Source organism: Calidris pugnax, unplaced genomic scaffold, assembly GCF_001431845.1.
Source record: "Calidris pugnax isolate Ruff unplaced genomic scaffold, ASM143184v1 scaffold1, whole genome shotgun sequence".
Lineage (NCBI taxonomy): Eukaryota > Metazoa > Chordata > Aves > Charadriiformes > Scolopacidae > Calidris > Calidris pugnax.
In genome coordinates, this window is record NW_015090800.1 from 8,529,436 (window position 1) to 8,588,153 (window position 58,718).

General features: G+C 41.2%; 1 protein-coding gene across 1 annotated transcript; it reads right to left on the reverse strand.

The window, feature by feature from the left end:
- Positions 1 to 17,093: 17,093 nt before the first annotated feature.
- LOC106885303 (pleiotrophin) lies at positions 17,094 to 51,344 on the reverse strand. Its single transcript, XM_014937379.1, has 5 exons — positions 51,326 to 51,344; positions 42,697 to 42,803; positions 41,009 to 41,182; positions 39,806 to 39,967; positions 17,094 to 24,556 (listed from the first exon to the last, which is right to left on the reverse strand). The coding sequence occupies exons 2-5, from the start codon at positions 42,800 to 42,802 to the stop codon at positions 24,504 to 24,506; spliced, it is 495 nt and encodes a 164-aa protein (XP_014792865.1). The 5' UTR covers position 42,803; positions 51,326 to 51,344; the 3' UTR covers positions 17,094 to 24,503.
- Positions 51,345 to 58,718: the final 7,374 nt, after the last annotated feature.

Sequence of the window (58,718 nt, forward strand, 5' to 3'; positions counted from 1 at the left end):
TTTCAGTAAAGAAATGTTTCCTAATATCTAACCTGAACTTCCCCTGGCGTAACTTGAAGCCATTGCCCCTTGTCCTGACATCTGTAACTTGGGAGAAGAGACCGACCCCCACCTCTCTACACCCTCCTTTCAGGTGCTTGTACAGAGCTATAAGGTCGCCCCTCAGTCTCCTCTTCCCCAGACTGAACAACCCCAGCTCCCTCAGCCTCTCCTCGTAAGACTTGTGCTCCAGACCCCTCACCAGCTTCGTTGCCCTTCTCTGGACCTGCTCCAGCACCTCAATGTCCCTCTTGTGGTAGGGGGCCCAAAACTGGACACAGTACTCGAGGTGGGGTCTCACCAGTGCCGAGTTGATTGACAACTACTTAAGAGAATCCTGGCTCCTATCTGCCATTTGGAAAGGTAACAACTGAGAAAAAAAGACAAGGAGTGAGATATTTTTCTAGCTGAAAGCTCAATTGCTGTTCCAGATGGTGGCAGAAGAAAGTCACAATATGATCACAGAGTATTTGCATCCCTGTGTATCCTGATGATTAAATGCTACTTACAACTTTCTTCTGCAAAAACAAAAGGCGTCACAATCAAAGAGGCAAATAAGCTGGAACTTTGCTGTTACAAAAGCAGATTGCTTTCTGCAGATCTCATTTTTCATCATACCTCTGCTCCCCACCCTGCTCATGTAACCCATTAAATATGCCAACCGTTGTAATTGCACCTGAGAGGGAACTAGAGACCTGCATGAGAAAATAACAAATCAGGAATGTCTCTCCAAATCTCTTCACTAAAAATTGCATAAATGATATGAAAGGGTAAAGTAAGAAGAAGGCATTGTCCTGGTCTAGTGCCATCATTGTGCAGTCAATGTCAGAATGACACCACCAGTGTAAAGATGTCCAGATCTGCCGCTGAACACTGACCTAGGAAACTTTCCAGCTACCCGGGTTTTGCATATTGCATGGCAAAGAGAGAAGCTCCCTTCACTTTGCTAACTCTGCAATGTGAGTTTTTAGACACAAACCAATATTTTTGTCTTAGGAATATAGCAGTCTCTTCCACCACCTGTTTACCAGGCAGATCCAAGCAGACGATGCAGAGGAGCAGGCCAACTGGAGCCGTGGTATTAATAGCTGTGAAGAAAAGAACATTATCATGTCTAATACAGTTATGGACAGATGGCCTGCCTGTAGCACAGTAATCCTTCAATCCAGTTTCAGTCTGTAAAGTCCTCTGCCTCAAAATAAAACATACCAAATAATGACTCAGGACCCTCTGCTTCCTTTCCAGGGGTAAGTATCATTACAGAAATAAGTTTCCACTTTCCCTGGCTGCTTAAGTAAAAGCTGCTTTTCTCACATTGAAGCAGAAGATGTATCATCGTGTTTTCCTATTCCTACATCCATTGCTTTCCTGTTGAATGTGACTCCCTCTGCTCCATTTTAGCCACCTGCCCTGCTTCAACTGCAAGGTGCCTGTGAGAGCCCCCGCAGAAGGCAGGAGGTTGCAGCAAAGCCTCTACAGGCACAATTCCCCTGTCCCCTCCCACCACCATTCCCCCAGCGCCTGTGAAATCTCAGCAGTTACGACTTGTCAGGCTGCACTAGGGCTTCGCATAGCTCAGTCTGAAAGAAGCCAGAAAAGGTGAAAAGGAGAGGAATTTTTTCCAGCTCCTCTCTTTTTTTGACAAGTTGACGGTTTTATATGGGAAAAGATGAGAACACGATTTTTTTTTTTTTTTTTATAAATGTAATAATTAGTTAGAATGAATGTGAGGGGGGTTAATCACGTGGTAGCTCAGAGGCAGTGAATCACTGCTGGCATGTGTCATGACAGCATCTTTGGACTGTGCTGAAATGTCTTGCGTTAAAAAGCCCTGTGTAACTCCCCCCCCACCCCGAGTTGCTTGGTGATGTGCTGGGTACACTGCCCACTCTGAGGCAGGGCTGAGGGCAGCTTGAATGTTTTTAGACTGCCTTTAAATCTCATTGGCTTCTCAGCAAGTGCATGCACCCACTAGAGTTTTAAACATGACCTTGGAAGGGCAAAGTGTAAGACACACTGTGGCAGGGTGCCCTCCCAAACTGTCACAGCTCCAAGTTCCTCCATGTGCTCAAATCTAACAAGCCAGATCCCGAATTCCCTTTCTTCCCTCCTCCCTGATTAATAATAGCAGAAGCTTCTGTGCTGTCTTCTCTTTTCTCACTCCTACAGTCTTGTATTTAGATTGTTGCTAATAGCTGTCGCTGCTGTTCCTCCAGCATCTTGGAAATCTTTGCAGTATCCAAAACTCTCATTATCCTTTCTATTCCTATTGCCAAATCCCTTTACTACTACTTTTGTTGGCTGATAATATTACACTGCGATTCAGTCATCTACCATTTAGTGCACGCCTACGCTGGTATGGACTATAACATGTCTCAGATGACCTCTAAACCATCTAGCCCAGGTACTGGCAGCACTCTAGCTATTATAAACTCAGTAACCTAAACACAATAAATTAATCCATGAAGGAGTGCAGCTGAAAAGCTGCATAATTCTGTGGTCGGTCCATGAGAAACCATGATTAAAAGTGCGTCAGATATCCATATGATATTTGCAAAGTGCAAAGTGAATATAATCATAGTTTACTGAGGAGCATCACACACACATGTATTCGTTCCTTCCAATGGACCTTATACTGAAATAAAGCACATATTCAGTACGATGTTAGAGATGAAGAGATAAAAGCATTAAATCAGAAACAGAAGATATTCATCCCTCAGCAAGTTGTGATCGCCTATAAAGCAAAATATGGATTTTGTGTCATGAAAAATATATGGGACTAAACTCTGTGCTGAAGTGACTCTCATTTTTCTCTTCCCACCAGTTTCTGCCGTGTTTTGAATTTGTGGCTGACTTCACATTGGTATAGGGATTGCAATTTCAATGTCTTAATTTTGTGACTTCCACTCATTTAAATCCCCATACGTGATTCTGTGAAGTTGCATGCAACTTCTCCGCGAAAAGGTCCTCGAGTTGGAAACGTGGCCCGTGCACACTGCCACTCAAAGCAGCCAAACAGCAGAATGACAGCGGCTGGAATGAAAAGCAATAGCAAAACAATAAGGATCAGCCTAGTGCTGTCAAACTGCCATGCTCAGCCAGGCTGCTGTTAACAGGGCTCTGAAAGGGCTGGCTGGAGCTGTGACTAGAAGGCAGTTCTGTCTCCTGATAAAGAAAGCGAACGTGCTGCATTTCCTTGTAATCTGCGATGCTGGATTTCCCATCTTTCACGATTCAATCAATTTTTTGTTCTAGAGAATAGGGGGAGGAGAACAAGAGGGAAGAGCCCGGATAAAAACTCTTTCATTCTTCCCTTCTCTGGACAGTCTGCTTTGGTTTATTTTATCTTGACTGTAGGAAAGGATAAAATAGCCTGCCTTAGGATTTGTGTAAACATTATTAGCAGAAAAGGTTTTGTTTGCTCTTCCCTTCAAGATTGAAAGCTACAAGCTATTAACATCAGCTGTCATTTTTAAAAAGGCAGAGTATCAACATTTTAGATACAGCTGTACCTAACACTTGTCACTGTTCAAAAAGCCAGGCACCAATATCAGCCTGGCAAAAGAAGCGTGTAAGAGGAACACCGAGCAGCAAATAAAATATTGCTGAGGTAACAGCACCCACACCACCCTCTTTCTTCCCTCCTCTCAGTCTGTGGAATTCATAGCATTGCTGTCAAAACACAGGCTTCCTAGTTTTCTTACTTTTAAAGTATTTCCAAAATTCACTTCTTAATGACGCAGTTTTATAGTAGAAAAATCCTATAGTGCTTGTAGCTGACCCAAATATGCTCAGTTCCTGCAAACCTGCTTGGTTCTCCTGACCCTCATGAAGTTGTGCCAGCATAAACCACCACAAAACTGGCCCACGCTGCAGCTTTCCACAGCTCTGCTATCCTCCTTGTCCCTAAAATGGCTCAGCAAGCAAGGTCTGACAGAGTTGGAGGCGCACACTCTGCTGGTCCTGCACGCAAAACTCCTCTTCAAACCAAATTCATTCACGTACCTGTGGCACCATGCAGTCTTCAGAGCTCATCATCTGCAACGTGAGCTGCCACCACTTCTGCTCTGTCCCAGTTGGACCCAGGCTCATTTCTGTTCTCTCCCCGATAGCACTGAGTATCCTTTCCACCATAACAGATTCCCGGTTCTTCTCCCTGCTGAGAACCTCTGAGCTTCACTTTTAATTGCCACAGTGTGCAGTTTTAATTGCCACAGTGTGCACTTTTTTTGCAAGTGGGACACACATCTGCTTTATGCTGCTCATGGTTGCTTGGCTATGAATGATGCAAGCTTCCATTTAAAAATTACATAAACAGAGCTGGAAACAGTGATACAGCATTAGAATTATTCCAGAATTTCCACTGATAGATTATTTATGGAGGGTAACTTGGATCCCAGAATATTTACTGTTTGACAAAAGCAGATTTTTCTGGAGTCAGTTTGTGCTCTCCTCTATTCTGGAATAGTTATTGCACAAATGCTTGTGCAATAGCAATTCTTTCAATCACTCCACACTACCAAGAAGTAGAAGAAAGAGGAGAAAATTCACAGCAGGAGGGAACTGTGGTCAGACCATTCCTAAGCGAAGTTGGATTAATGAAGAGGGCCTGCTCCAGCCTATTTTTCCTTTGCTACCCTTCAGAGAATACTTCCAAATCAGAAAGTGTTTGCTGGATGGCTTTCATTTCCCTGCTGCCAGAGTAGAAACTGATTCTACCACCTCATTAGCTAATCCACTCTGAAATTAAATATGGACTGGATTCAACAGGCACATACGCAGGAAGGGGTAAAGTAGACGAGTGTAATGGAAGTGTAATTGGTTTTGATGTGATGTAATGTCAGTAAATGCTCTGCTTTAATTAGCATTTCAGGGCAATCTGTCTGGTCTCCTACATAACTGCCCATAGAGTATGTTAGCCTATGGAAGCATATATACAGAGAAAGCTTTTTTGTTATTCCCCTGGTGTAAGTGTCAGAATCAAATGACATTGGGATGGGAAAAGGACATTGAATAAAATAAAATGCCTACAATGTTAGTGTGCTTTCTTTATGTAGACTATAAGGTAAATTTGCCCTCACCTTAGGGTTTTATAAGCACAATACAATGACTTGCAGTTGTGTTTTGCGCCTAACACTGTATCAATCCTCACTTGATTTTTCAGTAAAGATGGCAAGGGAAAAGACAGTCAGAAGCAAAAATAGATTGGGCAGAACCACATTGCCTGGATGGTCAGAAGCAAAAATAGATTGGGCAGAACCACATTGCCTGATGGCAAGTCCGACTGGGAATTCCTGGAGGTGGCCATGCAGCAAGAGCTTGGCCACAAATGCTGCCAGATCAGGGAGCACTGGAAGGGACAAAAGGAAGCATGAAGGTGTCCCAGCCACAGATTGCCTTGAGCAGTGACCCTGCAAAACATTGCACCTTGTGCCAGAAGCCCTTTGGAAAAAAAAATAAAAAATAAAGGTCTTGTATGTGCACAACAGGCATAGCCTGGCTGGCAAAAAAACCATCTGTAGTCGACCTAGCAGATCATGGCTTTTAGTCTATTCTTTGTGGGAAGGAGATGATGGTTTTGCTGGGAGAGCCGGTAGCCCTTGGGCTCCCTGATGGAAGACTGGAAAATCACAGCAGACTGACTCGGTGTCAGTGTGCTTGCAGGAGGAGGCCATCTTGAATTGCAGAGACAACTAAATGCTGAAAAATATGTTTTCATGGCTATGATTGTGAGAGAGGATAAATTCTTGGAGTGCACTCTGCCTTGAAAATCACATAACAATGTAAAGAATGGGAGTAATGAAGAAAAAATTCAGTAATGATATATTCGAGGCAGAAATAGGTGGAGTCCAAATGATTTCACTATAAGTTAATGATGTGCCTTTTTGAACAAATTTACTTGGATGATAGGCCAGCTATATTTTTTCAGCAATGACTGAAGAGAAGGGCTTCAAGTTATTACTAGTCCCACGAACCACCTGGATTTTTCCACTTTCCCAGAAAGCTCGTGTTCTCTTCAGCAATATATTGACACAGTAGTAAAATTTTATTATTTGCTCATGAGATCACAGTACATGCCAACCCCTGTCAGCAATGACTAGTTTGCATTCAGGGTATATGCTGCCACTTTATAAAATCAGCACAAGTTCAAATTATAACTACGCTACAGGAAAAAAAAAAAAATAGAAAAGCACATTCACTAGGAAAAAAAGGCAACCTTCCAGTTTATATTTCAATTAAGTATACAGGGGTGTTCACCTGTTACTGAAACTTCCCAGCTTACCAGAACTGAAATAAAGCATTTCATAACTGATTAAAATGAGGGCATGATGATTCAATTCTTATGACTGTCAGGCTCCTATGTAGCTCAGGGGAAATTTAGCCAAAAGCAAAAAGTCAGGGAGCCCCAGATAAAACCAAAACTTCTCAGTAAATCAAGTGTAAAATGTCTTCCACTAATTCAGACTATAAATGGGTTCACTCTGAATGCACAGGTACCCTTTTTCTGTTTGCTTTCTGGAAAGAATCCAGTGATGTGGTTTGCTGGCAAAGTTGCTCATTTATGTAAATTTTTGAATCTGAAAATGTTGTTATTCCTGCCAGTGAGGCAATTCAAAAAGTTTTCCAGACTGACTTAGGGACAGAGATGCAGCCCATGCCACGCCACATGTGTCCAGCTAAAAAACAACCAACCCAGCACAAGATTTCACATAACAAATCCCTGCAGGAAGATGCTTGCAATTAACTTCCGATAATTAATCCCTCACATGTGGAACAGCATGTAGGAGCTGTTCAAGAACAACAGAGATTTAGAAGAGTGGAACTAAAAGAAAAAATTAAATAAGAATTATTTGCTCATTTAAAAAAAATTACTGAATATGGGATAAACATGACAGCTCAAGAACACTTACATATGGCTGATACGTGCCATCCCAGGCTTTACCCAAGCCTGTGGCAAGGCTCTCCCTCGTGCCCAGAGGAGAGGAGGGCAGAAGATGTGACAGGGTGGCTGCAGGCCTTGCCTTCACGTTCTGCTGCAGCAGGACACACTGCCAGAATCCTCAGGCATGTCTCTGGGCGCAGGTCCCTCTGGGCTCTCTGCTCTCTTTGCTGTCCTTGAGTTCTGTTTCACTGTGCTCACTGACACCAGGCTGCTCTGGCAGGAAAACAGGAGGAAAGATTACTTAATAAAGGCTGCAGTAACAGACTCAATGGGCTTATAGTTAAACACTGGAAACATTACAGAAAACATGAAGACAGACAACCAGGTAAGAGCTAAAGTCCAGCTAGTTCTGTGTGCTGCCTCCACATGACCAAAATACTTTGTGCTCTCTTCCCTGTCTCCATTTTCAGTGGTTGCTTCTTGACATCTTTGTTTATTTGCTATTTTTTGCCCTTTTTTTTTTTTTCCCCCCAGTGTGGATGAGTACTTTTAGAGGTCAAGCATCAGCCTAGCCTTAAGAGTTGTCAGTACAGACAGTGGTCAGTGACACCACGGAACAGAATAAAGTCAGGACAAGACAACCTCAACTCCTAATTCACGCCTGCTGCCAACACAACAGTTGCATCTTGGAGACTTCCTAAATTACAAGGTGGTAACTTTGTATTCAGCAGTCCTGAATGGATTTTGTTTTCCTATTAATTTGTCCAATCACTCTTTGAACCTGTTTAAATCTTTAGCTATCCTAACAACCTGCCAGAAACAGTTCCACACACTAAGTTTTCAAGAGAGAACCCACAAAATGCACATATAGGACATGTAAAAATATACTTAGATATAGACTATATATCGAAATCTATATATGTATATATGCCTTCTCTATATACATATTTATATGTTTATACATATACTTACATAACCAAGTTGGTCTTAGGCCATTTCAGGATGTCTCATACAGTGCAAGTCGTAGCGTGTTGGCCAGCTTGTAGGACAGAAGACCCAGCTGTCCTATGGCTCTCTTACTACTTAAACATTAATCTGTGTCCTGGATAAACCCACTTCTTGCCGCAACCCATCTCACTGAGACTTTTTTCTCCTGCTTCTATGTACATGAAAGCAGCACTGATGACTCATGTTCTACTCCTCCATTGTGTTTTAGGTTTACCCCTTACATGTACCTGACAGTTTCCCTGGCTGGAGCTACTGAGGTATGTTTCCAGCTGGCCTCCTGGTTTAGGTGGCAGCTGCACATACTGGGCATTTTTGGAAACTAATAGCAGCTTTCTACATTTTGTACATTATGAAAAAAATATGACAATGTAAAACAATCATCTCCAGTGCATTCTCCACCTATGCCAGAAAGCAAACAGACTCTGCAGAATATCATTAACATAAACAGTTGATAAAGAAATAAAGCAGGCTGAAAACATCAGCAGTATTTCTCTTCGTCATGCTACTTCATTTCTTTACAGCCCATTCTTGGAGAGAAACGGAGAGAAAAGCTGTGCCAAATGGTTCTTGTAACCATAATGCCTCTTGCAGAGTGCCCTGTCCCTGGGATGCTGCAGTTTGGTAGAGGAAAATCCAGGATTAGGGCAAACCCAGGCATTCCCCAGAGGGCCAAGAGCCATTATGGGGGAAACCATCTGAAGAAGGGCTCAGGGATCTTCCAGACCAGCTCTTTGGAAAAGCAACTAGTGTTAGCTCTTCATTCAGGGGCCATGTTTTCTTTCAATTGCATGGAAAAAAAAATCCAGATTCTTCAATGTGCATACAGTTAAAAAGAAGCATGGAAAATTTTCATTTAAAGAAGTCACACAGAGAAAGCCAATGAGTAAAGTCTTTAGCTCCACCTCATGACTGTTGAATATGTTTCATGGAGCACCCTCTTCTGATGAGGTGAAGACTAGAAAGCAAGTAGATTGAAGAGGCACAATGTGCTATGACAGAGAGCAGACTATCTGAGCAGAGGGCTCTCACCAAAGAACAGTGAGTTAAGCTCCTTAAGTTCTTTGTATGGTATGAGCCTGGCATGCTCAATTCTTGCTGGATGTTTACAGGGACAAATGATGTTAAGGAAGCAGATTTTGTTTCAGCTTTTTGTTCCAAGCCAAAAAAGTATCTGTAATCCATTCTCTTCCCCATTAAAGTCTCTTGATGGGGATCTGTTCGTTGTTTTGAGCGGTAGTCTGTCTAATTTTATGAGTACTGTTTTGCAAGCCTACCTGGCAGACTATGAAAACGAACTTCTCAGGAAAAGATGCTTTCTCTCTGGCAGAAGGCCAGGGTGTGCACTGCAAGTGCTAGATAAACGTAGGAAGAAAACGTATCCTGTCATCTCTACAACTTGCCAGGCAAAACCTCCTCAAAACCGCAGATCAAGCTTGCAAGTTTAGTTTTCTTTTGGCTCATTTTCTTTGTGCACTTCACTGTGAATCTGTTACCTTTCTCATCCACGGTTTATACAGAATTTATTATTGCATCCTTTCCTCACATAATTCAAGCTGACTTCCTGGTGTAGACAGTGGTCATCCTTTCTGTCACTGGGATGGAATGATTGCAAATGACCAACCACATCTACAAGTTGCCCAACTCTGTTACCACAACAGAGATTGTGGAGATTGCTGAGGTGGCTGAGATTCAATGCTTTTTTTTTTGCAAATAGAAAGCAGTGACTTCTAGGAATGTCAGTTTCGTACTTCCAAAATTACATAGTTGACATTATAAAAAATTCTAATTCTTTTGCCATGTATAAGTATGAAGTGTGTCTTTAAAGATTTAAAGGCAGTGTTATCTTCTGCTGTATCTGTTTCTAGTGGGAATTTGTGTGTGTTGTCTTTTTCCTATCCCTTTTTCCATTTCCCACCCCCATGAAATCCTGCACTGTCTGGTCTTCTAGGAATGTCAGTTTTGTACTTCCAAAATTACATAGTTGACATTATAAAAAATTCTAATTCTTTTGCCATGTATAAGTATGAAGTGTGTCTTTAAAGATTTAAAGGCAGTGTTATCTTCTGCTGTATCTGTTTCTAGTGGGAATTTGTGTGTGTTGTCTTTTTCCTATCCCTTTTTCCATTTCCCACCCCCATGAAATCCTGCACTGTCTGGTCCTGTCAAGAGGTCCACACGATCTGTTGATTTCATAGGTCAGAGGCCAGGCCAGTTTTGTGCAGCTGAGAAGGAGATGGATCAAATTCAGACATCTCACAGGAATAAGCCAAAGCCGAAATGGGTGAAATTTTTCTTGCACTGTGCAATATTAGCACCAAGATTAGTGTGGCAAGAATACAAGAGATTGCCGAAATGTTATATAGGATATAAAGTATAAGAAGTTTATTAACAGCCTTGATTTGTTTTTGTTGGTTTCCAGGTGAAAGTCCCTCACTGAGAGAACAGTGACCTTAAAAGGGTACCTTTATTTGATGTGCTAGTCACCAGGCCTGTAACTTCTGAGGAAAACAGCTCTGAAAGCCATGGTACTATGGTGCTCCAGGTGCATCCTCTATATTTTGGATTGTGATGACAAAATTGCTTGAATAAATCAGTGTATGTAATTGAGGTTTCGCTTTCCTGCTCACATGTGCATGAAGTAAGCTCTATGCCTACCACTCCTGCTATTGCCTTTAAGGCAAAAAAATTGCTCCTGTTTTTCTTGGTTCTCTCACGCCACGGCTTGAAGGCTTCAGCTGTGCTCACTAAGAAACTTCTTCCTTCACTGATTGAGCCAGACCAACACAAGCTGAAAAATGGTTACTTTTTGCAAAGCACATTACTGTGATGGAAGATGTGTTTGCTTTACGATTTCCCATTTCCTTTTGGCTTAACCTCTCCATCTCACCTCTCATGTTTTGTATTTCAATGAGGCATTTGCCTGCGGAATCTCCATTTCACAGTTTCTGGAAAGTCTCATCTGATTTCACTTTCACAGGTGAAAGTGATATATCAGAAAAGCAAAAGCTGCACCAGCAGATATTATAGGAGTGCATGAGAATTAGTGATAGCAGGACTAGTAATTCACTCTGGAGCATCAGAACCTTTTTACCTCAGCCCATTCCAAAGACAGCTGTCTTTAAAGGCATGAAGAAAAATGAATGACATGCTATCAGAAGGTTTGTCAAATGCACAGACTTCCCCATTTCTTCCAACAGGTCACGTCCTTTGGAAACTACTGCTTGGGGTGGCCTGCCTTTGTTCTAGTCAGCCTTGATCTCTACATCAAATACCATATACTGAATCAACTGACTACAGAGCTTTAAATTTTGCTATTGAAAATGTTATCTCTGTTCAGTCTCTTGACCACCACATCTCAGAAATTTCAAGCACTTTAGGAACTAGTTGACAGTGATCCTGGCAGCCCAAAGTCCCAATTCTCTCCAGCTCAGTTCTCAGATATATGCAAAGCAAAAGTTTAAAGAAGTTTGATTGAAGGGGGAGTTTGGTATCTTCTGTTGCATCTGATCCATAAAAAACACAAGTCTGGTCTGATTTCCAGGTTTTGGCTTAGATCCTCAAAGGTATTTTTAGGGATCTAATTAAAATCTTGCAATGTTTCAGCAGGTGATTCAGAAAAAAATAAATATGGTGACTACAAGTCTCACATCATTAGAGGAAGAAGCTAGATCTAGGAAGCAGTAGACCCAGAAGTTTATCTGAACTCCTCCCTGCTCTGATGCTGCTGGCTACTTACGACTTTGTATTAAGGGTCCAGCTCATCTGGACTAGTTCCTTCTTAAGGTCCCAGGCCCTTTGTTCCTGTTGGTTTGCTTTACACCTCCAGAAGAGCCCAGCCAGCAGAGAATACTGTTCTCAGGGACACAGGGAGAGTTAAAGCTATCTGGACATAATCCTTGGTGCTTTAACACACCTGGGGATGGGTCCCTTAATTCAGCACATGCTTTAGCTCCAACAGCTGGAGGTGTTGGAGCATCCCCATTCAGTCCCTGGAGGCAGTAATTTTCACAGCCCAGCCTACTGTATCTGCTACAGAAAAGAATATAATATTAGGTTTTTATTTGACTAGGTTGCTAAAAGAGTACTTAAAACCTCATATTTAAAAGGAAGTTCAGCCTTTCTTTTCAGAGACGACATGATTTGGCTCTGAGGTAAAACCAACACCAACTTGAATCATGTCAGGATGTGGCAAATTCAGTGCCCCAGTCCATCAGCTCTAAATCATGGCTTAATTCAGTTTTGCTGAGAGTGGCTGGCCCCCCTGGATCACCAGCACAGCCTGCCAGTCACAGCCTCAGGCCTCCTTTTTTTTTGATGCTCACACCTCCCACCTGGCACTGAAAGCACACATCTAAATACGTGGGTTTTGTCCTGGCAGAGGCTCCTGCATGTCAGGCAGCTGGCTTAGAGCTCCTGTCATTGCAGCCGCTGATATGGATGCAGGGGAAAGAGTGTCGGGCTGGTGAGAGCCCGCCTGTGCCAAACAGAGAGCAAGCGAGGATCCGGGATGTGAATAAGAGGGGCCTGTGTGTGCTATGATTTTTTTTTTTGTTTTAAGTTTACACAGCCCCTTTCAACTGGAGAATTTAGAGGGGGTTTTTTTTGGCCAGATCAGCTTTTCACAGAGAAAAGTAGTTAAGATACCAGTTTTAGGTCTCTCGGGAGATGCTGAACGGCTCGTGGGATGAAGCCCTAAATCTGTCAATGGCCAATACTAGATAAGGAGTGGTCCTGCAGAGCTATTCCCAAACCATCCCCATTCTTGCTCCACGGCCCCTTCCTGCGCTCACTTGTTTCCAGGAATTACTGGCCTGCTGTTGAGAAATGTGGCTTTGCTCTGGTTCCCAGCACGGCCATGAAAGAAGCAGGGGCATCCGCATCCACATGGGCATTCATCCGGGGAGAGGAGCTTCCCCTCACACCTGCTGCGTGGCACAAAGGACCCCGGAGCCCGGCGGGGGGCACAGCCCCTCACCCGGCCTCCATCTCTCCCTCCCTCCCTCGGCTGAGGCAAACAAGCAAACAAAAGCGGGGACTTTCTCTCCTCTCTGCCTCAATGCTGATGTCAGGGCCAAGGAGGAGGCAGCAAGCTCTCCTCTTTCTCCTCTCTCCGGTCCTGCTCGGAGCCGTGGTACGTGGGCAGTCCTCCCTCCCCTCTGACAAGAGAGATCTGCACTGGGACTTTGGTTGTGATGAACTCACAGCCACAATCCATGGCCTTTTCCTTTTTTTGGCCGCTGCCATCAAAGCTGTTAAGAACCGCTTACTCTTAAAATTCTTAAGTATCTTTGAAGTGCTGGATTTTATTGTTGCAGTTTGCAATCTTAATGGGAGGGCAAACTACCAGGCAAAACTCAGGTCAGCCTAATGCACTTCATTTCCCTAAGCTCCCTCCACAGCTAGCAAAGAGAGAGGCCCTCCATGACATCTTTCAGATTTGCTAAATTAGCCCTCCACTGAATCACGTCCTGAATAGACTTGTCATGCTCCATTGACTACAGAGGGAGCCTAAGGACAACCTCTGAGATTAACCTTCCACCTCACCCACAGGGATGGTGGGTACTTAGCATTGACAAATTGCATAAATGTTTCTGAATCAAAAGTGTTAACTGAGAGTGTATTACTAAACTACAGTACAAAGCACAATGATGGCTGTTAAATTGTTGTTGTCAGTGCTAGTAGTAACAACAGCAAATAATGTCTATTTCTGCTTTTATGATTAGAGTGGTTTTCATCTCCCTTGATGAAATCCATCTACTCGAAGGGACTCATAGCATAAATGCTGTGAAATGGGAAGATGGCTGCCTTTTTTGTTGTTTTTTCTACCTCTAAGAGCTTGTAATTCTGCCTTTATTGTACCACTTGTGACCCGTGCATTAAGCACTTACTCTTTTGGGTACTCACGGCACTGGAAGAAAATTTACTGGTCATTTTCTTCCCGTGCTGGTAGACAGAGCTGTGGCTTATTTAGGGAGCTTTCCTGATATGACAGCAAGTAGGTAGCACTGATGATACACAGGCTCAGTTCAAATTCAGCTACTTACAAAACCGTCTTTATCACAGGGAGCATATGCTTTGTCTTTGCGACACTCAGTTGTGCAGGCGGCTTCATGGACTCCTGTCATCAACGGGGGATAATAGCAAAGAGAACAAATGTTGTACTTCACTCCCAGCCAAGGATAAACGGAGACTTGGTCCTGCCACTCCTTGGGAGTGTCCTGTTGAAGCAGTGGGACTATCTGCAGCACATAAAGCACAGCACTTGTGTGAATCGTTACAGGACTGAGATATTATAGATTGTAGGATCTTTATACATTATATCAATAGTCTCAAGACATTTTTCAAATCTGAAAATGTGCCACTTCATGTTCAGAATATATCCTAAATCAGGTTCTGAATTCAACATAAATCTTTTCTAGTATATCTTGTCAGAAGACAAGAAGAGAAATCTCTGGCTTTCCTTGCAGCCAGTTCCACCAACTGCCCAGGTAATCCTACTTTTGGGATGGGGTCTTTCAGCACCACAGTGTGGGTCCTTTTTTGTGTCTTTCTCTGACACATGTACCTAGTTTTTTGTTGATCCTTACACCAGGGATTCTATTCCCACCTTCCAAAATCAGCTCTCCCCCTCAACATTTCTTCCCAAAACTTCCAGCCCCACAAAAGTTTGGAGATTATTTACAACAGTGATTCCCTTCAATTGCAGACATCATAGATGTGTCCCTTCCCAGGTAATCGCTTACTCCCTGAGTTCTGAGTCAGCAGTATATGGCCTAAGCCCAAGCAAAGAGTGGAAGAAAGGAAGAAAGACAGACAGCAAGGAAGAAAGAAAGAGAAGGAGTAAAGGCCAATAGGGATAATATTGCCCTGTGTTACATCTCTTTGACCACTACCTCCACCATAAATGCTTTGAGGAGTAAGTGGAAGCTGGTTCATTGCTGCAGCTGGAGATTCCCTTTGCATTGAGCACACCCCCACGCAGCCACTTTGTCAGAGTGTGGACCACTGTGCTCCTTCAAGCGACACCAACCACATTTGACTGAGGTTGAGTACCCAGGTCCCATGAGCATCTCTAGAGTTATGCAATGAATAACAGAAATACAAGGATTAATGTAATAAAAAAGCTAAACTTTTTCAGACTGGAAAAAAAAATAATTGAGTGCAGAACTCTTATTATGAACAGGAGATTTCTGAAATTGTATATCAGGGTAAAAAAACCAAAGCAACAGCCCATATTTCAAAATGCAGTAGTATACAAGTTAATCATTGTTATGGAAAGCTCTTTTCTTTTCCTCCATCCCCAGCATGTTACATTTTTTTTTACTCTGCCTCCAGAATCTCCAGTAACAAACACTCAGCAACTGCTAAATAGCTATCAATTAACTGAAAACATTTAACATATTATTTATTTATTTATTTATTTTAAAAGAATGATTCTTTCTTGTGTTTTGGTCTTGAGAAGCTTTATCCTGTACAGGACAAAAAATAGTTACTAACCTTTTCAGATCCAAGCTCTTACCTTTTTCTTCTGGACGAGAAATGGAGGGATGCAGCAAATTAAAAGGACTACGGTGTAATGAAGAAAGCAGAGACTGAATAAATACAAATGAAAAATATTCTTTGCCAATGGAGATCGTAGTTTCAACAGCGATTGTGCAGCAATGGAGCTTTCTATACCTCAGGTACCTCAATGGGATGGAGATATTTTTCTGTAAAAGACACTGTGTGTGTGTGCCTGCATGTATATTTATATTGAATGTCAAATCTCATTTGATCACAAGTCAAGTGTAACAATCTTTCTTAAGAAATGCTCTCAGTAAACAGTGAAGATTTTATAACAGACTATAAGATTACAGGGTCTTCTATAAGATTACAGGGGGTTTTATTCCATTTGGGTTTCTCTAGAGATGGTTAGTAAAAGACAACAGTGGACAAAGTGTTGTATTATTACTTTTTGAGAACACTTCATCTTGAACATGAACAGTTGATTGTGCAAATTCTGTTCTCACTGAAAATCAGGTGTTGCTCTGTCATCTACAAGGCAAGGGATGAAGTGAGCGTGTGTGTGTGTGCGCATGTTCAATTATTATACATTTGAGTATCAATTACAATTTCACCATGTGCAAGGCCAGAGAGATAATGAAATAAAAATAGGTTTTTAACTTTAGTTGTAGTAGTGCATGGGTTCAGCTGTGGGGTCTTAGAGTTCTCAAAATGGTCTTTGCACTCCTAGTGGTTACTTTTGTGTGGACATCTCATCCCAGTCACCACTGCCTGTCCTCCTTGCACCCGTAGATTCACGTAATGAAACACCACTCCCAGAAGTTTGTAGCAGAACTTGAGTCTCTTCTGCATGAAGTCCTCTCCATTCATACACTCCATATGTAACAAAAGTAGGCTCCTTTTGATATATAACAAAAGGCGGCTCCACATATAATAAATGGAGGCTACGTAAAGACTGAGATGTCCTTCTAAGACCCTACTCCATGAAGGCAACCCACCAGAAAAGAGCTGATCTAAAAGCGCTTTGCCAGGCCTATTTATAGCTTTGTCAGCATTTGGTGACAGAGGTGAGAAGGAGAGGAGAAATCAGAGACCTCAGTGCCCTGCATAGTGGAGTTTTGGGAAACTAAGCATGACATGAGACAATCCTCAAGCTGTCCAGGCTTACTGACAAGATCAGGCATCTCCCATGGAAGAACAAGAGCATCTTAAAACTCTCTCATTACTCAGCAACCTAAAAATGTAACTAACTACTAAATAGCATATTAAAAAGGAATTAATTTTTTTTCCTTTTGTAATTAAACAATAGTGAGTACTTGGTCTCCTTTCCAATGATAAGATTTAAGTTGTTGAGTCCATTAGTGGTTTGAAGAATGCACTGTCAGTTTTCATACCTTATAATACTTCACTTTCTTCCAAACAATTTCAGAAGCCTGTATAAATCTCCCAGCTTTGTAAACAGTGTGAAGCATCTCCCTCTTTTGGCAGTGAGTGATGGAATGGCTTGTCTGTAATTAATTATTCTAACACTTTAACTAATAGTTGGACACAGAAACAAAACCAGGAAAAGCATTCAGAAAAGAAAGCAGATTTAGGGAAAAAAAAAAAGATGAAAGAACAAAAAGAAAGGAGAAGAAATTACCATACAATGAGCATTACCTGAATTTCTGCATAATTTTATTTTGTCCATTAATGTAATTTAATTTCTTTGCTCTACTTTTGAGGCTTAATCATCTCTCACCAAACACGTACACTCATTAAAGTCACTGTTAAAGTAAAACAGCTGAGCATGACAGGGCTGGGAATAAGGTTTTCCCACTGCTTAGCTGATAGACAAATTAATAAAACAAAACAAAACGTCAAACTCCTGATCTGTAACCCATCATTGTGTCAATATTATACAGGTTGAAATAACTGTATACTAAAACAAGTTGCTTTACAGAACTGGCAAGTGTCAGGAATTCAGGACAGACTTCACTATACACAAACCAAAGAGCTGTTTTCTGCTAGTATTTTCTGGTAGATTTCTTCCTAGTCTAAACTTTTTTCTGAATTTACAAAGAAAAGTGTTTCTGTGACAAGCAACACTGATGGGAAATAAGTACAATAAAGAAAGACCATTAAGAATACTTGGAATTAATTTAAGAAACTTCGTATGTCCCCTACAGTTTCCACAACCAAATGAGAACACCACACTTCCGTGTATTAGTTTATTTAATTCTTTATCGCCACTAAGAGCAAGTAAATTATGTTGATACAATTGGTAAACATATACATTCGCTAGAGCCTCCCACAATCCCACAGAGCTAAGGGAAACATTACGGGATGTTACAGGATTAATGCTTTCATTCTACGATATGGATATATGGCTTTCATACAAGTTTAAAAAAATCGAAAAGGTAACACACTCCTAGCTTACAAAATCAATATACAAACTGAAAAAAAAAAAAGGAAAAGAAACAGGAAAAAGATAGTAACCCATGAGAAGATATCATATAGCACTGGTTTAATAGATATATACAGAATTAGAAATCGATTGAATGTGATATCCAGGCTTTAATTTGTTATTTTTACTTTCATTCCTTCTTTCTGTTTAACACTAAAACTACAAGTATCAAGATGATTTCTGTTTTACTTTTTTTTCCCATCTTTTTTTCCCATTTTCCTCACTTATTATTGGCAGAGAAAAGCCTTTTTCTGCCTGGGTTTGTATGTTCACACCTAACTGAAGCTGTTCATCCACCTTGAAGCTTTAGACAAAGCCCTTCCATGTACTTGGTGTGACAGAAGAGAACATCACTCTGATACTAAGTCCCATTGGCCATTTTATTGGCATATGTTTTGCATTTTCCTTGGACACAGCTATCCTTAAACTGATATGCCAGCGAGTGGCAAGAAATCTAGCTTTTCATCCTAGATACTACTCTTGCGTCCTCATGTAAATAACAACACAGGACAAAAAAGCCCTTTCCCTTCTACTTTAGCTTGAAAACATGGCAGCACTAGTCATGAGACACAATTTGAGTTAAGGATGCACTTTTTAATGGAGCTTTGCTTCCCCATAGATGGGGGGATATATATATGCAGTATCTATGCGTGTGTATTCAGAGAGCTGCTCTGTCTGATGCTGACATCCTCATTAGGTGGTTTCTAGCCCCAAGCCTGTCTCTGCTTCAGGTCCCCTCAGTAACCACAACACAATCTGTATTATCAGAGCCGTTTCCTTCAGCTGTAAAAATCTAGATGAACTACATAAGTATAATATGAGAAGTGTAATGAATGACCTAATGATAAAAGTTAAATTATGTCTTGTTGCCAGGTAGATCAGGGTGAGGGAATTCAAACAGTGTAATTAATTGAATGAAATTGGCTATGGGTAAGACAGCACTGCAGATGCTATCCATTTTCCTAGCTTTACATCACAGAATTCAGGGCTAAAGCTTTTGTACTGTCTTTACCTTTGAATGACCTTCTGAAATGGGAATACTTGGGAGCCTCTGTTTTATCTCATCCATAAATTCATACATTGGACACATGCTTTCAGTTTTGTTGTGGGTTTTGTTTGTTATTCTAAGAAAGGAATAAGAACTGTAGGTACAGTTTTTTCATAGGCAACTCACCCAAAGCCAAGTGATTTAAAGTCTAGGAGATACCCACTGAGATTTTAGCCACCTGGGACCCCAAGACACTCCACATTTAAATGGCAAATTGTAGAATGGGCAAAAGGAATGCTCAGCCCTACCAATGAGATAATGATGGTTCAATATAGTTGAATTCCCATATTTTCCTTGAAATATCTCATTTCTGCTCAGATCCAAGTGATGAGGCCACAAGGCAGACTGACACTTGGAAGAGTAGCAGAAAAGGAACATTAAGAAAATGACTACACTTGAGCACACAAAGTCTTCTGCTGCTAGGAATAATACTACCTAGACTTTCTCCAAATGCAAACAGCCATGGAGTAGAAGAGGCTGTCTCTGTGCTCCACTTTGCTCAGGCAAGTTTTCCACTATCCCTGAAGCTCTATGTCTCTTCCCTTTAATTTTATGATAAAAGACGACACAGTGGGAAAGGATGCAGCTTCTTACCACTGTTTATCTAGCTAAGGTGTTTTTCTGTTTGAAGGCAGACACTCTTTAATCATTGGCTCTAATCTTCGATCAAATGTGATGCATTTCTGTCCCTATGGAAGCCTCGATCAGGTTGAGCTACGATGAAGGTTTCAGCAGCAAGAACCCCCACTGAACCCAGGGAATATCTTTGCCCATTCTCATATTTCCTTGTTCTTTATAATCTTCTGATTAACAAAATCCTACTCTGTTTTTTAATCTTAGAAGGACACAATGAGAGGTACCTGATGGTAGGGACTTGCTGGGGTTGTTTTGCAACAATCCAGCATGAAACGGAGAATATAGCCTCAAGCATGAGGAAAGATCAACAATATCCACAGAAATTTGGCTGAGACGCAGAGTGCCTCAGCAGAATTGACAGAAAACCTACAAATTCTATCACAATTAGGGATGAGTGGGGGAAGGCAGACAACAGTATAATCTGTCTCCGCAAAGGAGAGAACACAGTCAGCAATTCACAGAAGATACTGTCCTCGAAAGTTTAAAAAGATGAGATACCTACCCCTACTAACTTACTGCTTCCCCTTCTATAAGAATTTAGAAGATGTGAAAGACTACTGCATCATGTTAAAATGGTGTACCTCACCGATATTTTGCTTTAGAAAAGTGGCAGATTTACATTGTTAATGTTGTTGCAGTTCCTAGACTGAAGGAAAGTCAGGTTGGCTTTTGTCCCACCCTCATAATTGACATTAGACAAAGGAAACTCAGATAAATTTCATCATATGTTAAAGGATTCCATTAAACAAATGGGAATGCTACACAATGTTTATCTTCAGACACCCCCTGATAGCAGCATGGTTATTTTCAGGGACTTTATAGGCCTGTTTCTATAAACAGTCTTCATGAGTATTCACTTCCACTTAGTTCATCGTAATGTTCTGGCCTTTTACTTGAATTGTCCATTGCCACTTACCAAGTGATGAAGGACCGACACCAAAGTTAAAGAAATACGTTATGTTTTCTCCTATAAACATCATCACAACTTGTACTCCTAAACCAAAAAAAAAAGCATAGTAGTGTCTCCTTTTGATGTTGCCTCCTGTTGGACAGGTTGTATTGAGGTTGGAGTGTGACTTTATTCTCTGTAACATTCTACATCTGATTAGTGTTCATTAAGGCACAAATCAAAGTATAAAAACAAATGTGCCAGCCTTCCCTATTCAAGGAACATGCAAAGGAAGTTTGTATAAAATGCTCCTGACTTCATTTCTGTCTCTTCTTGACAAAGTCTCCAACACTGTCTGTTGATATGTTTTATAATTATTATTCTTTCATTTCTCCTAATATTTCCCCTTTGAAAAACAGTACAATCCAGAATGTCATTATGGAATTAGAAGATGAGTACTTGTACATTACAACTTAGTATCTACTTGCACGTACAACAAATGTTTTCCCTTTCTGTAGCCTTGCCTTATAGTTTTGCTGCACTTAATAGTCTGTTAAATACGCTAGGTTGCCATTCTCTTTCAATATGGGCACTTCTGTCAGGAGACCTGTCAAAGTCAGAAAATGCACCAAACCTCAAATAATGTTTTGAATCAAGATACAGACAGGCCTAATTGCTTAGAAGCATGGCTCAACCTACTTAGAGGAAGGGAAGAGAGCTACACCCACATTCCCCTAAGTTTAAACTTGCTAGAAGCCAGAGTCTGGATGCCGATTCATCCTTAGCTGATGTTCAGCAACTCTCCCCTCTCTTTTCTAAGAGACTTGAGCACTCAGAAAAAGGTGTCATTTGGGGGATTTCTATCATCTCCCCATACTGTATTTTAGCTGTAGCAAATGAAGATGGAAACCACTTCTCGAGAAGGACTTCCGCAAAACAAGCTTCAGTCAGTTAAACTAGCTAAGCAACACATCTATGCTAAGTCATTTTCCATTGTAACAGGATAGCACCAAGAGGGTAAAATACATATTTCATCTGAAGTAGCCACCCCCACAGCACTGTCAGACAAGGTTGCCCTCCCAAAGGAGGGAGGATAAAAGATTAGAATGCAAATAAGGAGAAATTCCAGAATGACTCAAGTGGAAACTGAGCAAGAAAGGGTGGGAAGAGGTGTTCTTCCATTACTTGCCTCATGCTTTCTTGATAATGTCACTAGTGAAGCAACTGCTCCTGTTAGGTACCAGGTACCTTCTTTCAGAGCTGACCTGACTGACCTGTTCTATTCAATCTTCCTCTGTGTTCTGCCATGAATTACTTTTATCATGTCCTTCATAACCAGAGTTTCCACAGAACGTTTTCTGCTGGTTTCTTGGAAATTTTCTTCATTGTTTTTAAACTATGACAGATACAACTCCAATTATTGTCAACAACAAGATTCCAATACAGATCCAAACATATGTGGCTAAGCAGTACAGAGGAAGTGTTCTCCTATTTCACACCCTTTGCTATCAGGACTGCTGCACTTTCTTCTGGTCCTAATGGTATGCTTTTATTTGTTTCTTCATTTCCTGTAAACTCTCTTCATGGAGGCCCTACACCACCATAGGAACTTGACTGGCCTCCTTCAAAAAATATCAGGAATGTTCCTTTAACAAGCCAGATGGGCAGTTAATCATAAGGGCCATAAGTTGTCAGAGGAAACACAGGGGAATTTATTTTCTTCTTACTCACAGAGGTGAAAATCAGAAGTCACATCTAGAGTTTGCTAAAGGATAGTCAAACTGTTGGTCTAAGCATCATTCCCAACCCCTGCCAGCTCCATATGAAACATGGACTAGATTAACCAGTGTAAGACAATGGTGCAACAGTGTTTGCACTCAAAGCTGAATCACTTTAAGTGAACTGATGCAGCATTTAGACAGACAAACCTTTGGTGAGTGTAAAAGCTTCTTTCTCCCTTTGTTTTCAATCAGACCTACCAATCCATTAGTTTAAGTCTGAGGCACAAGCACAGGTAGACCTGATTAGACCATGAACATACCAAATAGCACCCAGAACCACCCAAATATGAGCCTTTATGATTTTGGATTTGGTCATTGCATATCCACCACACATTGGGGACATTTTTAACTACACCACTGGCTCAGGTATGTCTAACAGCATAGTCAAAATATCAAGGACATCAACATGGACTGCAAAACACACCCAAGGAGTCTGGAAAATAATTGTGTGGCTAGTCTACCTTGAGCTATGTGCAGCCTTGGCTAGCTGGCTTCAAAAGGGCTTGGGAACGTCTACAGAAGGACTTGCCTCACTGTGAGTTCAAATCAGCCATACCCTCCAGGTGAGAGATAAGAGGGTAAGCTCTGCAATTGTTACAGATTTTTTGCATAGAAAAGGGGAGTGATGTTAGTCTGGAAAAAGACTCTCTGCTTGTCTACAAGCTAATCCCAAGAGAGCAATGATGTGATTTACTCAGATGAACACACCCCGCTGCAGCTTCGCTGAAGTCAGTGGGTACCCATAGCAGTACAAGGGAGATTATTCCTCTTGAGCAGCAGGCAACCCTGCAGCCTATGCAAACAGCAAAGCTTATTTCTTGCTGTTCAATTTTAACTTTCAGAATTTAAAAGCGATGATTTTGAAATTAATTTGGGCACTGAAATCCCTTCTGTTTCCTCTAAAAAGTCTGGTCTGCTGGTTGTTTAGTTTGTTAAAAATCCCATTATCTGGGGACAGACCAGCCCTTTGTAAGATCTTTTTTCTACTTTATGACTTTTCTCAAGACTTATTAGCATTTAAAATAGACAAAATTAAACAAACTGAAAATCAGCTGGTTATTTTTTTTCCCTGCACACCATTTAAAAAAAAATTAAAAATCACAGAACTATTTCTATTTTGACTAGGCTTTTCCAAGATCTTTTTGCTTATATAGAAATGGAAGAAAGCAAAAGGTACTAGTTTTATATTTTCCCTCTGCTTTGCTAACAAATATGATATGCCCCTTTTTTGGTCAAAAACATGAACTATCTCAGGCAATTTCCAAACAGATTTTTTCTGTTACTTCCCACCAAACATACTACTTTTCAACCAGCTATAATTAAAATCAACAGGAAGATTCTCAATGATACAAAAGGGAGTTGGATCAGGCTGAATCGCAACAATTTCAGCTGGATTTCTCAAAAAAGGATATTCTCCATTTCTGGAAAAATAAACAAATAAAAGAAAACATTTTTCATCTTTTATAGATAAAACAGAGGACACTTAAATCCACCAGCAGTCATATGCTAAAAAATGCAAATTTTTGCTATCATTCCACTTGGAAAAATCATTGCTAGAAAATTGTGAAAAATTAGGACTCTTCTATGTCCAACTGTTGAAAGATTTCAGAATTTTTCCTGCAAAAATACACAATATGCCCAAGGATAGGAGTGCTACTGCCTTTTACCTGGAGATGGTGGCATTTTGGCATGAACATTTGCCACATCCAAAAAAAATCTATGCCTGTAAATAGTCAACAAAATGCCCCCATTCTTTCCTTAAACAAATAATTTCATATGGTTATCCAAATGTAATAAGAACTTCAGAAACAAGTCTGGTTTTTTGGTTTTTTTTTTCAGGTATAAGGTCCCAATCGTAAATACAATTGCATTCAGCCAATCTCCTATGTTCACAAAGGGCACCACTGGCTTCAGCAGAGCTCCACACAGGTTCAGGTTCTGCTTGCATGGAGTAATTACCAGATCGAGACCTGTGGCAAGACTTGAGGAAAAAATATTTTAAAAACCTCTACATTGTTCAATATACAATAGACATAATTTTCTAAATAAGTTTGGAGTCCTTTCTTACAGGCCTCTAAAAATTGTTGTTAGGGTTATACATAAAAATACTAAAGTAATAAAAAAAGGATTTTTTTTTCTGTTTGCTTGTTTCCTTCTATGGTACCATTAAGCTATAAATAATTTTAGGATAAAATGCCTAGGTATAAATGAAACTGTTAACTGATCATGTTTGCTGATGTCCCTTTCTCACATTGCCCAAGTTGGCTCCATTAATCCAGCATCTTCTCTTGTTTCTTGCCTTCCTTTTTCTTCTTCTTGGACTCTGTGAAGATAATAATAACCATAAAAAATTAGCATCTAGCAGTCACTGCAATAAATTTAATCCAATACCCCTGAAAGTTCCCCCTGTTTTCTCTATGCACGTAAGGACTAATTTTGTTTCCTCATGAAAAAGGAAAGGCAAAAACAGGAGGAAAAACTTAAAAAAAAAAAAAGGAATAGCCAAGATGCTAGGGAAGATGGAAAGGAGGCGCATGTTCAGTTCAGAACCCTTCCTATCTGAGCAACTGACCCTGTTTGGCATGCAAAGCATTGTCTCAGGAACTTGCTTCGAAAATAAGAAAACAGCAGGCAGCTCCTGGAGAAACCGGGTCATGGCTCAGTGGAGAGCTGGAAGAAAGCTTTGCACACACTACCCATACACAAACCCCTCCCTTGCTTCCTTTCTATTTCATTGTTAGTCTTTGGCTTTCTCTGAATATGAGAGCAACTCCAGAGTGTGGTGAGAAAGCTCACTTGTTTCTTAAGCTTCTCCATTGCCAACCCTTCCCCCTTTGTCTGGGACAAACACCTACGCCCACTTGAGAGGCAACTGAAATTTGGCCTGGAGTCATTAGAGCATGGTCAGTCCAGCCAGCTGGTAATGACAGGACAGGGAAGGGACTAGGGAGCATCTGCTTCTCTGATTAATTTAGGGTAAATAAGGGAACAATGTGAAGGTACAAGTGAAAAGTTTATATATTATACTACCATCTCTGGGAACTTTCACTGTGCTACAGAATAGTGTGGTGTTCTACAGGTAAAGGAAATTTACAGAGGGACCTGAAAATTGAATGTGAATTAAGAAGATTAGGTACTCTTTTATCACCTGTCGCCCTGTGATGGGGGGGACAACAGCTCTTCCTGGGAATGTGAACAAATCCCCATGGATATTACCACAAAACACAACACAAGAGGTACTACAGAGGGATGGAAACTGAGTTTCTGTGACTTTTCCCTCTGTATCACTGAACCTCCTGGATTCTGTATTGATCGTGCTCTCTCTCACACTCTCTCTTCCCCCCCCAACACCATTTTTTCTGAAAGAAACAGCAGTATTTTATCAATCATACCAGCACCTGAATCTGTAAAATATCTTTAGATACAGCACAGGCAGAAAGGCACTCTGCAGAGTTCAAATAAATTTACTAAAAGCAAAGAAGATGTAGGAATGTGGGCTGACCATTAATACGACTCTACTGAAGAGTATGTGCAGTTCATGGTAGTGGTGAATTAACCACCATGAGAAGTTTTTTGGTCTGGAGTTGTGCAATCACATCAGGTCTCCGTCATCAAAGACTATGCACTTTGCACTTGACTTGAGGTACCAGACAATCTTCTGTTTATTCATTTGCACGTGGCCTATATCTGCTGCTGTTAGCAAAAGTTCAGTCCTCCCTGTTGTCTACCTTGTGACAATCTGCTCATCACCCAAGCTGCCAAACCCATCTACCTACAAAGACAAGTGATTCTGCTCCATGCCTCAGCAGAGTAAAATCCTCATGTGTAGGATGCAATTCCACTCACATTATAGGTACTCACACCACCACACCTTAATCTTTCAGACAGGTAAGCTGTATTGATGCAAAGCCCATGTGCTCCACAAAATGACATGCACCCCCAGAGTTATGGCAACATAAAACAAACAAACACCCCAAAAAAAGAACCCAAAAAACAAACAAAAGAGAAAACTGCTCAAATATTTCCCAGTCCTTAGGCTCTTCTAAAAATCCTGCCACAGACACCAATACCCAGATAGTGTCCCATGAAACTGTTGCTGTTCATACTCTCATGTCTGTTCACAGCTGCCCTCCACCTGTTTTGACTATGGTCAGGCTACAGACTACAGTATGTCCATGGCTAACCAAGTATAAAGTTCCTTTAAGTTACTCCTTAAGTTCCCTTGTTCATGTTTTCTCATTGTTCAGACCTACTCTGGATATCTGTGTCATTTTCATTGTCCTCACCCTACACTACTATTTAAACTTTTATGACATCAGGTCAGCTCGCACAATCACACACGGATCTGCATCACTCTCATCACTTGGTCTGCCAACACTTCCCTTCCCAGAGTCACCAGGCTTGACTGAAAGGGTAACCGTGCCAGCAATGCCAGCACTGACACCACGCTCAAAAACCTGACAAGTTCAGAGTACAAAACCAGTTACCTGAAAGCTCAACAATCTTATGCCCCAGCACCAGCTGTACCCACCTACCAGTTAAGTGAGGGAAAGATCCCCTAGATACACTATCAACAACCCCATTCTGATTCCTATTCCATACATTAAAATTACCAAAAATTCAATTCAGCTTAGCACAGATTGGATGCCAGACCTTTGGTTCAGCCATTTCCTGCCAGGTCTCTTCATGTGGCCCCAGTCTGCCATCAGAAATCATAGTAACCCATCAAGAAGTTCCCACTGAAACAGCCTTTTTGTGCAGTGGAGGGAACGGATGAGGGTAGCTGTTTGCCTACTGCTCCAAGTGCCTTGTGTGTGCTAGTGCCCCAGCCAAAATGTCCTTCCATCTTCGGCATGGCTCAGCACGCAGCCACGTTGAGGGAGGCAGCAGCAGGAGCTATACCTTCTCCACTCCAGACTGGGCTTCCTTCACCTCAAGGAAATATCTGTCTTCACTATCCCAGCGATCCTTGTAGCAAAACAAAAGTACCAGAAGAGTGAGCTATGTATGCTCCAGAATATTAATGAGGATAACAAAACAGTCCTCAATTTTTGTGTCTGTTTTACAAATTTTTGTGTCTGTTTTACAGCATACACCTTGTCCCCTCTCTCTTATCCCCCCAGTGAGAGGCTGTCTAGCGGTGCCCTTGCTCAGATGGAGGCCAGGATCCTGGAGCAGGGCACATGCAAAGAGGAAATTCAGAATACCTGGCAGTCCCTGCAGAACGCAGCAACCAAGCACTGCACAGCCGTCCTGCTCCCAGAGCACTCCCAGTGAGATAAAAACACCCACGTAGCATTGTACAAACAGCCCTGCGAGAGCAAACTGTGTCGATGCACACACACTGGATTATCTAATGATTCACCACCTGAATAACCCTACGAATAGTTGTATGCCTAAGAATTATTCACAGGATTAAAGGCTGTGTGGTCATGGATTAGCACTGGACCCATTTCTGTGGGTCCATGAAGACGGGTAACAACAATTCCAGTGGGGATCTTATCAAGTAAACAAATTTCTTTGATAAGCAGAACTGTCTCTATGCAATTTGGAATGGCAGCAGCCCTCTTTAAATAGTCATCTTTAGTCCAGAGCCTCATTCTTACTATGCAAGCAGCAAAGGAAAGTAATTATGTTGAACAGGAGCCACATACCATTTGAAGCCACTCTTAATGTATAAGGCACAAAAGGGAGGTAATTACATTTTAATGGAAGCCAAGATTTGTAAGCCAAGATTTGCAAGTACTTATTTTCATTTGTTGAGGAGAAGGTAACAATTCACTCATGGCACTGCTGAACTCCTATATATAAACGTCAAGCAGTGTCCCCAGAAGCAATATAAATAATTCAAAATAGCAAAAGCTGTGCTGATGGAAGGTTAGAGTAAAGAATTTCAACACCAGGTGTTCAGGACACAATTTTCCCAGGAACTAGCACTTAGTCGCACTGAGTACAGAGGAAGGCAGGTTTTCTAAAGGGCTCTCTACCTCTCGTTGGGGCAAATTTTCTAAAGCACATGGTTGCTATGGTGGTACAGAGCACTTCCCAATTTGGGGGATGAAATGCCAACCCCTGTGGGAGGGAGCTGTCTTGACTGTGACAAAATCAACGGCTTCATCCCTTGATGGAAAAAAAAAAGTCACCCTAAAGAGGCTCACCCTGCTCTCTAGAAACAGAAACTATTGGACTATCTTGTGATTTCCATGACTGTAGAAACAAATCCCTTGATTTCTGAAATACCCTTTAAATATGGCATTTCTTCTGCTTCCAGAGAAACAGAACATTTGATGGCCATCTAATTAGTTTTCCTCCTATTTTCCTGCCTTACATAAAACATTTATGTATTCAAAATGAGTTTAAGAAAGAAAAACTACATTATGATTGCAATTTTGTTCCAAAATGAATTCTTCTGACAAGCATCTTTGAGAAACATACTGTTCTACTGGATAGAAAAAAGAAGTAATACTCCACTAGCTAAACCAGTAAATCAGTAGAAGGCAACTACTAGGACATGGACCTATTGGAACAAGTCCAGACAAGGGCCATGAAAATTATCAGAGGGCTGGAACACCTCTCCTATGAAGACAAGCTGGGAGAGTTAGGGTTGTTCAGCCTGGAGAAGACTCCAGGGAGCCCTTACAGTGGCCTTCCAGTACTTAAAGGGGGCCTACAGGAAGGATAGAGAGGGACTCTTTATCAGGGAGTATAATGATAGGATGAGGAGTAACAGTTTTAAACTGAAAGAGGGGAGATTTAGGTTAGATATTAGGAAGAAATTCCTTATTGTGGGGGTGGTGAGGCACTGGACCAGGTTGCCCGGAGAAGTTGTGGATGCCCCATCCCTGGAGGTGTTCAAGGCCAGGCTGGATGGAGCAACTTGGTCTGGTGGGAGGTGTCCCTGCCCATGGCAGGGGAGTTGGAACTCAATGATCTTTAAGGTCCCTTCCAACTCTAACCATTCTATGATACTACGACTTATTTCATTAATATATTATGATTTATTACATCCCCTGTACTTTAGCTCTGTTTTAATGACTTTCTCTAGTTGTCTGTGTTTCTCCATTTCTCCACTCTTCTAGTCACTCCTCTCCAGCAGGTTTTGTTCTGCTTCTCACTTTGCTAAAATTCTGTGTTAGATAGATTTGGATTTGTTCCCTGTTGAACATAGAATGGACCCAATTCAAACCTAAGGAGTGGAGCTGCACCATATAAGCCAGGAAGGCAGGCTGCAATGTGTGATATGAATGAGGAACAGCTAGATTTATGTCTGTAGCAAACACTAATGCATCTGACAAAGACATGGACCAAAGAGCCACTCATTGAGAAAGTTTCACTAATTTTCTTTCTCATTGGAATTGCAGGAAGAAATAAATGCAGAACAAAAAATTAATCAAATTTATTCTAAAACTATCCACAAAGCTCTAAAACAGTTTTAGAAAGTCAGAAGCCATTGCTTGAACCTGACGTTTGGATGTAAGACCTAAAAACATTCACTTTAACATCCTTACATAAAACTCGTCAGGAATTACAGGAAGTTGGCTTTTTTAAGTGGTAATTTGTTGAAAACAAGAGTTTTCATCAGAAAGGTTTAATTTTGGTGGTTTCCTTCATTCAAGAATTTAGGGGAAAAAGTTTCAAAATTGCCTATGCGAAGAAACACGCATTTTCTCGTTTTGCTAGATGGCCTATTTATTTGAAGACAAAGATCAGGAAAGCTTCTTCTCATTTTCTCATTTTCTTGAAGTCTGAATCACACATATCTCAGCCTTAAGAGTAAGCATTCGGAAGAGTGCAATGGATAAACTTTTCAAGTGAAGCCTGCTTTGCAACGGGAGATTGCTGAAGGGGTCTGAGTAATAGGAAAATGATTTCCAGAAGTAGATCATTTTGCTCTTCTGTTTGCTTCTTCTTTTCATCTGCCTCTGATACATTTGCACTGCTGCTTCTCTAGGGTATGGACTTTCTTACTGTTCTTTGTCATATTCTGTGCTCAGCACAAGAGGGACCCAGTCCCAGCTGGCTCTTCAGCCCTCTGTCTATGCTGTACACAAGATCCCTCTTAATGCCAGTGAGACAGGTGCAGGCACAGACTGATACAGTCAGAGTTTACTCTCTGCATTCACGTGTCTGCAGGAGACTGCCAAAAACCAAAAAGTATTAATAATCCCTTTGGAGTTTGGTATATATGCAGCAGAAAGATCGTGCATTGAGGCAGTTTATATGTCAAACTGAGATCTGTATTATATATAAAAAGATAAAGATATATATTATATATAAATAGTTATTTAGCTGAAAGTTGTTTGTGACATATGGTGACTCTATTACTTAGCTAGTTTTTGAAAACCAGGCACATGCATTTCTCAGTTGTGCTTTCTGCATCTGCCCCAAATGGGATATTCCCGGAGGGCACAGGACATGGGCACGGCTTCGCTCACTGCTTCACACTCTGAAAAGTCACCTGGAAAACTTTCGCAGTAAGCACGGACAGAAGAAAAGATAAACAGATGGCGATGTGGAAAATAAGATGGAGGGGGTAAAAAAGAAAGCCTGAAAGGAAAGGAAGTGAAAAAGTAGAAAAGAAAAGTAGAGAAAGGAACGAACAGGGCTTTCTCTCTGCTTCACTGCTGGGAACAGTAACGAGTGTAAACATTTGCTGATGGCATATCTTTTATCACAGCAAATCCCACAGCTTCAGGCATTTTCACGGCTCAAGGGCACTGACTAATGCCAAGGAGGCTGGACTGCTCTTGCAAGCCAGGAAAGTGAGACAATGAGCGTGTAACAGAATTGGCACACACAAAGCTATTTAAACTTTCACCTACAAAGGTCTGTATTAAACCTAAAAGAAACTCCTGCAGGCACAAGAGGGTTAAACAAGAACATTTGTCACTTCCAGTTTTCCATCTTTTGAGGCAGCATAGAAAAAAATAAACTGCAATACAAACCAGTAAAAAAACCCCATGGAGGTCTGGGTTTCCCATGAAACTTCCCAACCTTTTGCTTTTTAAAAGCATCTGTAAAAGCTGCAGAAGAACTAAGCATCAAAAACCACTTATTTTAAAAAAATATATATATTTCTCTTTCTCCTTCTCCAACAAACATTTTCTGCTGCTTGGAATCACGGTTGTGTCAATCAGATTGGTATTATGTTATGATCTGATAATGTAATCTGCAAATTATTTATCTAAATACTATAATTTTTCAAAGGTACAAAAGCAGTCTCAAGGGTGACTACAGTGCAAAGCCTCCAAGAAACATAGGCAATATAAGCAGAAAAAACACCATTAAAAGACATCCAAACTATATTATTTATGGGTTGCACTGGCAGCTTGCTAGCAGCTTGAGGCTGACCCACACTGAAACCACCATTGTGTTTTATCTCTCTTATATGGCTTACTCTTGTTCTCACTTACATTAAGAAAAATTGCATTTCCTCATCTTATGGCAGCAAGAAGACATGTCTCAGAGCCTAAAGTTTCCAGTGAGTTTTACTTCATCTTGAAATAACAAGCTTTGTCCTCAGACTAGCAAGGGGCACAGCGAAACACAACCAAGGATTTAGTACCCAGTCTCACCCCTCTGGACCACTGCTTCTTCTCTTGGTTTTCACATTTCTCAGCTCCATAAGGCATAAAATATTCATGGCAAAACCGCCTCTCACGATGTTTATGCAGTGCTCAGTACAATGGCAGTCTTTTTCAGCTGAGGCCTCTGGGCACTCATGCAATACAAATAATCACGATGATAGCAACAATAATAGCAGCCAGCTCTGCTGTTCCCACCGGGCACCCACTGCCAGTGTCTGCCCTGCAGAGCTCAGATCACTGTATTTCACTGCAGGCTCCTGGTCAGCGCCAGAGGCCATTCTTCAATAAATCTGCCTCATCCTTCACGGCAAAAGAAAAACCTCCCAATTTTGCCTCTCAGGTTTCGTTTAACTATCACAGCTGTTTCCTAATATGAGAAAATCCCTCATTTTTATATCTAATTAGTTTGAGAAGATCCTATTATTCTGCCTCCTGTAATACTAATTATTAAGCTAGCTGCATGCCTGCATGACTAATGAGTTACATTAAAGACGGGGAATTCTGAAACCTACAGAGGGAGATACAGCACGAGTGTGATGCCAAAAACAGGAGACACCAGCATCTTTCAAACAACGAGAAAATAACCATCCTAACAAGTAATTTCTTCTCCCCCTGCGTCCCCTCCAGCTACTCTTTAGAAGCAGACATTTTTTGTTGCTGCACAAGGGCAAAGTTGAGGGAGGGCACCCCAGAAGAAGCAGATTGTCCGACACGCACAATGGGGTGGACCACAGGTGATCCTCTTTGTCAGTGCAGCACCCAGTTTGTCTGAGCAATGAATAGCTGCCTATTGGGACAGCAATTCATTTAGACAACACCACTGTCGGCTCCTTGCAAGAGCCAGCAGCCAAGTCCTGCTGCCAAAGCGCAGTCAGTCTGTCCTAGCAGCACACTGGGAGCAAGAGGTCCTCACTCCAGATAGAAATCAAGGCTGCCACTGTAGTTCTCAAAACCTACATGTTGTTCTCTGCTCCAGGATGGGGACATACACGCTCATTAACAGAAGCCCAGCTTTATGTTTTGACTCCAAGCTCCCTGAGACAACACAAGGTAAATCAGTGTCAAACACTCATCTGAGATTACAAACACCAAAACCAAAATCTCTAGTTAAAGACTGTTGTTCAGACATTCACCTTGAAGTAACATTCTGATAATTATAGTTGCAGACTAGAGAAAAATGGCAGCAGCAGCTACTACTCAGAGCTCGGAGCCGAGAGTCAACAGCCCGTAGCTGAGTGCCTGGACCTGCCACTGATACTGTGTAAACCTGGAAAATCACTTAGCCTTTCTGACTTTCAATTACTACTTTTCTTTGAATTGTACTTCCTCAGCGCCAAGGAGGATTAGCTAATTGCTACCTGGAAAGATTGCTAGATAAAAGAAAAAACATAGAGCAGATTATTTATACCACGCTAAACTCTTAAGTAAAGCTCTTCAAATGATGTGAAATTATTAAAAACACACAGAGGACCATCATTCCTCCACTGCAGTACCATGCACACCGTGCCAAACACAGGGAACTGCACTGACACCTTGCTAGACTCTCAAATGCAATACCTGATCTGCATTACAGAAAAAGGATTACAGCCATTAACAACTCGTGTAGGTCTTGCCTTCACGTTTGAAACCTTTCCAATCACTGCATGTAAGAAGATAAGATCTTAAGATGCCACCCCAATTATTAAAGACAACAGTGGTGCAAGTGGTGCTAATGTTTGCCAACATTAGATGGAATTGTTTTCCTATATGGCAAGGACTGAGCTGAGCCAGGATAAAGTAACTCATAGATCAGATATACTGTAAATTGATAAAAAGTTGGGAACTAAGAGAAGAACTAAACACAGCTGGGTGAAAAAGTTATCAGAAAGGACTGTAATTCAAAAAATGAAAGGTACATTGCAGAAAGAGCAGGCAGACCGCTTATTCTATTACATTTTATCTTAATCGGAAGAATAAATAGCTGAAAGTACAAGAGTTATGGGGGGAGAGAGAGGAAGAATGAGTGTGATGGAAAGAGTGCAAAAAGACATAAAGCCTACCAGGCAACCCAGCTCAATAAAAATAAATTCCTCCTCTCTCAGCAGTTAAAGCAAAATGTTTCCTGAATCCTGACAATACCCCATTCTTTTACTTTCTGGCTGGCTGGAACCCGAACAGCCATCAATCAAGTTTGGGTGGCCGTGAAGTAGGCCAGATGGAGTATGTCGGAGTTTTCTGCTCTTCAGTGCAAGTTGGCCATTAGAGCAGCCACTCGACAGAAGTGCCTGAGTCTTTCACATCTGTCAAGATAGTTTAGGGAGACCTTGAACATCCCCGGCCTTGCAGCCACTGATTAGAATATGCAATTGTGTGTGCTGGAGAGAGGTGGCTGCCTCCGTTGGGATTTTGTGATAAAAATTATCCCGAAGCGTTTTCTGCTCTTCAGTGCAAGTTGGCCATTAGAGCAGCCACTCGACAGAAGTGCCTGAGTCTTTCACATCTGTCAAGATAGTTTAGGGAGACCTTGAACATCCCCGGCCTTGCAGCCACTGATTAGAATATGCAATTGTGTGTGCTGGAGAGAGGTGGCTGCCTCCGTTGGGATTTTGTGATAAAAATTATCCTTTCATCCCTTCCAGCCTTTGTGACAGGCTTTCTCATGACCTCATTTGTGTACTAAACACACAAACCATGGTGTCTGGGATATCACTGTCACGTTGCTGACAATATCTCTTTCCAAATGCACAATATTTAAGAATGAACAACAGTTTTCATCCTGTGTTAACTACACTTCAGTACAGCAGCCCGGGACCAACCTATTGTCTTCCAATCTGAGAAGACCACAGCAAAGCTATAGAGAAAAGAGCTCGTCAGAAATCCAGATAAAACTAAAATTCCTGATTCATCATCTGCTCTCTCCCTAAAATCCAATATACAGCAGAATTTCTCTAGTAATTCTCCTCTTGCAAGTAGTGAGCTCCAAAATGTCCAAGTGTCACAGACTACAATCCATACTTTGAGTCAGCTGTTCAGAAGAAAAAATATCAAGACAGAGCAGTTGTGAATAAGCAAAAATTAGAATTTTTTAAATAGATATTTTTTTATAGTTTCCAAAATAATGAGAGTGCTTCAAAAAGATTTTAATGCTTTTCCATGAATGCTGACTAATGATAAAACAAATCCATAAGAACACTTAGATCACCGGTTTATGAGACAGGCATTGATTCCCAAGGTTAATGAGTATCTGCTGGCTTAATTTAGCAGAAGTTTTGCGACAGCTCATAGAATTTCCTGGAAAATCAAAATATACTTTTATCAGCAAAATCTGCAAAATTATAACCCCTTGGGATTTTTCTGCAGGTATAATTTTCCTTTCTATTAAGCACAGATCAAACTCCTATGAAACAGCAGTCATCTTCAAAATAATTAGGTGAGAGGAGAGAGACAAAAGATCCATCCTACCAGTAAAGTTGCTGCATGTTCATGAGCTGGAAGGGTGGAAAAGCAACAGGAGAGGAGCAGTTACAGATAACATCAGTTTATTTGCATTTTCCTCCAAGAACAGAGGCAGTGAGGAGGAACACCAGACACCAAGCCACACTAAGGAACCATGTCAAGTGAAATCTGATAAACAGTACTTCATCGGATAAGCCTAGACAAAATAATCTGCCTTACCCACACCCCTTCTTGGGTTCTCAACTAACCGCATTAATTAACTTCTTAAAAATATGTAAGAGTTAGGGAGAATTGCAAAGTCACAGATAAAGGTATCTGCTCCACATGCAAGCAGTGATCAAAAGAAAACCACACTTAGGTTTAGTGGGTGTTGTGAACAATAAAGGAAGTATTACAATGGTATTTTCTTTTTCAACACAAATCTGTAGAGGATGTGCTTGAAATAACGTGTACAGTATGCTTCATCTCAAAAATGATTTTGCAATAATAGAAGGAATTTAGGTAAGTCCAGTAGAGAGCATTCTTACCATGGATAAATTGGTATACAACGAAATACTTAAGTCTGAGGTTTTAGCTTTAAAAGATGATAAGTGACAAAAAATAACAGAAGATATATAAAACTACAATTGTTTGGAGAAGTTAAATAGGGGCTTTTACTCATCCCATTTATAATATGAAATCAAAAGGAAAAGTGATGTAATGGACAGGTTACAAAAACGACCTAATAGAAGGAAAATTTCAGGGCACAGGAAAGAGGGTTAGTCAGGAAAATCATGAAAACAACCCTTTTTCTGAATATGCTGTTATTTTTCAATGCACTACTCTCAGTCAGTTCACATCTGCTTTTGGTACTCCCAAACTATTGCTGTCAGAGCTGTATTCCGTGATGCAGCTCTTGAAGCAGACACCAGTCAGAAAGGTAACCATTTAGCCACAGAACAGGTTCCTGTAATCAATAAGCCCCTCACTTACTATTCTGCTGCCAGAGCTCTGAAATGCCAGAGAGCCACTGCCCTGCTTCTCCAGGCCATCACAGTAGGAACGTATAGCATTTGATCAGCATTTACAGGCCTAGCTGCATATCAGAACAGACCTGGCACAACACTGTGCCTCAGAAAAAAAAATTGCTGCTTCCAAATAATGTATCACATGCTTTTCTCTTGTAGTTTTGGGACATTGATGTGAAGCTATGGGTGACAAGGGAGGCTAATATGTACCTATGGTTCAATCCACGTGCCAAATCATCTAGATTACTTCTCATTTCCAAAGAATTAAACTGGGTCCTATTCTAATTATAGATTGAATACAGTTTAATTATTCCTTTATCTAGATGTGGGTGGGGACTTACCTGCAACCTGGCATTTCTTTCACCTCAGGAAGGAAAAAAATACTCTCATCCAGCCAATATGTCAGCACTCAGATTTTTAACTCAGAAATAAAGTTCAGTAGGGCACAACATTTCACGCAGTACTAATCTGCTTGATACAATTTCTTACTCTAATTCCTCCTACTGCTGCCAACACACTGTCCGGTGTAGCTCCTATGTAGTTATGCCCACAGATCCACAATATGGATTTCTTATCGTTAGCTCGGGGCTCAGGCAGGCTGGCTGCTCCTGCTAATGCCAACAGCAGATGAACGAGCAGGTGGCCGGCAGGAAGATGCCGTGAGATTTCTAACACGAATCAGGAGAACAGAATTTCTGCCCACAGTTATTATGATCACAAACCTATATTTGCACCTACTTCTCCTTTGGTGTTCCTTCAAATCAAATGAAGTCGGGTTTTCTAATTAAGTCAAGCCACGTTTGCTGCAGTCAGTCCCAGTCTGAGTTTCAGTCTCGGCTATAACTCACTTATATCTGGAATCCGTTAAAGTTAACTCCAGTCCAGCAGCTTCACAAGCTCTGCCGTTTAAAACTATAACTTGAAAACCACTCTGTACCACCCAACAGCACTGCTCTCACAAAATGATGCTGCATGGACGCTCTGCTTTGTCTCCCTCTCCCCTCTTCTGACAGCCATTGATAGAATATACTGACTCAGCGGGAGCAGAACAAGGCAGAGGGCTACTAGTGGCTCAAGCAGCAGCAGCCTTCTGGCAGCACAATAGGAAGCTTCATTCAGTAGACTCCCAAATGCCACTTAGGCATGGAAACTTACTCAAAAAAACCCCCAACCAACCAAAAAAAAAAAAAGTCCTCCCCCCCAGCTAATAAACAATACAATCACACAGCTCGGAGCCCTTCCTGCATTCCCACCCAGTCACTTCCATCCCCAAATGAAGATGTCTGTTGCTGCCAACTCAACCAAGTCAGCTGGGCTCTGAAAATCTCGTTGTATCCTTTCTGCTTCAGGGCTTGTCATTGTCTACGTGGGTTCTAGACTCGGTGAGCTGCTGATAACCCCATGGATGGCGTGCGAGGAAGACCAGTTACAGCTGTACTGCCTGCAAAGCAGAGGGAACACACACACACACACACACACACACACACACACACACACAGGCCACCTGCAGCTACTCCTCAGATCAATGGTGCACCACCATCCACAATTTGAAAATTGCTCGTCCCAGTTGCACCTGTCACTCCTAACCTCATTTATTTTTATAATTATCCGAGTATTCAGAGCCTGGTATGTGTTAAACCTAGCTGGTTTTAAGCAAACAAATGCCAGGGTAGCATAGCTTGTATAATCCACTTAAAACACATTACCTCTGTATCTCAAACAAGATCTCACAGTTTTAGCTCCCACTATAAATCATCCTACACACATAACACCTGCTACTCCAACAAAAGAGTACATTAAAAGGCTTTAATGATTGGAAAGAAAATAAGTTTGTCTAAGAGACACCTGGAAACACAAACGCGGGGCATATGCCTTCGTGTACTAGGAATTACACTGTCACTTGCATTTAAATAAGACATATACATTCTGTACTCTCCTTCCTGCTATATTTGAATCAAGAATATACAACCCAAACAGTGCAGAACATCCACATATTTCAGCATGCAGTGAGCAGAACATCGCTTCATCCCTTCAAACCTTGGGTTTGCATGGCAAGGTTTTGGTGGAGAGGCTACGGGGTGGCTTCTGTGAGAAGCTGCTAGAAGCTTCCCCTGTGTCAGATAGAGCCAGTGCCAGACGGCTCCAAGATGGACCCGCTGCTGGCCAAGGCTGAGCCCATCAGCAATGGTGGTAGCACCTCTGTGATAACATATTTAAGAAGGGGAAAAACAAATTGTGCAAAAGCAGCCAGAAGAGGCGGAGCAGGGAGGGGAATATATGATAGTATCAACTCCAAGCAATTGCCACCTGAGAGAGGAGCGAGGATATGTGAGAGGAACAACTCTGCAGACACCAAGGTCAGTGAAGAAGGATGGAGAGGAGGTGCTCCAGGCAGTGGAGCAGAGATTCCCGTGAAGACCATAGCGAGGCAGACTGTCCCCCTATGGCCCATGGAGGTTAATGGTGGAGCAGATATCCACCTGCAGCCCATGGAGGACCCCATGCCACAGCAGGTGGATGCCCAAAAGAGGCTGTGACCCTGTGGAAAGCTCACGCTGGAGCAGGCTCCTGGAAAGACCTGTGGCCCCATGGAGAGAGGAGCCCATGCTGGAGCTGGTTTTCTGGCAGGACTTGTAACTCCATGGGGGATCCCCTGGAGCAGTCTGTTCCTGAAGGTCTGTGCCCTATAGAAGGACTCACGTCAGAGAATTTTGTGGAAAACTGTCTCCTGTTGGAGAAACCCCACGCTGGAGAAGTGGAAGAGTGTGAGGAGTCCTTCTCCTGAGGAGGAAGGAGCGGCAGTGAACTGACCCCAACCCCTGTTCCCCGTCCCCCTGCACCACTATGGGGGTAGGAGCCAGAGCATTTGGAAGTAAAGTTAAGCCTGGGAAGAAGGCAGGGGTGGGGGGATGGTGTTTTAAGATTAGTTTTTATTATAAATTAAATTAATTTTCTCCAAGTCGAGACTGTTTTGCCCGTGATGGTAATTGCTGGGTGATCTCCCTGTTCTTATCTCAACCCACAAGGCTTTCATTATATTTTCTCTCCCCCGGTCCAGCTGAGGAGGGGGAGAGATAGAGCAGCTTTGGTGGGGTCAGCATCCAGCCAGGGTTAACCCACCACACCTGTCCAAAAGGAAAGCAGTCCTTTTTTCAACTAGTCATTATTTGATACCGAACAAAACCTATATAAAAGGTGTCTTTATCAAGAGACATTTTTGCATGCTGGTCTGTTCCCATCAACAGATGAGTTATGAAAAGCATCTGTACTTTAGAGGTCTAGTGACGTCAGCAAACTGGTAGCAGTACACAGGTGGTCTGAGGTTAAAATTGGAGCTCTGATCTTCAGCTTACCTCTTGTGTGTGACTATCTAACTCAGGAATAGTCTGCCTGACTGCTGAGAGACAGGAGCAGTGCAGAACTGAGAAAAGGCCACAAAAGTACAATCTGCTGTATTACTGAGTTCCCACCGAAGGACGTGAGACATCACAAAAGCAGTGATTTACATGAAGCAGTGTGCAGGTCTCAGCAAATGGAATTTACCTTGAGGTTTGGGTTTGGTAAGTTTCCCACAGGGCTTTGAGATTGTGACAGTCTTCTGGCAGTCAGCGTTATGAAGGGCTCTCTTTAGGTTCCCGGTTCGAGTCTTCAGGGCAGTATTCAAGTCACATTCTCCCCAGGCCTGGAACTGGTATTTGCACTCCGCTGCAACAAGTAAATAAATAGCATTTTTTAAACAGAATGACTGAATGCGAAAACAAAAATGTTGAGTCTAATAAGGTATCACAGACAGCCAGTGCTTGTAGACAAAAGGATCATGAAACTGAAGAAAGGAATCTCAAGGAAACTTTAAGATAATTTGCAGTCATAATTGCAGTCTTCCACCCAAAATATTTTAAAATTTTGCATGGATATTGCATTATTGTCATATAAAAGGAAAATACATTCAACTACGAAGATACAAATAAATAAATAAATAAATAGATTTAAAAAAAAAAGAAAAAAAGAAACACCAACAGGGCAAATGTCATTCACTTCCTATATGGCTGTTCCTCAAGTTGTGTGATGCAAAAGGTTACCAAATAAGGCTTGAATAGTTTCAAGAACGTATGTGCAACTATGAACTCGTCACATCCGAAACTGCTGCACTGATTGTCTTGGTAAGGTCACAATGTTGTCAAAGCCCCACAAGAGGTTTACTGGAAAAAAGCCAAGTTTGCAAGAGTAATCAGATCTGAGTCCTGGACTGACATCTTGTCCAGGGTAGATGTGACTATCCTTCTGAACCATTATGTTCTGAACCTTCTGAACTGAATATTATAGATGAAACACACTGGTCTTCATCCACTCCTTTCAATGCACACACTTGTAGCTACCCATGCTCCGTGCTGCAAATCACGCACAGCAAGGTCATGTGAAACCTGTGTTAACCATTGCAGAGATTCACAGCTGTGAGTGAACATATAGCTTACATGGCTGCCTTAAATAGAGTTGTATACAGCTGATTTCAGCATGCTGCTGGAAGGCTGAGTTTACAATAAGTAGGTTATATGGACTCTCTGAGAGGAGCTGCTTTGCTCTAAAGAAGCTGTTTTCTGATGTCTTATGTATTCTTGTATCAATGAACTTCAAATACAGGAGTAGTCCCTTCACCAAGACATTTGCAGAGCTAAGCAGAAAACACAGGCTTCCTGCTCCATACTTTAATAAAAATCAACGCAAATGCCTTGAGAGAGTGATGCTTACCTCCAAATTGCTTCTTCCAGTTGCAGGGAATCTTACACTTCTGAGTCTTGGTGGTTTGCTTGCACTCAGCTCCAGTGCGAGTGCCCTCGCGCGTTCCCAGTCCACAGTCACCACTGGTGGGCACACAGACGCTCCACTGCCATTCCCCACAGTCAGACTTCTTCGCCTTTTTCTCTGGATGAAGACAAGGAACCGAACCCAAGCAAGAGAAGTGGTCAGTACCCAGACCCTACAGAGAAGACCCTAAACTTTGCTAATCAGTCACAGCACCTGAAAAGGTGGAGACCGAAGACATTTGTAAAACAATTGCTTCAAAAGCAAAAGGTCTGGCATCCAGTTTACAGTTCTGCAGAGAGAGGTCAGCCTCTTTGACCCCAAAGCAAAGTGGATCGTTCAAATTCAGTCCCAATACCACGTCTACTAATCCACTTAGATATTCTCAAGTGGATTGTCATCTTTAGCATGGGGAATCACCTCGGAACCCTCAGGAGTCACTGACCAAAACGTGCTCTCTCAGAAGGGGAACTCTGTCTCCAGTAGCTGATGGCATGCAAATATTTTCAGTTCCAACTGAAGCACTACACACCATACAGCTTAGAAATGTGTGTGTTGATGTTGTGTATCAGAAGATTTGAGCACCTCCAGGGAATGGCAGTGAGATACAAACTTTTCACTTGGAATATCATGTCACATTTTATGTCAGAATATGACCAAAACTCCAAAGGCAAATTAAAAACTAGATGGAGAAGTGTACTCAAAATGCTATTAATACAGGTGGGTTTGTTGCTCAGAGATAAAAATAAGGATCATGTTTTCATTTAAATCCTTAAACTGAAGTGCAATGAGAAAAGACAGCAATGTTATCAAACTCGAGGGTTTGCAAAAATAATCAGTTAAGCCCTCAAAACATCACAAGTAACTTTGAATAACCTTACATAAAATTATGTTCCTTCTAGTTCTTGTATATTTATGTTCACGTTTTCTCATATTTCCATATATCCCCAATGGTCACAAACACCTTGTTTTTAATGGAAACACTAATTCTTATAGACTCACAGGTCATATTAACTAGCGTGTAAGTAGCCTGTAAATACTAAGACCTTTAAAAAACCCACCAAAAGATGTGTTCCTTAAAAGATGTCAAAACTGGGTTGGATACATATGAATTTTCCACCCCAGGCCTGTCTCTCCTATAATGAGGTCTGAGTTCACCACTGACAGAAAGCAATTACCGCTGGATGTCTGGCTGTCTATCTGCAGCAGCGAGTTAGTTCAGTTCTTTGTTGGAGGATTTACACATCACACAGCATTGGCATAGCATTGTCACATGCAGCACTGAACAAGGAACATGATAACTGCTCTTTCATCACTCCTGTTTGGTTCTCCCGAAGTCAAGCATAAACCTATTTCCAGAGTAAATTTTAAGCTGCCTTGCAATACCCACGCTGTGATAAACTGAGGACTCCAGTCTCTGGGGCTGTCAAGCTGCCAGGTTTCATGGAAACTACTTTCTGTTTTCCTATTTAACACAGAAAAACATGTCACAGCCACAAATCCCTACTCTGCATGTCAAAAGGTTAACGAATGACCTGAATTTCATAACAAAACCATTTTTTGAGAAGCATTTGACATTCTCCCACACATGCAATCTATCCTGGGGATTAACTCTGAATTACACTGGACCTTACCTGGTTTCTCTTTTTTGCCGGCCTCTGTGGTACTCACAGCTGCCAGAAGGAAAACAAGTGCCAGGAGGGCAGCTGTGAACATTCGACGCTGTTGTTGCTGCTGCATTCTGGGGATTAACAAGAGAGAGGAAAAAAAGGTTGGTTAGAAGGTAAAAATTGGGGCCCCATCTAAAGTGTTGCTATAGCATTTTTGGGAAGCTCCGTTTCAGGGCCACAAGACACAAGCAGGTCAATCATAATTAACCGTTGGCAGAATGTATTCACTCTGGAATGAAGATAATTACCCAAAGTTTTTTAACAATTATTTCCCAGCCTGTGTACCAAATCCCTGACCTACATTGCTGATGTTTTGCCACAGGATGTTCAGTAATTATTGCTCACCTTCTCAAAATCTGTCAGAGAATCAAGGCTCTTGATGGGCCTGGAAATTCTGTTTTCTTTCCTGATGTCTGACTGTGATTTATTGTGTAAAACTAAACAAAACATACACTTTGTGCTTCAGCTTATCCATACATATGAAGTATAGAATGCTGCACTCTCCACTCTGCAGGGGTTCAAGTCCTTATAGGGCTGAATTGATATATGAAAAGACCTTCTTTCATGAAAACTTATATAGGTAATATGTGCTGTATTATCTTAATTGTCATTGGCATATTGCTACCTACCTTTTCCTCCCCCTCCAATTAGTGTCTCTTCCTAATATCAGTTAAGCTAATTGCCTTAAATGCAAAATGGACACAGAGATAGAACTTGTGCACACAGCTATGGGCTACCCATAGCATGCTAATGAACCCAAAATCTGAATTTGGGAAGCAAACATTCAAATATAAAAAGGAATTAAAAACGTTTGCTTGGTGGTGAAGCATCAATTATTAGCCAATCACTGAAGTCATTCAGAGCTGGCTAATTTCAGTGGTTTACACACATATTTCTCTTTCATTTTGCTATAATTTGCACTATCTCATTTTGGTGTTGTTTAACTGAAAGCAGGGCCATAACAAATATACATGCTAACAATTAGCAACCTTCCCAATTCCCAGAGACACGTCTCTAGTAGACAGCTAGATACCAAGACAGCAGACTGGGCATTGCTTGGATGGATGGTCTCCCCAGCTTGCTTTTTTTTTTCAACTAGGGACCGTGGCGTTCATACTACACCAGTCCTCCAAGGAGGTGTCAACAGTGCTAGCCACTAAGATGGCCTTAAAAACTCAGCTAAACCGATGTTAGAGAGTTTAGAGGCAACCTGAGCTCGTTTGCTGAGCACAGCAACCTTAGGGAAGAAATAATTTTCGCCATGAACAAAGAACAAAATATATTTGAAATTTAATTTGGCACTCCTCAGTAGTCCCTGCTGGCTACCTCTTGTTCAAAAGCAAAGTAATTGTAATTGACATGGAAAATAGGACAGGAATCCAAAACACATGGACTTTTAAGTATCCAGCTTTAATATCATGCTAGAAGCCAGATGATAAAATGTATTCGCTTTCTTTAAATACAATTCATGTGAAGATTGCAAGAGACTTGGCATTCAAATGTCTGAAAGAGCTGTCATTAGCACCAGTTTGATTTACTTCAAAAGAAAGTACCAGTTCCCATCATGAAGAAAGGACCACCAGCACTTCCAGTAAATTCAGACAGCCTGGAGCAAGAGCGCACGAGTCCTTCGTGAGCTTGAGTTTGGTTTTCCCTTTCTTCTGTTACATGTTTCCACTTAGAGCCTCTCTTGTTTTACAGAAAATGAAATAAATAAATTAATTAAGCAATAAAAAATAAATACACAATCTCCCTTTTTATTCACCTTACTTCAAACTGGTTCTCCATAATCAAACACAGTTGCAATACTTTTAAGACACCAAACTTTCCCCACTGCAGAAACTTGACCACCAGCATCACTGCACCTCACCTCACATCCCATTTTCCCAGCAATTTATCTCCTCACCTTCTCTCTTCTAAAGAACTCACCAGACTCCCTTGTTGAAGAAGTATTAAGGGCTTGTCTGGAAAGATATGGAAGAGACAAATACTTCTATACAACTTGAAGACACTGTCACAGTGCGCTGTCTGTGGGCGTCAGAAGCTGAAACAAGGCAGCACCAGTGGGTTTGCTACACAGGATGTCACCACAGGCAAGAGATGCCTGCAGTGGGCTTGGGATTCCCTCCTACATCCCTGTTGCCCACCCCAGGGACCTGGGATATGGTCACACACAGTCCCACAGTCACCGGGAGCCATGGATAACTGTTTGTAGGGAAGCTGCCTTATATTGAGACTCAAAATCAAATCTGATCAACATTATTTTCAGCAAAACAGGCAGGGAGAATAGTTGGGTTTTGGAGTCTGAAATGTTCCAGAAGCCCTATAAACAAAACCCCACGGAGCCTTAATATAGCATGTTTTCCTAAGACTCCAAGTCTCCCAACAGCCAAAACACTTGCCAAGTTGTCGAAGGCAAACACTAAACCTGCGGAGAGATATATATATCCCCCTGGCAGAGAGAGCCAGGCTGCTTCCTGAAGTGATTTGCTATTAATTACCAACAAGTGAAAAGCCATGTTGTACAGATGGAGGCCTTGCTTCTCACCACACCAACACCTCTAATTTGATGTAACCAGTATAACTACAGAAAATTACGTAATCGTTTTCCACATGATAGATCAGCAAGGGCAGGTGCTCCCACAAAATTATAAACAGCCTACATATAGCGCCCACTGAATATATATTTTTTTCAGAAGGCCAGAAAATCCCACCTATCACTAATGTTTTGAGTTCAATGTTCAGTTTTCCTTGCAAATATTTCAGCTGGCCATTAAAAAGATGGATGAAGAGAAAAAGCTCGTCATACTGGACTTGCTTTTGAGCAATATATTCTACCTAAAATAACTTCATCTTTTTGGGTTAACTTTTTCAAAATTCAAATGTGAAAATTTTTCCTTTTCGTTAGATTCTGTGATAACCTTCCCAGTTCAACCTTTGATTTAAAGAATTGCCAAAATTGCTAATAGCAATGAAAAAAAAGTCTTTCATGAAATGCAAAATGGGCGACTCCTCAACAGCTTGATTTTTGTAATGAGCCTTCTATCTACACCAATGGTAACAAGCGAATCTGTGTTATGAAGGGAAAGTAGTTCTAAAATCCTGTACGACAGCCCCTAAACAGAGCAAGGCAGCAGCATTTAAACAAATGGCAGTGGCATTTACACTGAGAGGAAGAGACATAAATTAAAGTGAAGGAAAGCAAAGAGACATTTGGGGTGGGGAGAGCTCTGGGAAACTTCAAAAGAGAGAAAAGATAAGAGAGAGAAAGAGAGTTTAGAAAAGTTTAAGTTATAAACTGGAACAAGATCAGAGAAAGAGAGTAAGCAATCACAAAAAGATCACCAAAACAGGAATGAGAGAAGAGAGAAGGAGTTAATGACAGTTTAAAACAGAGAGTGTTACAAAAACATGAAGCACATAACAAGGTGAGAACCAAAGCCCAGCTGAGATGCACCCTAGCAAGTGACTTATTCCAACAAAAATGAGGCACGGGAATTACTTCAGTCTTACAGTTGATTTCACAGTCAATCTCTGCTTGACTAAAAATTGAAGGGAAAATTAAAAAATGGGAAGCAATCAGAAAATTAATGAGTTCATCAACCATACATCCATGAGTTCAATTGCATGTTGAGCACCAGAGAGTGAGTCAGGAAGAAGTCACAGTATGGCTGCAGTTTAAAGGACCTTCTTCACTCCAAATCCCCCACTACCCCAACCTAATTAATTAAATGATTCGTTTCCTGATATGACTTCAGTCCACATGACTAAGTATATAATCTCTTTTAGGAAATACCTATCCTATGGACTGCAACACACAAAGCCCAGCTCTACCAGAGACCCAAACCAGTTTCCACATAGCACAGCATATAGAGACACTTCTGTTTGGGTCCATAAGTGCTAGAGACACTTCCATGCAGTGCCAGGCTTTGCCTAATGGCCCAGGAGAAAAATTTTACTCCCTCTACCCCAAGACCCTTCAAATGCAGCTTGCTTCCTTCATACCCAAGTTGGCAGCTCAAGGTGGTCCAGGTGTTTTCATACTGTGCTCTGTAGACCTTTGGATCTCTGTGCAAGTCAAGCTCGCTGGAGCAACTCTGTACTCATGCAATTAACACAGACACAGGTTCTCCATTTCCCACACCTGAACAAGTCTTTCCTGAACACAAACCAACAAAAATCCAACAAACCAACTTCAGATGAAGCTCCATCGGTGAGCAAGTGTTTATTTTTCCTAGCCTTACTAAAGCTAGCATACACAGCACATCCTAGGATCACATATGCCTTTTGCAGGTGGCTTTTTTGCTGTTAATAACTATTACCCACAAGCCCTTCCCTTCATCTGTTCTTTCCAAAGCAACTGGCAAGGTCCCTGATTATAGAAGCAAGTATTTTATTACTAGTCCTTATGAGTGTACTCTCCCACTCTGAACTATCAGGCTTTCTTACATGATTTAACCCATTCATATCCTCCAGCTCTTACAGTATAAGATCCCAAACATTGATAACGCTGTTACTCTGCAACTCTGCAGGTATTGCAATACTGCATATATTGCCTTTGCTAGTCACAGGTCACAGGCTTTGTAGTGGGTTTGCAAGGCCCAGGACTGAGGCTTGTCAAGGCTTGGTCTCTCTGAGCTTTCCTTGCCCTGTCTGCAACTTTGTCACATTTGGTTTGGCCGGAACAGCAATTTTTCTAATTGACCAGCTAGCTATGGTGAATTTCATTTACTTTTCTATGCCATTGCATGGAGCCACCCAGGTTTTATGATTATTATAATAATGTACTACAGAGAAATACAGGACTGGTATCTTAGCAAAGGCCTTGAGAAGTGGAGGCATAGGTTGGAATGTAGAGGAGCACAAGTATGGGAGATATGAGGTGGGAAACAGGCTTGAGAATGAAGGTGCCCCAGCTATAAACAACTCACCCATGGCCAGATAAAGGAATGCAGACCTGGAGATGGACAAAACTGGATACAGGACTAAGAAAGAGAACACAGAAATAGTTTCCAACATACCTGAAAAGGTGTCATATATACTAAGTTTGGACATAACATTGAGCTGCAGACCAAAAGCATGTTAGCAAATATACACAACCAACTCCAAGTTGATCAGAAATTGAGGAAGAAGAAACCATCTGGTTTCCTCCTGGCAAAGGACTCAAGGTGCTGACAAGTCACTCTAGCCATCACTCCCACTGACACTGCAACAAAACTACCAGCCTTAGGGCTGAGAGGAGCTGGGAAAAGGTCAGCATAACATTAGGAAAAGCAGTTGAATCTGAGAGTATGCATAACATTTTTAATTGTGGTTGTGGTGGTGTTATGGTTATTATAACATCTGTGTAGACATATTCCTTCTCTGTAATAACTGCATCTACACTAATAATGATTCTTGGATTAGATTGTATAACATTTCAACTATACTAACAACGTATTTTTTACTTTATATAAATATATATATAAGGCATTAGTTCCTTTTTGCCCATAAGCAATATTTTGAGCATAACTATGACTTCCAGCTTTGTCTTTTACTACACTATCATTTTTATCCTATGATCATGAATAAACAAAATGCATCCCAAAAGCAGACTTAAATTCCTACAGACCAATATTTCTCTTCACAACACTGCTCATTTCTGAGTCCTCCTTAAGCTCCTTACCCGCATTAGAACTACGTTTTGCATTAATCCCTCTATTTTTCCTGCTTGAATGAATAATTTCACATCAAGTCCCACAACAAATACTTTAATAAATTACAGTTTGATTAGTCCCAGATTAGTCACATCTATAAAATCAGTTTTTAAGTGAGCTAGTTTGGGAGATCAGTCTCCTTTCAGTAAACACATGCTGTGTTTAATGAAACTTAACATTTACCTCCACTTCTTAAATTATTCTCTTATTCAAAATGTGTTCTATTTTGCAGTCCATCAAGGGCAGATGAACATGTCTGCAGTTACCTAGATCTGTTTCTTCTCCTCTTCTTAAATAGAAATATTATATTTGCTATGCTCCAGTTGTATAACAGCAGGAAGTATTTGATGCATGTTTTAACACTTATAATGACTCTGAAATGTCAAGTGCCATTTTTGCAGTACTCCGAGGCGGACACACAGAGTTTTCTCTGAAAAAGTCAAGTTAAGACCATTTGACTCTTAGGAGTTTGACCTCTGTAAGAGCTGCAGAAACTTCTGCTTCTCCAGGTCTCTTTCTCATTCACAGTCTGGTTGCATGCCCCTATGTCCTACCCCATCTCCCATATTGAAAAAGCTCATGCACTTTTGGAGCTAGTGCTTTGGGAACTGTCCTCTTTCAACTGTAAAATGTTCACCCTCATACACATAGATATTTCCTTAGTTGTATTTATTTGCAGGATTAGGGGAAAAATAATTAGATTTGCTTTTCATTTCCCTTGCAAGACTTAACTCATCTTGGTTTTTGGTGAGTCTCAGCAATCTGTCACTTCTGGATTTCCAAGACACTATTGTCTTGGATGATCAGTACCATTTTATTAAATTCCTGCAAGCTCCTGATAGCTCTTTAGTGGGCTGCTCCCCAGTTAAATTTGGTATTCCTCTCTACAGGCTTTTTTCCACCTCTTTTTTTCTTGGGGAAAGAAATTTCAGTATTTGTTTTCAAACCAAATCAGCTTTATAAACACTTGATACAAGTGCTTATTTTTAAGGATGAGCTGTAAGGTCATAATGAATTAAATTCTAATATAGCTACAACTGTTTATAATCCTGTGGTAGGTAGTGAAGAAATCACATCCACAAATAATTAGCCCCTATTATTATCAGCACCACTTACCTTCTAATCTAAATTTGGAAAGATAAACCCTTCTATAATGAGAGATCTCCTTATATTTTTCTCATGTAAATACTACAAGGATAATACTTCTAACTAAATTCACATCCAACTTTGGGTTGACACAAAACCAGAAGATATTCTTCCATACTCCTCCAAAGTAGTTTTGAGTAATATGAATCTTATCTTATGCATACCAGTAGTTCCTATTCGTTTACACAGTGTCTCATTAATTTCCATTACAGCTGTATCACTTTTAATCTGGTTTCTATCTTTTCTGGACCATCAAATTCTGTCTACCTGTCATGATTACTATTTCAGAGTGCGTGCACGCTATCCCAATAACATCCATTTGCAGGTACTACACATCTTTCTAGCTTCTCCAATTCATTGCACAGACCACCTGCACCTGATCTTTCTCTCTGATCTCACTCAAATGTCTTCCAGATACCAACTTTTCATTACCTGCTTTCCACCCTGACTACTACAGTTTTCAACAGCAGTAATTTATTTCTTTGTCATGGCCACCCTGCCACCATAATGTTGTTTCTTTACCTAACGCTAAATCTTTATTCACCTTATTTTTTTCCCTCCTGAGCACTAAAAGTAGACATAGACATTGCATACATTTCTCTGTATGCTTCCTTACGGGTAAAAATCCCCAAACTCTTCTCACAGCACAAAGCCATGAGCCAACTTGATCTTCATTATTTCGTTGCACCTCCATGGACCAAATAAATGCTGTGTTCATTTCAAACAGAACTACTACTATAGCCTTAGTGATCTAAGCCTAAAAGTGAGCCAAGGTTTAAGGAAAGAACCTTTAATTATAACAACTGATTGCTCAACCAAATTACACTATGTCTGGCTAAAAAAAAACATGCCTTAATCTCATTTCTAACAATGGTTATGTTTTGGAACAATTTTGTTAAAGAAAATCTACTAGAATAATGATGAAACACCAAGTTTTCTTCTTTGGTCAAATGAAGCAATGAAATATTTCACTCCAGAGGGGATCAGGGGGTGGGAGGGAGTGTGTGGGTTGGTCAGTATACCAAAATAAACCTCCTATATTAATTCAGAGCCCTACAGCTGCTGCAGTCCTGCCCAAAGCAAAATCTGTGTGCTCATTTCCCTCCCTCCTTTGACTTTCCTGTGAGAGACCGGTATTCTCTTGTGATACACTAATGAAATTTTGGGAGCTGCATCAGCAACACCAGTGGATGCCAGGGGTCTGCATCTGTGCACTAACAAGTTAGTTCAAAGCAGTGTAGGAAACCTCAAACCCTACTGAAAGAAGCTCCCTGCATCTCAGCCACAGGAGGATGGCTGTGTGGCAGGTCCAGCATCTCAGCACCAGCCTCCAGGTCCCCGTTCCAACATGCACAACACAGTGCAGCTGGCAGGTTGCTCTGTCTGGCAAAAATAATAGAGACTCAGGGAGTTTCAACTAACAGGTGCATCTCAGTTATTCTTTTTTCTACTCCCTCCTTTGTTTGCATGGAGGGGAGGGAGAGAAGAGCCACCCCACACCCCTCCAGTGATGCTCTCCTTCCATGCAGGACAGGGGAAGCTGGCAAGCAGCAGCTGGTAGGGAAGAGACAATTGCTCCCAATGTGAGTGGGTACTCAAAGGAGTTGGGTAAGCAGCAATTTATTCATCAGCATAGTTTATTTAAAAAAAAAATAAATAAAATTTAGTATAACTATCTGTTGCTGCAGATCAGCCGGGGAGAAGTGAGAAAACTCTAGAAGACTGAAATTATATTTGGCAAACTTACTTACATTTTGTGGGTTTTTTGTTGTTGTTGGTTTTTTTTTAAACCAGCATTTCTGCTCAGCTACAGCGCAGGGTACCCATAATAACAACCCAGAATCAAACAGTTAGCTAAAAAGGAAAAAAATCACAGCATGACCCTTCTGATAAGCCCAAGTCAAACACTTCACTTCAAAAATTGCAGTTAGCAGCTCAGGGACTACATTTTTCAGTATGTAATCAACTTCATGTTCTCTTTTCAAAGTGGACAGCATTAAGGGCTAGAAAAATAAGCATCGAGACCAAAAAGTTATGCCATGCCATAAAAATAAACAGGGAACCAAGAGTTCCATGACTGAAGAAAATTATTAAAATGTAAACAGCAAAAAGTCAAAACCAATGGTCAATTAATATACCCCATCTATCTTTGTTCAAGTAAATAAGCTAAAATAATTAGTTAAGTTGTGGATAACAGTTTCCCTAGCCTTTGATATTTGCATAGTTGATTGCATGTTTGTCTCTCACATCAGGCTAAGGCAAACATACATGCTGTGGATATTTTATATTTCTAGCTCCCCATACATAAATTAATACTTCAAGTTGATAACAGATACTCCTGGGTACGTGACTGCTGCCTTTTAGTGCTGAGCACAATTAAGACTGATTCAAGACTCAAGAAAGGAGCTGGTCTAAACAAAAACAGACAGAACACTTCTTCCATTTTTTAAAAGTTTTTTGCCAAAATTACAATGTGTCAAGGGACAACATAAATTTTGACAAGAAGGCATTTTTTTATGAACTAAAACAATTTTTTTTTATTCTTTTTCACTAATATTAAACTGTATTCCCCTGCATTAAAAATATAATTTTACACAATCTCTGCAAAAGATCCTACTGTTTCTCATGGCAGAATCTCCAAATACTTCTGCAACATAACATCAGACCTAGAAATCTGAACCTCCATTTGAACTTGTCTTAGTCAGCTCTGTCTCTCAAGGAGCACCAAAAGCTGTGCAATTCCTTCACTGCAAGTTTTAAGCAAAATTTTGCCAACACAGGACACTATAAGCCTTTATCTGATCACAGAAGAAGGAATAAATTTTTTTGTGAAAGTCTAGCATTCACGCACTAGTGTTGTGCACAAAAAAAATATAATGGTAACAAATAGTCTCTTACCGAGAAGAGTAGTAATGGGAAACACAGAGCTAAACAAACACAACACGCAGTACAGATGGTTAAAAGTTAGCAGGGAACTAAAAATCTAATAGAGATGGCCAAAACCCTCCAGAGGGGATTAAAAATTTTGTGCTTCTCTCTTCCCACATTTCCAACATGAGATTTTACAAAAGTGATTTTACTTTCAGAAAGCCTAGGGAATACAACTAGTATTTTTAAAACATCATAACTGAAAAAAAAACCTAAACAAAACAAAAACTCACATTTGGTATCTTAACATCATAAGCTGATGTTAAAAAATTAACCATCGATAAAAGGGTGAAAAAACATACTGTCCTTTTAAGACAGGCATTATATTTATTAAACATAAAGGGCTGATTCCCATTTTCTCTGTTGGTCCCCAGACAGTGTACAGAGATCATTTTCTTAGCCCTCGCCTTCAAAATTTCTCTTAGAAACTACATGTTTGAAATGAATATCACTGTTGAAATCAGTTTTGTCCCCTTCCCCTTTCCCCGAGCTCTTATTCTACTCTCATCACAATGCACACATTTTCTTCCTCTCTTTTGCTTATGGTGGGTCTGAGCGAGCCAGGGGTCTCAAGCAATAACTAATACTGACTTCTGCAACTGCCTCTTCTATTACCCTTCCCTTCCCACTGCACTAGCTGAGATGCTGAAGAAAACAAAACCAAAAAAAACCCCAAACCAAACAACCAAACCCAAGGCTGATATTTCAGTTCACTCTGCTGTATTTCCAGATCTGGAAAAGACTGAAAAAGACATTTTAAGCCAGTTCTGTTACTGTGAATTTTTTCCCCTCCCTGCTCTTCCCACAATGATCACAACTGCTGTGTCACTGTCTACGAAATCACACTGTTGTTCTTTACACTTTCATTTCTCCAAGGCTAAAGATAAGATTATACAGTCCTGGATTTGACCACCCAACAGCCCACCAGGAAGAGCACAGGAGACTCACCTCCATTCCCTCCAATTGTTTCCCTTTCAGTGAGAGGGAGGCCAAGCTGCTGACTCAACTCTCCTGTGCATCATCTACATCAGCGTGTCTCTCCTGGAGAATCCAGGTGGTGTGGTCATGAGTTTTCCCAGCCACACAGGTAAATCCTCTCTCTATATTCTCTCTTGACTCCATCTTCACCACTCCCCCAATGTGCAAAAGAGATAATTACTTGATAACGGCAGAGGGACAAAGCATGCCTATCCGAGGAAAAAGAAGCTCTTATTACAGTTATTCTTTCTACCTCCTTTCCCACCCCAAACTGGCTAATGTCTTTGCTCTACCTAATGTTCTTCTGGTTGCCTCAGATTATCAAGACACAAAGTATTTTTTCATGGTTTTGCAATGCCTCCAACAAATGTCCAGATCCCTACTACTCAGATACCATGACTAGAAAACTAGAAAAGGGCAAATAAACACTGTAATATAGAGTCTTCTGATACTAGGAATACAGCTGACATATATTTGGCTAGCTAATATGTTTTCATTTATCAGAGATGAATTTGAGTTACCTTCTGAAAGTGTTAGAGTAAGGACTGGCATATTCCCATCTACTTGCTAAACAGAGGGCAGAAAAATAGTCTCTCATTGTTCCTATCTGGCCTAGAGAAAGTTTTCTTCACTATTACAAATTCATTTATTGAAGCAGAATAAATTTATGAAGCCTCCTTTTCTTAACTGCAGCAGTTGCAACGCTGTCACAGTCAGAAAAACCAGCAGTGATCAACTAATATAACTGTTTTTGTAATTAGGTCCACAGCCAAAGATTATTATTACTACTACTGTGAGGAAAAAAACTGTGTGCAGATATACACTGACGTCACCAAAGCCCCAGTGGTCATACCATTATTGTGAATGTATCATGATTTGAGAGCCGTTTAAGCTGTGACATGATTTTCATAATTAACAGCTGTACTGTACAAGCCAGGCAGATGCCTCCACTGTATTCTCATTTTCTTTTCCTCCCTCTGCCCCAATGAGGACATTTTCAGCTCAATGGCAATAGGCAAATCACAGCATCTGTCACTGTCCTCACTTCTCCATCTATGAAATAGGCATAATAGCACTTGCCTCCTTCAAAAACCACTGAGAAATCCATAATAAAACTATTATGTGAAGGGGGATGATTTTATTATTCAGCGTCAGCTGCAGCTTGCTCTACTTTCCTGGACTTTGTGCCACCATGGTTCCAGGCTTTGGGCAGGGTGGCCAGAGTACCCCAAGCAGAAGTGAGCAGCAGCAACACTGTGCTGCTCCCAGTGGCTCCAATATACTGCGGAGGGAAAGCTGCAAGACACAGCAGAACCCCTTTATCCTTATTAATTACCTTTCCTTGAAAGTAATCAGATTTTGTCAAATACTTAAGTTTTGATTTGCCTGAGCTGACTATCAGGCTGGAGACTTTTTCCTCCCCTCCAATCAGACCCTGGGAAATACTCTATACTGCTAAAGAAAATGGCCCGTTTTATTTCCTTTGCTCATTATGACTCCCTGTCTCCTTTGCTGTCTGTCTATTCAGATGACAGTCCAAAATATGCAATGCAGTGAAGAAAAAATTAAAGCTGAAAGCAAAGGGCCTCTCACCTATGCCCTCTATTAGTCTTTTTGAGGGACTACATTTATTATTTTTTTCCAGAGAAATTATCTCTTTGATTCAAGTGACATATCTCAGGGCATTGGGACATCTATGCAAAAATGAAAAAAGAAAAAATTAATTCAAGCAAAACAAATGCAAAGTGCAAATGAAATTTGTGTTTCGGCCATGTTGTAACACAGGACTAGAATGTGTTTTTAAAATCATTCTCCTCCAAAAGCAGTTAGCGAGCACAGGGCAGCAGTTGTGTAGCATGTTATCTCCTCTTTGCTAGTCAGAAAGAAAATGGCACACAGGCCCTCCAGTATGATACCAGTCAGCAATGAAAGAGAAGAGTCCAGATCTCATCTTCTGCAATTGATATCCATAGAATCGTTTAGGTTGGAAAAGACCTTTAAGATCATCATGTCCAGTTGTAAATCTAACAAGGCCAAGTCCACCACTAAACCACATCCTTAAGTGCCACATCTACATGTCTTTTAAATACCTCCAGGGATGGTGACTCAACCACTTCTCTGGGCAGCCTGTTCCAATGCATAATAACCCTTTCAGTGTAAAAATGTTTCCTAATATTCAATTTCAGCCTCCCTTGGCGCAATTTGAAACCATTTCCTCTTCTCCTATTGCCTGTTACTTGGAAGAAGAGACCGACATCTACCTCGGTACAAACTCCTTTCAGGTACTTCATAGTCCTTCCTACTTAGGTAAGACTTTAAGAACTGCCTCTCTTGCTCCAGTGCATTTTAACAACCACTCAGCATAGACCCTATCTTGAATTCACAAAAGGACATTGACCATGGCAGTTAGTGGTAGTAAAAAAATGAGTTGGCATGCAGTGCCACTCTCTTTTCAGGTATGGGAGCCTGGCCAATTTTCACCACAACGATATTAGTGTTAGTAATGAGCAACAGCTTTCAACAGACGCTGTGAAGCACTGTTGGGCACTAACGGTGAACAGCTGCATTCTGTGACAGTACATCAGAGCAATGCCTCCATCTATAGGAGAATGTTCTAGAAACAAGCTGTGGGAAGAGAGGAGTGTGCAAAACAGAAACTGAGGTTTAAATACACTAGTCAGTTTGCTTGTAATTATTAAAAAAAAAAAAAAAGAGGGATTTATGAGAGCATCGTACAGTCACTGGAAAGGCTACAGATTTCATCTCTTATCTCTGGGTTTCCACGGCAAACGGTGGAAATCCACTAACCCACCTCTATAATGCACAAAAGAAAATAAGTTTTCTGATAAATTTCCACTGAGTTATTTATACTATAATCCAAGGTATTGTGGAAACGGTTCATCCCAATGCACAATCCACAGCAGCAAAGAAGAAGTAGGGAATAAGAAGGGAGAGGTTCTCTGTCCTGATATTTCTGCCTCTTCCTCATCACAAGAGGAGCACCACAAGGTCTTTTCTCCCGCATCCCAGGCACTACATTTACACCCCAACATTCAACTTCCACTATTCTATGGAAAAATTTTATTTTAATCTTAGTCAGACTTTTCTGACTACACTTACATCGTGTTTGTTCTCTCTACTGGTTTCCAAAGAAAACAAGAGGTAGAGATGCCCTGAAGCATCTTCTGAAACCTGTTATACAGACACCCCAGGAAGTCAGGGAGAGCAAACACCCAAAGCTGTTTGCAATACCTTCCTTTTCCTAAGAACCACCATTTCTGAGAGAGCCCTTCATACTCATAAGCATCTGTAAACATTTGCACCTTGTAACCAAACCTCTCAAAAAGGGATTCACCACTCTCTGTATTTGATTTCTACCTCTAACCATGCATTTTGCTTAAGCCCTGGTCACATGCCAGCACCCATCTGTGTAAATATGCAATTTTTCTAGCTGAATTGCACATCCACAGCCACGACTCAACCACAGAAAGATCATGTAAATAATGGAAGCTGACAGCATAAGTAATTTTTTTCATGTTTCAGACGCCATGGTTGACTGCTGAACTGTGAGATCTGCTGTTTTTAGACTGTGCTAAGTTCTCCCCTTTCACCCCTGAAGATTCGAGACTAAAGGATGAATCTTGAATCACATGCTTCAGATGTTTTTCTTATCACACAGCTCAGTCAACACTTGTTCACATCCTACGACCTTTCCCTACAGCGGAGCTGCATCTTTCTTCTACCTTTCAAGGCCACTTACTCAAACAGTAGCTGGTGTAACTGGAAACACATGAAGTGACCATCACAAACCACGTGCCTCCCCAGTGCATTAATGGAGGGAGAAGTCACTAAGCCCTAAAAGAACAAGGTAGGGAAAGCTACATAGTACAGAGCTTTCGGTATTTCTCTTTTCTGATGTTCTCAGTAAGTCAAGCAGTCTGTCTTGCAAATACTAGAAATTAAAAACGGAGAGACCAAACGCAGGGAGGAGCACGAGGCTTAAAAGAAAGCGCCAGGTCTGCAACACAATGGCCTGCATAATTGGTTCTTTTGAAGTTTCTAATCACTTTTGGTAAGATCAAGTGGAAGTGACAAGTGAGGCTATCGGAACAGTGACTCCGTACAATGGTGGCACATGGGACTCCAACCGGTTTGTGTGGTAATCGTTAATTGTTTGGGGGCTTCCTCTAAGGCGCAAAACATATCTGAAGAGTTACCATTAAAACAAAAAAAAAAAAAAAAAGTCCTCCCCCCCAGCTAATAAACAATACAATCACACAGCTCGGAGCCCTTCCTGCATTCCCACCCAGTCACTTCCATCCCCAAATGAAGATGTCTGTTGCTGCCAACTCAACCAAGTCAGCTGGGCTCTGAAAATCTCGTTGTATCCTTTCTGCTTCAGGGCTTGTCATTGTCTACGTGGGTTCTAGACTCGGTGAGCTGCTGATAACCCCATGGATGGCGTGCGAGGAAGACCAGTTACAGCTGTACTGCCTGCAAAGCAGAGGGAACACACACACACACACACACACACACACACACACATGCAGGCCACCTGCAGCTACTCCTCAGATCAATGGTGCACCACCATCCACAATTTGAAAATTGCTCGTCCCAGTTGCACCTGTCACTCCTAACCTCATTTATTTTTATAATTATCCGAGTATTCAGAGCCTGGTATGTGTTAAACCTAGCTGGTTTTAAGCAAACAAATGCCAGGGTAGCATAGCTTGTATAATCCACTTAAAACACATTACCTCTGTATCTCAAACAAGATCTCACAGTTTTAGCTCCCACTATAAATCATCCTACACACATAACACCTGCTACTCCAACAAAAGAGTACATTAAAAGGCTTTAATGATTGGAAAGAAAATAAGTTTGTCTAAGAGACACCTGGAAACACAAACGCGGGGCATATGCCTTCGTGTACTAGGAATTACACTGTCACTTGCATTTAAATAAGACATATACATTCTGTACTCTCCTTCCTGCTATATTTGAATCAAGAATATACAACCCAAACAGTGCAGAACATCCACATATTTCAGCATGCAGTGAGCAGAACATCGCTTCATCCCTTCAAACCTTGGGTTTGCATGGCAAGGTTTTGGTGGAGAGGCTACGGGGTGGCTTCTGTGAGAAGCTGCTAGAAGCTTCCCCTGTGTCAGATAGAGCCAGTGCCAGACGGCTCCAAGATGGACCCGCTGCTGGCCAAGGCTGAGCCCATCAGCAATG

Excerpts from the sequence above, each read along its gene's own strand:
- LOC106885303 (XM_014937379.1), bottom strand. The coding sequence starts at position 42,802 with ATGCAGCAGCAACAACAGCGTCGAATGTTCACAGCTGCCCTCCTGGCA. Across the intron at positions 41,183-42,696 it reads CGGCAAAAAAGAGAAACCAG|AGAAAAAGGCGAAGAAGTCT; the intron begins GTAAGGTCCAGT and ends GTCTTCATCCAG. Across the intron at positions 39,968-41,008 it reads CTGGAAGAAGCAATTTGGAG|CGGAGTGCAAATACCAGTTC; the intron begins GTAAGCATCACT and ends TACTTGTTGCAG.